General features: G+C 48.1%; 1 protein-coding gene across 6 annotated transcripts; it reads left to right on the top strand.

The window, feature by feature from the left end:
* The first annotated feature begins 25,922 nt into the window (after nucleotides 1–25,922).
* PAICS (phosphoribosylaminoimidazole carboxylase and phosphoribosylaminoimidazolesuccinocarboxamide synthase) lies at nucleotides 25,923–37,715 on the top strand. 6 transcript variants are annotated; one of them, XM_075347067.1, is made up of 10 exons: nucleotides 25,923–25,992; nucleotides 26,193–26,228; nucleotides 29,221–29,418; nucleotides 29,929–30,107; nucleotides 30,197–30,376; nucleotides 30,462–30,575; nucleotides 30,670–30,753; nucleotides 30,920–31,100; nucleotides 36,844–37,002; nucleotides 37,083–37,715. In XM_075347067.1, exons 2-10 carry the CDS (start codon nucleotides 26,213–26,215, stop codon nucleotides 37,247–37,249), a joined length of 1,278 nt encoding a protein of 425 aa, XP_075203182.1. In that variant the 5' UTR covers nucleotides 25,923–25,992; nucleotides 26,193–26,212; the 3' UTR covers nucleotides 37,250–37,715. The 6 variants fall into 6 exon arrangements, with proteins under 6 accessions (XP_075203182.1, XP_075203187.1, XP_075203186.1 ...); XM_075347072.1 differs by lacking the exons at nucleotides 25,923–25,992; nucleotides 26,193–26,228 and adding an exon at nucleotides 26,354–26,395; XM_075347071.1 differs by lacking the exons at nucleotides 25,923–25,992; nucleotides 26,193–26,228 and adding an exon at nucleotides 26,415–26,439.
* The last annotated feature ends 34,374 nt before the right edge of the window (nucleotides 37,716–72,089 follow it).

A 72,089-nucleotide genomic window follows, 5' to 3' on the forward strand; every position in this document is an offset into this window, starting at 1 on the left:
CGCACCGCACACCACACACACTGGGAACCACAAACACCGCCCTACACAGACACCCACACACAGACAACGCCGCACACACACGAACACCGCGGCATACATAAATATACGCACATACTGCGCAACACACACACTGCACAAAACATACCTTTCCCCCCCCCCCCCCCCCCCAAAAACACACACACACGCACTCCACACCCACACAAACCGCGCAACACACAGCACCACACACAGACCGCTGCAGACACACAGCGCTCCACAAACAACGCATCACACAACGCAACACACATACAACACCGCTCTCACCCCCCCACGCAGATAGTCAGGGCCAGAAATATTTGGACAGTGACACAAATTTTGTTATTTTGGCTGTTTACAAAAACATGTTCAGAAATACAATTATATATATATATATGGGCTGAAAGTGCACACTCCCAGCTGCAATATGAGAGTTTTCACATCCAAATCGGAGAAAGGGTTTAGGAATCATAGCTCTGTAATGCATAGCCTCCTCTTTTTTTTTTTTTTAAAGGGACCAAAAGTAATTGGACAAGGGACTCTAAGGGCTGCAATTAACTCTGAAGGCGTCTCCCTTGTTAACCTGTAATCAATGAAGTAGTTAAAAGGTCTGGGGTTGATTACAGGTGTGTGGTTTTGCATTTGGAAGCTGTTGCTGTGACCAGACAACATGCGGTCTAAGGAACTCTCAATTGAGGTGAAGCAGAACATCCTGAGGCTGAAAAAAAAGAAAAAATCCATCAGAGAGAGCAGACATGCTTGGAGTAGCAAAATCAACAGTCGGGTACATTCTGAGAAAAAAGGAATTGACTGGTGAGCTTGGGAACTCAAAAAGGCCTGGGTGTCCAAGGATGACAACAGTGGTGGATGATCGCCGCATACTTTCTTTGGTGAAGAAGAACCCATTCACAACATCAACTGAAGTCCAGAACACTCTCAGTGAAGTAGGTGTATCTGTCTCTAAGTCAACAGTAAAGAGAAGACTCCATGAAAGTAAATACAAAGGGTTCACATCTAGATGCAAACCATTCATCAATTCCAAAAATAGACAGGCCAGAGTTAAATTTGCTGAAAAACACCTCATGAAGCCAGCTCAGTTCTGGAAAAGTATTCTATGGACAGATGAGACAAAGATCAACCTGTACCAGAATGATGGGAAAAAAAAAGTTTGGAGAAGAAAAGGAACGGCACATGATCCAAGGCACACCACATCCTCTGTAAAACATGGTGGAGGCAACGTGATGGCATGGGCATGCATGGCTTTCAATGGCACTGGGTCACTTGTGTTTATTGATGACATAACAGCAGACAAGAGTAGCCGGATGAATTCTGAAGTGTACCGGGATATACTTTCAGCCCAGATTCAGCCAAATGCCGCAAAGTTGATCGGACGGCGCTTCATAGTACAGATGGACAATGACCCCAAGCATACAGCCAAAGCTACCCAGGAGTTCATGAGTGCAAAAAAGTGGAACCTTCTGCAATGGCCAAGTCAATCACCAGATCTTAACCCAATTGAGCATGCATTTCACTTGCTCAAATCCAGACTTAAGACGGAAAGACCCACAAACAAGCAAGACCTGAAGGCTGCGGCTGTAAAGGCCTGGCAAAGCATTAAGAAGGAGGAAACCCAGCGTTTGGTGATGTCCATGGGTTCCAGACTTAAGGCAGTGATTGCCTCCAAAGGATTTGCAACAAAATATTGAAAATAAAAATATTTTGTTTGGGTTTGGTTTATTTGTCCAATTACTTTTGACCTCCTAAAATGTGGAGTGTTTGTAAAGAAATGTGTACAATTCCTACAATTTCTATCAGATATTTTTGTTCAAACCTTCAAATTAAACGTTACAATCTGCACTTGAATTCTGTTGTAGAGGTTTCATTTCAAATCCAATGTGGTGGCATGCAGAGCCCAACTCGCGAAAATTGTGTCACTGTCCAAATATTTCTGGATCTAACTGTATCTATCCTATCTATCTACACCATACGTAAATTCTAGAATACCCGATGCGTTAGAATCGGGCCACCTTCTAGTAGTATATAATTGCCTGTGTATGCACAGGATCTGACGATACGCACACATCAGTAAGGAGGAGGATTGCGTCTCGTTAGCTGCAATGACAAACTGCATTAGTTTTTTTTATTTATAAATGAAGCTGCTGATTATTCCAAAAGGCTGCCGTTGCTGTTTATTTGAACGATAAAAGGTTATGTTAGGGATTGATTATCTTTCCCTTTTTTTTTTTTTTTTTTTTTTTTTTATTTTATTTTTTTTTTCTCTGTTGCAATAATTCTTGTTTCTATGTCTACAGAAATTCCATATTCTATGGAAAGAATTAAACTATGGCTGAAGCACAGGACAATTTACCACCACTGATACAGCTGCCGAAAGAATTATGGATGGGACGAGGGAGCAACAATTTCCAAATCTGTTCAGATCACTGTGAAGCCGATTGTTACATTTCTAAATCGGAGGGAAAAACTATTGGCGCTGCTTATTCTAAGTAAAATGCCGTTCTGCCAGCGAAGTGATTAATAATTGAAAAACTGAGCTATTTTCCTCTACACAAGTATGAGATATGACCTGACGTGTTCCACGTCTTCTGACAGACACTGAGCGTGGACTCTACATTTGAACTAAAAAAAGATGTTGCCTGCATCACGAAATCACTGGCATTAAGCATGGAAAAGTGGGGTAAACAATGGTCTTCCAAAGGAAAGCTTCAACAATACTGTCATGTAAGGTTGAAATACAACAATGGGTAAAACAGAAGCATCAACTAACGCAGATTGTTACACAGGCCAGTGGATGTCCCTTTCGGATCCAAATTTAGTTATTGGAAAACCGCTGCAATACAATTTGATCACTTCTATCCACTGACATTACTATCCCAGGTAAAAGGACAACCAAAACATGTGATTGTAAATGCCAAGGAAGGATGCCACTTTCCAAATCAGCAAATTCTTTTTTGGATATAACTAAAGTTATCCAGAATATGACACCCCCCCCCCCCCCCTCCCCCCTCCCCTCCCCCAACAGAAGGAACTGATGAACTGTTAGATTACATCAATTGTGAAAATGTTACAGATTGTAAAGAAGGGAATAGTGCGTGGGGGAGGGGGAGTATAGTGTCTTTGAATTCTGCTTGGATGCTCTTGTACGTAAAGGCTGTTAGATTTCCCATGTTCATCATTTTCTCCCATCGAAACAAAGCTCCCCTCTGTCAGCTCATGTGATATGTACTAATGGACATGATTTTGAATGGCATAGTCAGACTATCCTTGAATGTGCAAAATTTTTTTCCCTGCATAGGTGTATAAAATGTAAAAATAAATAGCTGTATTTAAAATGTTTATTTTTTTTCTTTTTTTTTTCATAAACAAAAAAATATTAAAATTAAAGGTATTGTTGCATGAGCCATGTTTTTCTGTGGCTATTTCATAAAAGACAAGTGGGATCAAAATTTGTGGGGGGATCTAGCATGTTCCTTGTGTTTGGGTACGATAAGGTCACTGGTAGACCTTTCATAGTGACATTCTTTTCAGTTTATTTACTATCCTGCTTCTGTGCATATCAGTCTTATGTCATGTTTAATAGTGTTGGCTGTCTGCCATACAATGGTCAAATGACAGTTGTAAAAAGACATGGCCCACACATCCAAAAATCAAAAGTTGATCTAAAGCCGCTAGGCAAAAATTAATGCACCTGAAGATTAAGTTCTTGGTTAAACATCCTGATCACTGTATGGAGCCACTGCCACGTCATGGCGAACCTCTGAGTGGGTTTCTAACGTATGCCTTAAAGGTGTGGCGCCGTGCGCTAAACACTGCCGCAATGACAATGCACCAGCGAGGCAGGCGACCTGGTGCCTCACAGCGCCCATGCTACAAGGCTGAGTCCCCGAGACTCCAGGCCACACCACCAGACACAAAATCGCTGCCACACAGCTCACACCCTGTGAAAGGAGCCGAATAATTCACCTTCCACTGGCTCCCAGTGTGTGAACTGAGGGCAAAGAAACGGCAGAACCCTCTCGCAGTCTCCTCCTAATTAAAAACACACGGCGTCGCACCTTTAAGACATAAAATAGGGACCCACTCAGAGGTTCGCTGAGACGTGACAGTGGGCTTCATACAGTGATCAGGATGTTTAACCAAGAACCTCATGTTCAGATGCACTAACTTTTGCCTACTGGCTTTAGATCACCTTATGATTTTTGGATGTGCGGCCATGTCTTTTTCTACTATATTGCATACAATAGTCAAATACATGTTGAAATTCCAAATTCTTCAGAAAAAAATGTCTGACTTTTGACAGCACATGAAGGAATAGGTCTTCAGCCTCAGATAACCGTGCACCCATATTGTAAACAGTCTGTAATTTCTAGAAAAAAAATACATAATACACAGTTCATGCATAGCTGGAATAGGACAGAAAATCAGTCTTGGCATTTGAGAACAGACAGCCTCACCTGATATATTTTACATTAAAGGGGACCAAACATCAGCATTTTCCTATATAAGGTGCAGTACTGGCACTATCATGCACAGTGTGTACATACCATTACTGGGCAGCTCGGATGTTTTAGGCTGTGAAATCCAACTTTATAAAGTTTGAAAATTAATGCACTCTTTAATTGACGTGTGCACCTCTGCTGATTAATGTCCGGGCAGGTTATGCACGTGTATCCCCGCTGCCTGTTCCTGCCTCTCACTGGCTGTATGTAAATTTCTAATCTTCAGTTACATGGCGTCGGAGTTACTAGCGCCTGCACATAGCGCTCATCTCCAGCGCAATGTTTCTGAAGCCCACAGTATTATGGTGCATGAGAGGGCGGCGCATGCGCCCTCACTTGTTTAGATCTGTTGTGAGCGTGGGAGCTGCAGCAGACATCTCCTACGAAATCGTCTGATGCAGCTAATCGGTAAGAGCAGCTATTCTCCAGTCCTGTTGTGACTGCGTGCGCTCCCGCGGTCACAACAGATCTGAAGAAGCGAGGGCGCATGCGCCACCCTCTCATGCACCATAATACTGTGGGCTTCAGAAACACGGCAGAGATGAGCGATATGCGCAGGCGCTAACTGACGCCGTGTAACTGAAGATTAGAAGTTTACATACGGCCAGTGAGAGGGAGGAACAGGTGGCGGGGATACACGTGCATAACCCGCCCGGACATTAGCAGAGAGGTGCACACGTCAATCAAAAAGTGCATGAATTTTAGGCTGTGAAATTCAACTTTATAAACACCCGAGCTGCCCACTAATGGTATGTACACAATGTGCCAGTACTGCACTGGCTGCACCTTGTATAGGAAAATCCTGAGGTTTGGTTCCCTTTAACGCTTTATATTTGTCTATATGGATTACATGAGGTGTACAGTGCAATTACAGTATCCAAAGTGCTGGAAAGCCAGAATAACACGCTGGAATGTAAGTTTCCCTAGAGGATTTAGTCTTGGTCTGTGTACAAGTTTAGGCACAATTTTTGCATCTCTTGGCAGGTTTGCTTTGAGATGTATTTTTCCTTTCAGGTGTAATATGCACCCAGAACCACGAGCAGTTCTGAGTGCATATTGCTAATTCCTGCCTAACCGACCCAGTATTTCTTAAGATCCTTCTGATATTCTAATGATCACAGGGACTAGTCGCAAGGGTGTTATATCTCCCGACTCGTCCGCCCAGTTAGCATGTCCATGGGCGTGATTGCATGTTATTCAATGATCAGCGTCATTGGCGGTGACGCGTGCAACTGTGGCCATTGTCACAGCTTCAGAATGCTGGTTTTAGTCATTGCGCATGATCAGAGTCCCAGTACTTCCTGTTATGCGCACTATGAAGCCGGGTGTATGTGTCTCCGCTTCAGAGAGGTCTAGGGCGCGTGACCAGAAGGGCCAGGCATTCTGATAATGTGCACTGAGCCTAAACCTGTCATTCTAAAGTGGTGACAACGTACACGCGTCACCACCAATGACCAGTCTCCATTGAATAGCATGTTAGCACGCCCCTGTGGACGTGCTGAGGCCGGACTATTCAGGGGATGTTATACCCTTGCGACTAGTCCCTGCGCTCATTAGCATATCATAAAGGATCTTTATAAATATCCCTTTATGTTACTAGATGTTGGTACAGATGGGCACAGAAAGAAATAAGAAACGAGGCCCGCTTTGGGTTCTGGGTGCATATTGCATCTGACCGGTTTCCTTTACATTACTGGCGTTTTTGGTCCAGATTTCCCTCCCCACTCATCGGTGAAATCTGCAGCAAAAAATGCTGACAGAATTGATAAACTGCAGATGTAAATCTGCATGGAAAAAATGAGCAATATGTTGGGGTTTTTTGACAAATCTGCAAGGGGAAAAACACAATTTGTGCACACAGCATTATACTCTCCTGTGCCAGTGCTGTGTAACACCTGGCCTTGATGTGCAGTGGTCATAGGAGGCAGGGGCGGTTGTGGAGCAGGGCAATGCTGTGGCGGGTGTCCCAGATGCTTGGTGGTACAGCGAGGCAGAGAAAATGTCCAGGAATGTAGCTTACCGGGGGGTAAAAAGAGTGGAGAATGGTGACGGGAGGCAGGAATGATGATGATGCTGCTGCTGCTTGTGGTGAGGCAGGGGACATCCTGAAGACATCAGCGGTGCGGGCATCTATCAGGGCAGTGTATGAATCCTGTCCAGTCCTGCATGTGGCTCTGAATCACCGCGTTCAGAAATGACCAATTTATCAAAAAGCTGATTGGAATTTTTTTTCCACTATGTCATTTACCAAATGCCAAAATTACATTTTTTGGTTGGCATAAATTTTGCGCAAAATGCAATAGCAGGCGATCAAAACGTAACACTGGTGCAAAACTGTACCGATTTAATAAAAAAAACGCTCAAGTCGCAAAAAAAATAAGCAGTCACTGAGCTATAATCCCGAAAAATAAGAATATACGGGTTGCAGAAAATGGCGCGAAACGTATGCCACTTTTTTCAGACAAACGGCTGATTTTTTTTTTATTTATTTTTTTTTTTTTGCTTCTTAGATAAAAGTAAACCTATTCATGTTTAGTGCCTACGAACTAGTACCCACCTGAGGCATCACACTGATACATCAGTTTACCATATAGTGAACACTGAATAAAATATCTAAAAAAAACAATAGTGCAATCGCACTTTTTTTTTTGCAATTTTTCCACACTTGGATTTTTTTCTTTTGCCATTTTCCTGTACACTATATGGTAAAACTCCATGGTTTCGTTTAAAAGTACAACTCGTTCCGCAAAAAAACAAGCCCTCACTTGGCCATATTGACGGAAAACTAAAAAAAAGCTACGTCTCTCGGAAGAAGAATGCCGAAAAAGTAACGGAAAGTTCCAAATTGGCCGGTCATGAAGGGGTTAACATTGCAACCCAGTTCTTAACTATGGAATATGAAAGGCATTGATCCCCCAATGTCTGCGACATATCACCATAAATATTCTTTGTGGACTTTTCTTGCAGAAACAAGAATGTTATAATTCCTCTGCTCTCATGCTGTGAATATCGCATTAGACTCCGCCATTTTGTTTTCCTGCGTGCGTAGAACACTGTTGCCATAAACAACAAATTCAAACACAAAATTTTGAAAACTTATATTAGACACAAGACTTTCATGTTATGTAACATTCATTACCATAGAAACAAAAAAAGATCACAAAGTCAACATATACGTTATTCTCCACGCTGATGGAGGTCTTCAAGGGCGGGGTGCTCGAGTCCTGCACCCCCTTATAATTTCCATGAAAGCTTAAAGGGACTGTATCGCGTTTTTTTTTTAGTTTTTTTTTTATCAAAATAAGTGATTCTGAAATGAAGTATTTCTAATTCAAAATGAAATTCGTAGCTTATTTAGTTTTAATGTAATTCTAATTTTACTATATGCACTGGGGGCCATGTTGGATTTGCTGTGTGTGTAACGACAGTTACACACTCCTTTATGGCAGCCCCTGTGCATAGAGAACAGTGGTCGCTATCCGACCCTATGTGTACCGTTACAGTGGGTGTGAGCTGTGATCGGGACGCGCCCCCTTGGCTGTCCATATCACAGCAAAGGGCAGATTTCAGCGCCATTTTTGTGGAGATTCAATCCATGCTCTTTGCGCCACTTTACACCTGTCAACCGCCGGGATGCAAGTCCGGTACGCCTCCAGTCCCCTGTTACCTATCACACAAACCCTCCCTCCCTCCCTCTGTTCTCACCAGCCCCCGCCCCCTGCCTTTACCGTATGTTATCAAATCACGTCCCTCCGCTGTCCCCAGCCCCGTTCTGGCGGCCGCCGGTGTGTGTGTCCTCCCTCTGCTCTCACCAGCCCCCTGCCGTTACCGTCTGTAATAAAACCCCCTCCCTCCCCCAGCTGTCCTCAGCCCCGTCCATGTGTGTGTGTGTGTGTGTGTGTGTGTGTCAACCCTTCCGCTTGCTACCCTGTGTGTACTGGTGATACTGTCTGCATGGTTGTTTATCTAATCCTCCCCTGTGTGATACTGTGTGCTGAGCTGTGTATCTAATCCTCCCCTGTGTGATACTGTGTGCTGAGCTGTGTATCTAATCCTCCCCTGTGTGATACTGTGTGCTGAGCTGTGTATCTAATCCTCCCCTGTGTGATACTGTCTGCTGAGTTGTGTATTTAATCCTCCCCTGTGTGATACTGTCTGCTGAGCTGTGTATCTAATCCTCTCGTGTGATACTGTCTGCTGAGCTGTTTATCTAATCCTCCCCTGTGTGATACTGTGTGCTGAGCTGTGTATCTAATCCTCCCCTGTGTGATACTGTGTGCTGAGCTGTGTATCTAATCCTCTCCTGTGTGATCCTGTCTGCATAGCTGTATCTAATCCTACCCTTATCCATCATATAGTCCCAACTACTGAGCCACCGTACTGTGCCAACTAGAGAGACAACTACTGAGCCACCGTAGAGAGCCACCATACAGTGCCAACTACTGAGCCACCATACAGTGCCAACTACAGAGCCACCGTACTGTGCCAACTACTGAGCCACCATACAGTGCCAACTACTGAGCCACCGTACTGTGCCAACTACTGATCCACCATACAGTGCCACCATACAGTGCCAACTACTGAGCCACCATTCAGAGCCACCATACAGTGCCAACTACTGAGCCACCATATAGTGCCAACTACTGAGCCACCGTATAGTGCCAACTACTGAGCCACCGTACAGTGCCATCTACAGAGCCACCGTACAGTGCCAACTCCTGAGCCACCGTACAGTGCCAACTACTGAGCCACCATACAGTGCCAACTAGAGAGACAACTACTGAGCCACCGTACTGTGCCAACTACTGAGCCACCGTACAGTGCCAACTACTGAGCCACCGTACTGTGCCAACTAGAGAGACAACTACTGAGCCACCATATAGTGCCAACTACTGAGCCACCATATAGTGCCAACTACTGAGCCACCGTACAGTGCCAACTACTGAGCCACCGTACTGTGCCAACTAGAGACAACTACTGAGCCACCGTACTGTGCCAACTACTGAGCCACCATGCAGTGCCAACTACTGAGCCACCATACAGAGCCACCATACACTGTGCCAACTAGAGAGACAACTACTGAGCCACCATACAGTGCCAACTACTGAGCCACCGTACTGTGCCAACTACTGAGCCACCGTACTGTGCCAACTACTGAGCCACCGTACAGTGTCAACTACTGAGCCACCATACTGTGCCAACTACTGAGCCATCGTACTGTGCCAACTACTGAGCCACCGTACTGTGCCAACTAGAGAGACAACTACTGAGCCACCATACAGTGCCAACTACTGAGCCACCATGCAGTGCCACCATGCAGAGCCACCATACAGTGCCAACTACTGAGCCACCATACAGAGCCACCATACAGTGCCAACTACTGAGCAACCATATAGTGCCAACTACTGAGCCACTGTACAGTGCCATCTACAGAGCCACCGTACAGTGCCAACTACTGAGCCACCGTACAGTGCCAACTACTGAGCCACCGTACTGTGCCAACTAGAGAGACAACTACTGAGCCACCATACAGTGCCAACTACTGAGCCACCGTACTGTGCCAACTACTGAGCCACCATACAGTGCCAACTACTGAGACACCGTACAGTGACAACTACTGAGCCACCGTACAGTGCCAACTACTGAGCCACCATATAGTGCCAACTACTGAGCCACTGTACAGTGCCATCTACAGAGCCACCGTACAGTGCCAACTACTGAGCCACCGTACTGTGCCAACTAGAGAGACAACTACTGAGCCACCGTACTGTGCCAACTACTGAGCCACCATACAGTGCCAACTACTGAGCCACCGTACTGTGCCAACTACTGAGCCACCATACAGTGCCAACTACTGAGCCACCGTAAAGTGCCAACTACTGAGCCACCGTACAGTGCCAACTACTGAGCCACCGTACTGTGCCAACTACTGAGCCACCGTACAGTGCCAACTACTGAGCCACCATACTGTGCCAACTACTGAGCCATCGTACTGTGCCAACTACTGAGCCACCGTACTGTGCCAACTAGAGAGACAACTACTGAGCCACCATACAGTGCCAACTACTGAGCCACCGTACAGTGCTAACTACTGAGCCACCATACAGTGCCACCATACAGTGCCAACTACTGAGCCACCGTACAGTGCCAACTACTGAGCCACCGTACAGTGCCAACTACTGAGCCACCATACAGTGCCAACTACTGAGCCACCATATAGTGCCAACTACTGAGCCACTGTACAGTGCCATCTACAGAGCCACCGTACAGTGCCAACTACTGAGCCACCATACAGTGCCAACTACTGAGCCACCGTACTGTGCCAACTAGAGAGACAACTACTGAGCCACCGTACTGTGCCAACTACTGAGCCACCATACAGTGCCAACTACTGAGCCACCGTACTGTGCCAACTACTGAGCTACCGTAAAGTGCCAACTACTGAGCCACCGTACAGTGCCAACTACTGAGCCACCGTTCTGTGCCAACTACTGAGCCACCGTACAGTGCCAACTACTGAGCCACCATACTGTGCCAACTACTGAGCCATCGTACTGTGCCAACTACTGAGCCACCGTACTGTGCCAACTAGAGAGACAACTACTGAGCCACCATACAGTGCCAACTACTGAGACACCATACAGTGCCAACTACTGAGACACCGTACAGTGCTAACTACTGAGCCACCATACAGTGCCACCATACAGTGCCAACTACTGAGCCACCGTACAGTGCCAACTACTGAGCCACCGTACAGTGCCAACTACTGAGCCACCGTACTGTGCCAACTAGAGAGACAACTACTGAGCCACCATACAGTGCCAACTACTGAGCCACCATATAGTGCCAACTACTGAGCCACCATACAGTGCTAACTACTGAGCCACCATACAGTGCCACCATGCAGAGCCACCATACAGTGCCAACTACTGAGCCACCATACAGAGCCACCATACAGTGCCAACTACTGAGCCACCATATAGTGCCAACTACTGAGCCACCGTACAGTGCCAACTACTGAGCCACCGTACAGTGCCATCTACAGAGCCACCGTACAGTGCCAACTACTGAGCCACCGTACAGTGCCAACTCCTGAGCCACCGTACTGTGCCAACTAGAGAGACAACTACTGAGCCACCATAGAGTGCCAACTACTGAGCCACCGTACTGTGCCAACTACTGAGCCACCGTACAGTGCCAACTACTGAGCCACCGTACTGTGCCAACTACTGAGCCACCGTACAGTGCCAACTACTGAGCCACCGTACTGTGCCAACTACTGAGCCACCGTACAGTGCCAACTACTGAGCCACCTTACTGTGCCAACTAGAGAGACAACTACTGAGCCACCATACAGTGTCAACTACTGAGCCACCGTACAGTGCTAACTACTGAGCCACCATACAGTGCCACCATACAGAGCCACCATACAGTGCCAACTACTGAGCCACCATACAGAGCCACCATACAGTGCCAACTACTGAGCCACTGTACAGTGCTAACTACTGAGCCACCATACAGTGTCATACAGCGTATACTGTATGTGTAACAGTCAGTGTATATATGTGGGTGCTATGACCGCAGTCTGTATATATATATATATGTGTAGCAGTCACTGTATATATGTGTAAGGCTCTGTGCGCACTTGCCGTTTTTTGCCGCGGATTTCCTGCAGTTTTGCAGCATGTTTCGCTGCAGAAAACGTTCATAACATCTCTGCAGTGAATCACCAGCAAAACCTATGGGGAAAAAATGCTGTGCGCACTATGCAGATCTTGACAGCTGCATGTTTTGCTGCGGGATTCCCGCAGCTAAAACAATTGCATGAAAATTCTTTTACTCAGGTCCCTGCGGTTTCGAGGGCTGAGAGACCAATCACCCGCAGACTGTGGGTCGGCAGAGGATTGATCCCCGGTATCTGGCCGGATGCTGCTCCCCATATAAAGTTTATGGGGAATAGAATGTGCCCCAAAGCGGTAGGAGCAAGCAAGCGCTTCATACTCACCAATGACCGGGCGGCTGTCACACTGCTCTCACGGCGATGGCTTTCATCTTCCAAAGCCGGCTCATTATTCCATCTCGTATTCACTCCTTCCCTGCTCACCGTTGGCTGTGATTGGTTGCAGGTAGACACACTCCAATGCTGAGTGACAGCTGTCTCAGTGCAACCAAACCAATCACAGCCGCCGGTGGGCCGGTCCATAGCGTACAGTAAACCAAAAAAATTATCAAAAACAGCGTGCGGTCCGCCCCAATTTTTCTAATCAGCCAGGATAAAGCATCACAGCTGGGGGCTGGTATTCTCAGGCTGGGTAGGCCCACGTTATGGGGAGCCACTCAGCCTAAAAATATCATCCAGCAGCCACCCGTAGTGGCCGCATCCATTAGATGTGACAGTGCCGGACTTTTCACGGGTCTTCTCGTTGCCGTGATGCGGTGGCAATCGAGGTAATGAAAGAGTTAATGGCAGCAGCCCATAGCTGCCAATCAGTCATAGTTTACTGATGGCAGGCGTCTATATGACACCCCCTCATCACTAAACTGTAACTGAAAGTAAGGCTAGGTTCACACACTGCTTTGCTGCTTTTTTGTGCGTTTTTTGTAGCAAAAAACGTACAAAAAAGCACCTGTTGCAAAAAAACGCGGCAACAACGCATGATTTTTTACCGCCTTTTTTTGCTGCGTTTTTGCTCACTCACTGCGTTTTTATGTGTTTTTATCATTGAACAATGCCATTAAAGATTGTTTAAAAAATAAAAAAAAGATAAAAGGTCTGACATTTCCTTCTTCAATATGTTCTTCATTCTCCACTAGTGTATGCAGGAGAGCAGACAGCTGCAGAACTAAAAGGCTCAGCATGCTCCATCCAGGACTGTATGCTGGAGGGACAGGCAGGGGGAGTAGAACTGCAAGGCTCAGCATACTCCATCTAATAGTGTATGCAGGAGAGCAGACAGCAGGAGCAGAACTACAAGGCTCAGCATCCTCCATCTAATAGTGTATGCAGGAGAGCAGACAGCAGCTGCAGAACTACAAGGCTCAGCATGCTCCATCCAGGACTGTATGCAGTAGTTTTTTGCTCCCCAAAAAAATGACATGGGCTTCGCCATATTTTTGTATGCTAGCCAGGTACAGCAGGCAGGTATGGGCTGCCCCCAACCCCCAGCTGCCTATTTGTACCAGGTTGTGAACCAAAAATATAGCGAAGCCCTTTTTTTTAAATTATTTCATGACTTTCATGAAATAATTAAAATAAAAAAAAGACGTGGGCTTCGCCCAATTTTTGAGTCCAGCCAGGTACAACTAGGCAGCTGGGGATTGGAATCCACAGTGCAGGGTGCCCATGCTTTCTGGGCACCCCCGCTGCGTATTGCAGTCCGCAGCCACCCCAGAAAATGGCGCTTTCATAGAAGAGCCATCTTCTGGCGCTGTATCCAACTCTTCCAGCTGCCCTGATGCCGGGTGGCTCGCTGGGTAATAATGGGGTTAGGGCTAGCTTTATATTATCAGCTGGCCCTAAGCCCGAAATTCATGGTGTCACGCCAATATTAGACATGGCCACCATGAATTTCTAGTAAAGATAAAAAAAAACACAACACACAGAAAAATATTTTTATTAGAAATAAAACACAACACAATTAGTGACTCCATCTTTATTGAAATAAAGAACCCCCCTCCGCAGTAATCCTGGGTCAAGGGTCCCGCGACGCCCAATATCATCTGATCGGTTTGCTGCAAGATCAGATGTTGTGTCAGGATCAAGGATGTGAATCACATCATACATCAGCTGATTGTATAAAAGCTGTTTATACAATCAGCTGATGCATCAGTGAAAAAAAAAACCCCTACACACTTACGTGCTGGCTCCTGTCCGATCGCTGCAGGAGCTGCCGGTAATCAGCTGACAGTCTCCTGACGGCATCAGCTGATAGCCGGGCGGTAAAAAGCCAGAGTCACCGCGCGACTTGCGATCAGCTGATGCGTCTGGTGACTGCATCAAGTGATTCTCCGCCAGGTCCTTGCATCCATCGGACGAGCCTTGGAGCCGGCACACAGTCGCAGCGGCGGTACCGTAAGAGGAGATGGGAGCGGGCATGGCACCGGGAGTCTGCAGACAGGTGAGTATGGTTTTTTTTTCTACTGTTCACGGGAGCGAGACTGGTGACCCCACGGGAGCGGGCCTGCCGGCCGCACGGGAGCGCAGGCCGCACGGGAGCGAGACTGATGACCCCACGGGAGCGGGCCTGCCGGCCCCACGGGAGCGTGCCTGCCGGCCGCACGGGAGCGGGCCTGCGGCCGCACGGCAGACTAGTGACCACACGGGAGCGGGCCTGCGGCCGCACGGCAGACTAGTATATAAGGATAAGGCTGCACATCAAACTTAGATAATAGTATAATGCCTCAAGCATATGGAAAAATATTGGAAAATACAATGAAAAATGCTACTTGCTAATTTGAACATGTGAATAATGAATTGCATACCTGCCATGAATATTAGGAAATTTTTCAATTTTTTTTTAATATATATATTAGTGCTCACTTCAGTTATCCTATTCAGCACGGCAGACTAGTGGCCGCACGGGAGCGGGCCTGCCGCCTGCACGGGAGACTGACCCCACGGGAGCGGGCCTGCCGCCCGCACGGGAGACTGACCCCACGGAGCGGGCCTGCCGGCCGCACGGGAGCGGGCCTGCCGCCCGCACGGGAGACTGACCCCACGGGAGCGGGCCTGCCATCCGCACGGGAGCGCAGGCCGCACGGGAGCGGGCCTGCGGCCGCACGGGAGACTGATGACCGCACGGGAGACTGATGACCGCAGTCTGTATATATATATATGTATAAATGTGTTTCCACTTTACTTCCGGGTGGAGCTGTACAATTCATATACAGTCACCCAGAAAATGGCGATACATTACTATGAAATACACCTCCTCCCCTTTTGGGTGCAGTGTAACACCCAAAAGGGGAGGAGAATAGCATGTCATCCAGTGACTGCCCAAATTTGCAGCTATCGTAATTCTACTAAGGATTTCTATAGCTTTTGGATGTATACACAGGAAGATGCTCCCCCTACTGGCAATTATAAGTATTTTTAATAAAAAATTTTTTTTTTACATATTTAAAAGTTGAATTACATTAAGAAAACAGTTGTTACACAATTCTAATAATATTGTTTGCAGATTTGGCCTACAAAAAAAAAAAATTAGACGATACAGTCCCTTTAAAATTTTTACTATTTTGCTTTAAAACCTTATTATATAGTTAAAGAGTGATTAGAGTTTAATGAGTTTTAGATGTAATCTGAAGCATTGGGTATCATTGGCTTCTATGTGTCAAATTATATTTTATTGTTGCGAAATTAAAAAAAAAAAAAAAAAAAAACACAACACCACTACATTTAGAATAAAAGAAGCATTTACATCATAGAATTACCGGTGGCACCATGTACACTAGCGCGTGGACTTACTGAAGTATGTTCACTAGACTGTCTCAGACAAACTCCAGGATAATCAATGGTATCTGTGCGCTCCCTGTTGCATCATACAAAGAATCTGTTTTTACATGGATTCCGTTTATCTGTTCCTGAAAATGTAACAAATATATCAAAAAAGACTGACCCGACCATCCAACAGGTGTTAGCTGAAAACACGTAACTACAAAACACATACAGCTGCACTCTAAGATGCTAAGAATGAATAAGGGAACTCTGGTATTGCATTACTGCTATAGGAATATTTTTTTTTGGGGAGGGGAGAGATATTTAGCTTATGTATTGGCCAATGCATGTGAGCCCGGTCACCACTCCATATTAGAGATCACCTTGTCGTGGTGTTTTGTACCTAAAAACGTAACAGACAAATGTAATGTCAAAACACAAGAGAAAGTGTCGCTTTATGGACATTTATGCGGGGGCTTTCTTTATGTCAGACAAAAGTCCAGTCCTGGAGATAAAAGCTGACAAGGACCTCAAAGGAAGCAGTAAATGAGACAGGTGGCGACAGAATGGACAAGCAACTATAAAGTTACTTTACTGGATGTAGGTCATGTGTCAAGAACTCCCGACAGCTGGAGGGAACATTCAAGAATAAAGGGGCCTTGGAGGAAATCTCACCAATTAATGACAGTTGGAATCAAAAGAAACGAAAATAGGACAGAACTTAGAGTAATAACTTGAAATATAACCTACAGTTAGGTCCAGAAATATTTGGACAGTGACACAATTTTCGCGAGTTGGGCTCTGCATGCCACCACATTGGATTTGAAATGAAACCTCTACAACAGAATTCAAGTGCAGATTGTAACGTTTAATTTGAAGGTTTGAACAAAAATATCTGATAGAAATTGTAGGAATTGTACACATTTCTTTACAAACACTCCACATTTTAGGAGGTCAAAAGTAATTGGACAAATAAACCAAACCCAAACAAAATATTTTTATTTTCAATATTTTGTTGCGAATCCTTTGGAGGCAATCACTGCCTTAAGTCTGGAACCCATGGACATCACCAAACGCTGGGTTTCCTCCTTCTTAATGCTTTGACAGGCCTTTACAGCCGCAGCCTTCAGGTCTTGCTTGTTTGTGTCTCTTTCCGTCTTAAGTCTGGATTTGAGCAAGTGAAATGCATGCTCAATTGGGTTAAGATCTGGTGATTGACTTGGCCATTGCAGAATGTTCCACTTTTTTGCACTCATGAACTCCTGGGTAGCTTTGGCTGTATGCTTGGGGTCATTGTTCATCTGTACTATGAAGCGCCGTCCGATCAACTTTGCGGCATTTTGCTGAATCTGGGCTGAAAGTATGTCCCGGTACACTTCAGAATTCATCCGGCTACTCTTGTCTGCTGTTATGTCATCAATAAACACAAGTGACCCAGTGCCATTGAAAGCCATGCATGCCCATGCCATCACGTTGCCTCCACCATGTTTTACAGAGGATGTGGTGTGCCTTGGATCATGTGCCGTTCCCTTTCTTCTCCAAACTTTTTCTTCCCATCATTCTGGTACAGGTTGATCTTTGTCTCATCTGTCCATAGAATACTTTTCCAGAACTGACTGGCTTCATGAGGTGTTTTTCAGAAAATTTAACTCTGGCGTGTCTATTTTTGGAATTGATGAATGGTTTGCATCTAGCTGTGAACCCTTTGTATTTACTTTCATGGAGTCTTCTCTTTACTGTTGACTTAGAGACAGATACACCTACTTCACTGAGAGTGTTCTGGACTTCAGTTGATGTTGTGAACGGGTTCTTCTTCACCAAAGAAAGTATGCGGCGATCATCCACCACTGTTGTCATCCGTGGACGCCCAGGCCTTTTTGAGTTCCCAAGCTCACCAGTCAATTCCTTTTTTCTCAGAATGTACCCGACTGTTGATTTTGCTACTCCAAGCATGTCTGCTATCTCTCTGATGGATTTTTTCTTTTTTTTCAGCCTCAGGATGTTCTGCTTCACCTCAATTGAGAGTTCCTTAGACCGCATGTTGTCTGGTCACAGCAACAGCTTCCAAATGCAAAACCACACACCTGTAATCAACCCCAGACCTTTTAACTACTTCATTGATTACAGGTTAACGAGGGAGACGCCTTCAGAGTTAATTGCAGCCCTTAGAGTCCCTTGTCCAATTACTTTTGGTCCCTTGAAAAAGAGGAGGCTATGCATTACAGAGCTATGATTCCTAAACCCTTTCTCCGATTTGGATGTGAAAACTCTCATATTGCAGCTGGGAGTGTGCACTTTCAGCCCATATTATATATATAATTGTATTTCTGAACATGTTTTTGTAAACAGCTAAAATAACAAAACTTGTGTCACTGTCCAAATATTTCTGGCCCTGACTGTATATATATATATAATGTATCTATCTATCAATCTATCCTCTATATAATCTTGTTACTGATTATCAGACAGTTATGTAAAGTAAAGCTCCTCCACTACCATTAGGCCTAAGACACACGGCATGAAAATCGGAACGAGTGGAATGCGAAAAAATCATCGCATTGCACTCGGACCAATATTAGCCTATGTGTCAGCACATATGAGCGATTATTTTCTCAGACCCAATTGGATCGAGAAAACAATCGCAGCGTGCTGCGACTCTAATGCGATCCTTGTTTCTCTCGCACCCATTCAAGTCTAAGGGGAGAGAGAAAAATTGCACTGCACTCGCGGTACACCGGTGTACTGCGAGAATGGTAATAGCCGGCAACGGAGGAGAGTGGGAGATAAATCCGTCCCTCCCCTCCGCAGCGCCGGCCCTTCCCTCCTTAGCGCTGCCCCGCCCCCTACAGCTGTTGTCTGGTCACATGATCGGACCTCAGTCGCAGTGACACTCGCAAGACACTCGGGTCCCGCTGTGCTGCCAGTGTGAGCCGATTGTCATGCGAGGATCGTAGTAGTGCCCCGTGTGGCCCTGGCCTTACAGTAGGAGTAGCTATACATTGCACATATGGGTGATGACTGGATCTTCTACATGATAATGGTTTTTTATTGCCTAAAGGCCCTGTCACACACAGAGATAAATCTGCAGCAGTTCTGTGGTTGCAGTGAAATTGTGGACAATCAGTGCCAGGTTTGTGGCTGTGTACAAATGGAACAATATGTCCATGATTTCACTGCAACCATAGATCTGCCAAAGATTTATCTCTGTGTGTGACGGGGCCTTAACACATGAGGGTGCAGATAACACGTTTAGCAGAGGAAGTTGAGAATGCCTAAGGCTAGTGCTCGATTTTGAGAAAATGAGACTGTGTCTTGTCTACAACGTGCCCAGCCACGTCCTTGTGTCTTTCTTGCTGTTTTTACTTCAGAATGATACCAGCTGCTTGCAGATCTGTCACTATTTTGCCCTGTTACTTATCAGTCCCTTTGATTGGCCGTGTATGTGTAGTTGTGATCTATATTCCCGCAGGTCAGGGCCCAGCCTTCAGTAACTAAGAATGGACAGCACAGCAGTAGCTAGCTATACGGTAATAACCTATTGATTTGGGTTCTTCACTTTTTTCTTGGGAACTCTTACCCTCACCTGATCAGGTCAGGAGTGAGAAACACACATGGAAGTTGTCATATAACTTTACTCCCAACTGCCCTACTGACCTGGGAGAACCTAACTCCATATTCACACCCTGCCAGGGCCCTATTTACCACTAGGCACCCGTGGCCCGGTTCCTGGGGCGGTGGGCGGCACTTTCTGGTAGCAAAAAAAATATTTATTTTTTTTTACATCCTCTCCCCCTCCATTAGACAGTCTAATAAATCCGCTCTATTTTCGGAGGGGGCGGGGGGGGCGCACCTCCATTTATCTGTATCTGCGTTTTTAAGGCTCGAATACAAATAAACTGTGGGCGTTGGGCACTGGGAACTGATTGACCCTGGAAGTGCCGGCGTTTGCACTTCCGGGGTCAGAGGCACGCCAATCAGCTCCGTGCTGTGGTGTCCAATGCTGCAGAACAGTGCACTCACCAGAGCCAGTGGGAGGAGTACAACGAACACCAGAGGAGGAGCAGCAGCAAGAGGAGGAGGGCGGCAGGCACAGGAACAGGTAACCGCTCAAAGAGCTGAAAATTCATAGGGAAGGTGCGGGTGTTCCTAATGCTGTGAGGATTGTGGATGAGGGGCAGGCAGAGGCTATAAAGCGAAGATTGTGGGGGAGGTGGAGGCGAGGCTATAAAGTGAGGATTGTGGGGGAGGGGCAGGCAGAGGCTATAAAGTGAGGACTGTGGGGGAGGGGCAGGCGAGGCTATAAATTGAGGATTGTGTGGGAGGGTCGGGCAGAAGCTATAGACTGGGGATTGTGGAGGAGAGGCAGGCAGAGGCTATAGATTAAGGATTGTGGGGGAGGTTGCAGGCCAAGGCTATAGATTAGGGATTGCAGGGGAGGGTCAGGCAGAGGCTATAGTCTGGGGATTGCGGGGGAAGGTCAGGCAGAGGCTATAGACTGAGGATTAGGAGGCCTATTATTGTAGTCTGGGGATTATGGGGCCTATGACTCTAGACAGTGGTTTGGGGGGCTGGGGCTATTAGTATAGTCTTAGAGTTAGGGGCCTATTGCTATAGGAGGAGGGTTTAGGGGGCCTATTGCTGTAGAGGGGGGTTTAGGGAGCCTACTTCTGTAGGAGGTGGGTTTAGGGGCCTATTGCTGTGGGAGGAGAGTTTAGGGGGGCCTATTTCTGTCGAGGTGGGTTTAGGGGGCCTATTGCTGTAGACTGGGGTTTAGGGACCCTATTGCTGTAGAGGGGGGGTTAGGGAGCCTATTGCTGTAGAGGGGGGGTTTAGGGGGCCTATTGCTGTATATGGGGGGTTTAGAGGGGCTTACAGAGTGAAGGATAGTGCAAGGGACAAAATCAATGGGGAAAAGTGTAAGGGCTCAGTATGTTGGGGGTCTCAGTATGGAGAGGGGTAGATGTAGAAACTTGGCACTCAAGATTAATGTGAACAGTGGTTTTTATTGTGAAGAACTTGTAGGACCAGCACAAGCACAGATGTTTCGGTCAAAAGACCTTCATCAGTGTGCGTGCAGAGGGTCCTCAGAAAGTATAGTAGTATGACGAGCGGCATACTGTAGCTGGGTATGACGTGGTGTCCACAACTGTCTATGTGGCAATGATGTGCTTGTGCTGGTCCTACAAGTTGTTCACAATAAAAACCCCTATTTCTACAGCTACTTGAGACGGTTTTGGACCTTACTTGTGCACCAGCCCAGAAGTGCCGTGTATATCAACTCACTAAGTATGGCGAGGGTGAAGCTCAGGGCAGATGAAAGTTCGTCTGCGCGGGACCACAATGCCGGCTAGTGTGGATGACGTAGGACGTCATCATTGTAAACTTTGTGATGGTGACAGGTGTGATCTTGTGTAGACTGGTGTCAGGCTTAAGCCTTGGTTACACTTGTGTTTTGCACGGATGAGTGCAATCTGATAAAACGTCAGATTGCACTCGCACCAGTGCAAAACTATGGGGCAGTGTCCATCTGCAATTGATTTCTCATGCCATGTCGGCATGATAAAAGAATTGCACCATACTTCGTTTGGCAGTGAGTCTCGGCTCACACTCACCCATAGAAGTCTATGGGTTCATGTAAAACATCGCACTGCACTTGGATATCATAAGAGTGCAGTGCGATGTACGCAGAGACAGGCCGGGGAGGAGATGGGGAGAAAGTGCTCCCCCTCTCTTCTCCGCAGCTGTCATCCGATCAGTCGATCACGTGACACTCGGCTCCCGCTCGCAGCAGAGCCTGAGCTGAGGGCCATTAGCATATCGGAAATGATGGGCAAATGGGATCGAGGCCAAAGTGTTAGGCTAGTTTCACACATCCGACTTTTCGCTAGTTTGCTGGATTCGGCGTACGCCAGTACACTGTATACAGTACAATGGCAGCGCGTCAAGCGCCGGTCACATGCTGTCATATGACCAGAGCATGTGACCCGGAGGTTGCGGCGCTGCCATTGTACTGTATACACTGTACTGGCGTGCGCCGAATCCGGCAAACCGGCTAAAAGCCGGATATGTGAAACCAGTCTTAGATCTATTGGGTCTCCTTTGATTATTCATCCCCTGGTATGTTGAGCAGCTGTTAATTACCTAAACCAGATAACTTCCCACAATCCTCCTTACCTGCTCCCTATAGTCAGTCCTATAAATCTAGATGCATCATAAGGCTTGCATGTGTCCTTGTTGCTAAGTGTCTGGCAGTTACTGCAATGGCAGGAGTCCGGTAACCTACTTTTGTACTGCGACATGCGCACGGGACCCCGAGTAGCTCGATCCGTTTCCTGTGCACCCGTCGCCGAGCCAGTGGTTGTGCAGACGTGGCCTGGTTCCATAGCCCCGTGGTGCGCAATAAAAAGGGGTTAATTTAAAGGGGATAGTCCGACTACGCCAACTCCCCCAAGCTTTGGCGCCCCAAAGCAGTTTGACCCGAGCCGCTCGGATCCGGGTCTCTGTACCCTGTGGGAGGCTCAGTGGAACAAAAGAAAATAAAATAAATGATGCAATGTCCTGCGGATGAGGTAGAGGCGCTGGGCAATAACTGAGATTCACACAAGTAACACAATCCAAGTCTTTTACTGGTGCAGCTGGAAAAGGCTGCCTCTGGACGTGCTGGCTGCTCTGGTTGCTGAGTCCCACCACCTGTGCTGTGAACCTGGCCACACTCTCCCTGGCACTCCTGGGGTTTGTTGTCCTCACTGGCGTGGAGCCGTTGGAGAACTGGGGTTTCTCCGGTCCTGCCGCTGAGCATCTTGAGCTAATTTAACGGGTTCGACCCAGGCCATCTCTGTGCTGCCTATGCCTCAGACTCTTGGGGTCGACCGTGGGCTCTGAATCCCACCGGCCGTGCAAAACTCGACAAGTTGACCTGGATCTGTACCTTGTCCTGGGGGTTTGCTCCCCGCTGCGTGTGGAGTCCCATGTTGAGCCCTGGGTCCTGCTTCAAAGGGATCCCTCTGTCCCCGAGTCTGGATCACCTCCACTCTAACCGGGCCCTCCTTCTCCTGTTGGTGGCTTACATACAGGCTCCAGGTGGCTTCAGCCTCTCAACACTTCACTCTTTTCCTGCATTCCTCTGCTGCTCTCCAAGCAGCAGCTTGCTCGCCCCACTCCTCAGTCCGACCTCTCCATCACCACCTCCACACACTTCTGCCACCTCCCGACCCCGCCCACTCACACCTTCCCCTCTCCCCAGGGTCCTAACTACAGGGGGGTTGGATTTATACTTTAAGAGACCAACCCTGCTGATCCTGTGTCTCTGTCAGTGCCCTCTAGTGGTGTGGATGGTGTGGTGTGGGTGTTGTCGGTGTGACAAGTGGTGTGTTTTTGCGCAGGTGATAGAAATTCAGCTTGCCACTACAGGTGGTATATTTGTAGCGGCACCAGTTAACCGCAGGGGCGCTACATTCCCCCTTGGTTAACTGCAGCACATCCGCGGGCTGCTTACACGCACAGGTGCTGTAAACTTGCAGAGTGTACATTAATGAGAAAGAAAATGAACTTTTTTGAATTTACCAAATGGCTGTAATGAAACAAAGAGTGAAAAATTTAAAAAGGTCTGAATACTTTCCGTACCCACTGTATATAGCCCCCGTGCTCCTGTATATATCCCCCATGCCCCTATACATAACCCCATCCTCCTGTACATAACTCCATCCTCCTGTTTATATTCTTTGCTCCTGCACATATCCCCATCCTCCTGTATATATTCCCCGTGCTCCTGTATATATCCACATCTTCCTGTATATATCCCTCGTGCTCCTGTATATATCCTTCCTGCTCCTGTATATATCCTTCCTGCTCCTGTATATATCCCATGTGCTCCTGTATATATCCCTCGTGCTCCTGTATATATCCTTCCTGCTCCTGTATATATCTGCTTTGCTCCTGTATATATCCTTCCTGCTCCTGTATATATCCCCTGTCCTCCTGTATATATCCCTCGTGCTCCTGTATATATACCCCGTGCTCCTGTAAATATCCTTTCTGCTCCTGTATATAGCCCTCGTGCTCCTGTATATAACCCCAGTATCCTGTATATAACCCCAGTATCCTGTATATATCCCCCGTCCTCCTGTGTATATCCCCCGTGCTCCTGTATATATCCCCCATGCTCCTGTATATATCCCCCATGCTCCTGTATATATACTCCGTGCTCCTGTATATATACCCCGTGCTCCTGTATATATCCTTTCTGCTCCTGTATATAGCCCTCGTGCTCCTGTATATATGCCTCCTGCTCCTGTATATATTGCCCATGCTCATGTATATAGCCCTCGTGCTCCTGTATATATCCCCCGTGCTCCTGATCTGTATATATCCCTCATGCTCCTGTACATATCCCCATCCTCCTGTATATATCCCTCGTGCTCCTGTATATATCCTTCCTGCTCCTGTATATATCACTCGTGCTCCTGTATATATCCCTCGTGCTCCTGTATATATCCTTCCTGCTCCTGTATATATCTGCTGTGCTCCTGTATATATCCTTCCTGCTCCTGTATATATCCCCTGTCCTCCTGTATATATCCCTCGTGCTCCTGTATATATCCCTTGTGCTCCTGTATATATCCCTCGTGCTCCTGTATATATCCTTCCTGCTCCTGTATATATCCCCCGTCCTCCTGTATATATCCCGTGCTCCTGTATATATCTCCTGTGCTCCTGTATATATCTCCTGTGCTCCTGTATATATCCCTCCTGCTCCTGTATGTATCCCCTGTGCTCCTGTATATATCCCCCCGTCCTCCTGTATATATCCCCTGTGCTCCTGTATATATCCTTCCTGCTCCTGTATATATCCCCCATGCTCCTGTATATATCCTTCCTGCTCCTGTATATATCCCCTGTGCTCCTGTATATATCCCCTGTGGTCCTGTGTATATCCCCTGTGCTCCTGTATATATCCCCTGTGCTCCTGTATATATCCCCTGTGCTCCTGTATATATCCCCTGTGCTCCTGTATATATCCCCTGTGGTCCTGTGTATATCCCCTGTGCTCCTGTATATATCCCCTGTGGTCCTGTGTATATCCCCTGTACTCCTGTATATATCCCCTGTGGTCCTGTATATATCCCCTGTGCTCCTGTATATATCCCCTGTGCTCCTGTATATATCCCCTGTGGTCCTGTGTATATCCCCTGTACTCCTGTATATATCCCCTGTGGTCCTGTATATATCCCCTGTGCTCCTGTATATATCCCCTGTGCTCCTGTATATATCCTTCCTGCTCCTGTATATATCCCCCATGCTCCTGTATATATCCTTCCTGCTCCTGTATATATCCCCTGTGCTCCTGTATATATCCCCTGTGGTCCTGTGTATATCCCCTGTGCTCCTGTATATATCCCCTGTGGTCCTGTATATATCCCCTGTGCTCCTGTGTATATCCCCTGTGCTCCTGTATATATCCCCTGTGGTCCTGTATATATCCCCTGTGCTCCTGTATATATCCCCTGTGCTCCTGTATATATCCCCTGTGGTCCTGTGTATATCCCCTGTACTCCTGTATAAAATTCTTTCTCTATGTCCACGAGGGCATAGAGTTGATTATAATAGAAGCGGGGGTCTGGGGGGTGAGACCTCCAGATGGGGAGGTGCAGGGGGGGGGGTGTGGCTTCCCCTTGCATGATTATAGGGGACAGGAAGAAACATCGGCACGCCCCCATGCCGGCCACGCGCACTAACCGGGCAGGAGCCCGTACATTCTAGACTCAACCACAACTACTACAGCCACTCCCCTGTACATGTCACCGCCCCGTCCTCACTCTCATCGATTCCCCACAACTAGGTTATTCCGCCCCTAGTGGTGACAGTGGGAATAATCTCCGACGATATGCAAATCACTATTTTGACTGTGCGTGTGATTGGCCGGTTTAAGAGGGCGGGTCCTGGCCGTCCTTATTTGGCGCGCTCTCCAGTTCGGGCCGTCACTTTCTGCCCTCCGCTCACGGCGCTGCTCGTCCTCGCTGCTGGGTAATGATAACACACTGATAATACACTGCCGTCCCGGTGCTTTTCCTTCCCCTCGTTATGGTCTCCGCCTCCTTCTCGTTCGGTTCACGACCAGTAATTCTGAGTGCTGGGCCTCACGATATAAAGACTACAAGTCCCAGCATCCTCTGCTGCTGCCCCTCACTGACTCCGCGGTAACTGTTGTTTCTCTTTGTATTTAGACACAAGACTCCTCAGGAACATGGAATCCAGCGGAGGTGAGTGCGGGACACGTGGGGCCGCGCGCCTCCTGTCATGTGACCAGCACTGGCCCCTCAGCACGTGGTCACTGCTCTTCTGTGCACCCGCTAGAGGGCATGAGAGGTCTATGGGGGGGAGGAGTCTGTCAGAGTGGACAGAAAGCTGCATAGAGTGATGGCTCCAGGTGCATAGAGTGATGGCTCCGGCTGCATAGAGTGATGGCTCCAGGTGCAGAGAGTGATGGCTCCGGCTGCATAGAGTGATGGCTCCGGCTGCATAGTGATGGCTCCAGGTGCAGAGAGTGATGGCTCCAGGTGCAGAGAGTGATGGCTCCAGGTGCAGAGAGTGATGGCTCCAGCTGTCACCTCAGAGGACTGGAAACAGTGGTGTAACTAGACTTTGATGGGCCCTGGTGAAACCTTTTGACCTGGGTGTTGTCCCTCCACCCCCAGTCCCTGCCCTCAGGGTTCAGAATGATGATGCTGACCCTTGGCTCTGATCCCTCATATAAGAGCATGGGAAAGCTGGGTGCTGCGGGAAAGGCTTGGTATTAACCGTTTTTGGCACTTAGTATTCTGCTTTAGTGTCTACATTTTATCACTAAAAATGCTACACATACAGTCACGTGCACAAATACAGATTTATATACTGTGCTGCATTTTGTACACTCTGTATAAACAAGATAGTAAGTTGGATGTCTGACAGCATGTTGACACCCTGCCACCATCACAGGACAGCGGTGAGGTATGTTATAGCGGCTACAGGGAAGGGGGCAGGAGAGTGCAGCGGTGAGGGTAGTGGCACTGGAGACATCATTCAGGGAGCTCCAGTACTGCAGGTTGCATTGTGTACTCTGGAGCCTCCCCTCCTGCTAGTGCCAACCAGGGCTGTGGAGTCGGTAAGCCAAACCTTCGACTCCGACTCCTCAATTTCTCTTGCTCTGACTCCTACATATATTGCTTATAGTTAGGTGAAAAATTTATTGTAGTACATGAACATGTGTATGTGAACATCAGACATTTAATAATTTTTATGATACAATAATCAAGATATTTGGATAGAACATAAAATATATTTATTGGATACAACTTTAGAACACAACTGTAATTGTAAATATGTAATATACAGTAGATTACATATTTATCTTGTGTATGTATGTATGTGTTTATATATATATTGTATGTATTAGTATTACATATTTACAATTTATTATTTTTTTGTGTTCTAGAGTTGTATTCTAATAAGTATATTTTGTTCTATCCAAGTATATTGATTATTGTATCATAAAAATGATTAAATGTCTGATGTTCACACTGTACTACAATAAATTTTTCACTTAAATATAAGCATTATACTAAATGTTGTTATTTTAGTAAAATATTCAGCACATTCTGGATTGCACTACTGTCCCCAATTTATTATATATTTTAGGAGTCGGTGCATTTTATACCGACTCCACCAAAATGAGCTCCGACTCCACAGCCCTGGTGCCAACTACATAGTGATGGTGGTGCAGGAGAGGGACACCTTCTCCTTAGGAATTTCTTTCTTATATTTCTGCAGCACTCACTGCTCAGGCCTGAGACTCCACAGCAAGTCTGCCAGTGGGCAGGGCTTAATAGGTTGGGTGGGGCTTACTGCTGTGGGGCTCCAGGGCAGTGAGTGCAGTGCAGGGGATGGTTGTGCTGAGGAAACTATCAGCTTTTCTCCTCTGTTCTAAGGCTATGTGCGCACGTTGCGTACTGTCCCTGCAGAAATTTCTGCAGCGTTTTGAACAGCACACGTGCGCTTCAAATCGCTGCAGAAACAAAAGCCGATTCTATGCGCTCTGCAGGTAGCCCCTGCCATAGACAGAGCGGGGACTGTATGCAGAGCGCATGAAAGTGACATGTCACTTCTTAGAACTCGTGCTTTGGGCAGCAGCCGAAGCGCTGCGCTCTAAAACGCCACGTGCGCACGTCTCCTGCACAATCTCCATAGATTGTGCTGGGGACGCAGGACGCATGCATTTATGCTGCGGTGCAGATCGCAGCGTAACTGCATGCAATTACACAACGTGCGCACATAGCCTAATAGACTGGGTGGAGCAGAACTTAAATCACACATACAGAATCTGTGCTGTATGCTGGAGGAGAGACTGTGGGGCCCAGCAGGGGATCTACCGATTTCCAGACGGGCTGGAGAGAAATTAAATCATTCTCTTTAATGGCAGCACACTATCTCCCAGCTGCTGCAGGCAGCCGGCGGCCTTTTGATCACTGCTATTACTGCTCTCCCCGCCCATATGCCTTGCCCACCTCTCAGCCTTGCCTTCGGTGGAAAGAGGTGGGTGGTATTATGGGCGTGGGAAGCAGTGAATATGCATTTTCTTAAGTAGCTGTGTCATGTTAGCCCTAGAGCCGGCGGCTGCCTCCAGTGACGTTGAGCCACCACAATTTGCAGCCCAGTGACCAGATGGGTCTCAGTGCTGCAATACATTTCAGCTGGATGAGCGCACATCCAGCTGAAGCAAGTGCTGAGGTCCTCAGGCCCGGTCGCTGTTGCGACCGCAATCTTTCCACCCCTGCTTGGAAGTGCACTGTTTGGGGTATGCAGCGCTCCTGGTGTCATGTGGTCTCACTTTCTCCAGTGCTGGAATCCCATCCAGTCATTGCAAAACCTAGCTTTATGGGGTCTGCATAAATGAGCGCTGTACCCCTAAAATGAGTGCACTTTGCTTACCTCTAGGTGCAAATGTTGCTCTCTCAATACATCGGCTATATCGCTACTTATCAATCAGCCCCCATCCACCCCTTCCAGACAAATCATCCTGTTTAACCACTCAATATTTGGGGGTAAACTTTCTTACAAACACTTGCTCCTTTCTGACCTGGGCTGATCAGTTGTCAGTAGTCTGCACCTTGTGTTCTTGGTATAGATCCCTCTGGTGAGATTTCCTACAAGCCCTCGGTCATAACAACAAATCATTGGTTACATAAAGTAACTACCCATCTTATTCCTCTCATTAAGAGCTGAGACTTGGCAAGAAGCTGAATGAAGGGAAAACTAAGGAGGTGTATGAGCTCCTGGACCACCCCGGCCGAGTCCTCATGCAGTCAAAGGACCAGATCACAGCAGGCAACGCGGCCAGGAAGGACCACATGGAGGGGAAAGCATCCATCTCCAACAAGACCACCAGCTGCATCTTCAAACTGCTGCAAGAAGCTGGTAAGGTCTCATATATTTATGCCTAATAAATGTTGTGGAAGTGGAATATTCAAAGTGTGGCACAATTGAAGGCATGTGTTCATGGTAGAAGTGGCAGAGGATTAATAAGGTGGGGACTACCTGGTGACCCTGCCTGCGACACGTGTCATGTGGACAATTACTGGATGCTGCGATCTTTAAGCATAGTGCAGATGAATGGTGACCCCTACAGCATACAATGACTGCAACAGTCTCTCATTCCATGGGTTGTTGGGAGGGTGGGGGGGTTCTTCCATTGTAAAAATGCAGAAAACAATCGACATGTTGCAGGTTTCTTCTGGAAGGAAAATATCCTGAACTTGCCCACACTTCATGATTGTCAAAGCCTCTGCTGGCATAAGCTTGTGGTGGTGTTGTGTGGCTTTATTTTTTTTTTTTTCCTTTTCTTGCAGATATGTGAAATCTATGGGGAAAAAAGGCACCCTGTGAACACAGCCTTACGTTTCTTTTTTTTTTTTTTTTTCCCCTCAGGTATTAAGACAGCATTCGTGAAGAAGTGCAGTGCGACTGGCTTCATTGCCACTCACTGTGAGATGATCCCTATAGAGTGGGTGTGCAGGAGGATAGCCACTGGCTCCTTCCTGAAGAGAAATCCTGGGGTACCGGAAGGCTATAAATTTTATCCCCCTAAAGTGGAGACGTTTTTCAAGGTTGGTTTGTGGACATTTTTCTTTTCAACTTTGTCTAAAGAAAATTGTGCCTATATTGGTAACTCAAACATATTTAATTTTTTTTTTAGGATGATGCCAATAATGACCCTCAATGGTCTGAAGAGCAGCTGATTTCGACCAGACTAAATTGTGCTGGGCTTGTGATTGGCCAGGCAGAGGTTGACATCATGAGCCATTCAACGGCCGCCATCTTTGAGATTCTGGAAAAAGCCTGGGCAACACAGGACTGCACCCTAGTGGACATGAAGGTGAGGTGTCTATATGGTGTTCTAAGTGGGAAGGCTAGACACTTATTTTGGCTGCATTTTATTGTCAGAACTTTCTAATTCTTAGGTAGAATTTGGTGTGGACGTGACCAAAAAAGAAATTGTCCTCGCTGATGTGATTGATAACGACTCATGGCGTCTATGGCCCGCAGGAGATAAGACCCAGCAGAAGGATAAACAGGTATGTATCCAACTTCTAACATTCATAATGCAAGGTCTTAAAGACTTGGCCATTAAAATTCCTTCTGCTAACTTGTCTCGTGTTTCCTTTCCAGACTTATCGGGATCTGAAGGAGATTACTCCAGAGGCCATGCAGATGGTCAAAAGAAACTTTGAGTGGGTTGCAGACAAAGTGGAGGTAATTCTGGACTGTTAGCTAAAACAGTTCTGCTGTATTGAAAACTAACACAATTTGGTTTAGTGACAAGTTGTATCTCATGGGTACTTTATTATATTTGATTTAATATTTCATCTGTTCTTGGCCATTTCCCTATCCTTTACACTGGTTATTTCTATTTCCTCAGCTGCTATTGACGAGTGAAAGCCAGGGACGGGTTGTGGTGTTGATGGGATCAATTTCTGACCTAGGCCACTGTGAAAAGATCAAAAAGTCCTGTGCAAATTACGGCATGCCGTGTGAACTGAGGGTGACGTCTGCTCACAAAGGACCTGATGAAACCCTGAGAATAAAGGCAGAGTATGAAGGTAAGATCACAAGTGTCTCCACAAACTCCTCACATAAAAAGCAGCAGTGTTGTGCTAGACAATTGGATTATATATTATATTTATCCCCCCCCCAATGCATAAAGTTTGTTTTTTGTCTAGGAAGAATAGGAAGAAAGTCACAGCTTTTGGAAACTGACCTGGGGCTAAGGCCCATGAAATGTTCCTGGATCTTTGATATCACAGATACCAGTGCTGGCTGACCGGGTTCCATAGCTCAACTGTGTCTTAGAAATTTGGTTGTCATAGACTGTCTTCAATGAAAATTAAATGCTCTGCCATTAAGAATTTTTTTTATGTATTGAGGTCACATGGGCCAGGCAGGGTATATACTTCAGTGTATGAGCTCTTAAGTTTCCATAGCCTGTCTTGCTACTTAAAGGGAATCTGTCAGGTCCCCCTATCCACCCAGAACCACAAGCAGTTCTGGGTACATATTGCTAATCACCGCCAAATGGTGCCTGTATCTAGTAGCGTAGATAAAGGGATTTTTAGAAAGGGTTTCTAAAGGGCTTTTATCATATGCTAATGAGCGAGGGCACTAGTCACGAGCGTTAGTTCCTGCGCTCATTCCACCCTCTTAGCATGGCAGCACGCCCACAAGGGATTGCTAACATGCTATTCAATTCAACATAACAAGCGGTGACAGATACCTGCATCCGTTATGACGGCTGATAAGAATGCCCGTCATGTCCGATCATGCGCAGTATGAAGCCAGGTATACATGTCCCAGCTTCAGAGGTGTAGTATGAATGACCGGAAGTGCTAGGCATTCTGATCAGTGTAAGCATGTCACAGCTGGTGATACTGCATTGAATAGCATGACCCTGTGGGTGTACTATCATACAAAGAGGGTGGAATGAGCACAGGAACAAACGCCCTTGTGACTAGGGCATATGCTCATTAGCATATGGTAAACATCGGTAACCTATTAACGACCCATGGCGTACTGGATAAGACATGGATCGTCAGCGGTTAATCCCCGCCCCTGCGACTATCCACGCACATCAGCTGACTTTAACAGCTGACATGTGTGCCTGCTGGTTTCGAGTGGAATCGCTTCCACCCACAACTATTAACCCCTTACATTTTGCTGCCAAAATCTGGCAGTGATATGTACAGTATATGTGCGCTGCCATTATGCTGACTTGCCCTACCCCAACCAGAAGTCACGTGACATGATCAGGTGACTTACAGTGGTTGCCATGGTGGCACAGGGTCATGTGATGACACCTGTAGCTAACATGAGTCACATGCTCTCAATGCCGGAATACTGCCAGCATTGAAAGTAAAGCAGCATATCTGCAGATCTTGGCTCTTTAGCTGTGATCTGGAGACCTGATCAGATTGCTCATTGCTATAACACCCTAGGTGGACTAGTAAAATAAAAAAAAACAAAACTAAAAGTTCAAATCACATTGAAAATACACATTTGGCATCAGTGTTCAGAAATGCCCAATTTTATCAAAATATAAAATCAATTAATCTGATTGGTAAATGGCGTAACAGCAAAAAAATACCAAATGCCAAAATTATGTTTTTGTTTTGCTTTGAGACGCAAAAAATAAGCAGTCACTGGGTCATAGATCCAGGAAAAATGAGAACACTATGGGTTTCAGAAAATGGTGCAAAACGTGTGCCACTTTTTTGGACAAGCTTGTGAATTTTTTTTAACCCCTTAGATACAAGTAAACCTATTCATGTTTGTCTGCAAACTCGCACTGACATCAGGCATCCTACCCACACATCAGTTTTACCATGTAGTAAACACTGAATAAAATATCCCAAAAACTATTGTGCGATCACTTTTTTTTATTTTTTTTTTTGCAATTTTTCCACACATGGAATTTTTCTTTGTCGCTCCATTGGGAGACCCAGACAATTGGGTGTATAGCTTCTGCCTCCGGAGGCCACACAAAGTATTATACTTTAAAAAGTGTAACCCCTCCCCTCTGCCTATACACCCTCCCGTGCATCACGGGCTCCTCAGTTTTATGCTTTGTGTGGAAGGAGGCACACATCCACTCATGCAGATGGGTGAGAGAGTCCAACAGGCCGGAGAAAGGCCAGAGGAACTCCTATGCGTGGCGGGCTAAGCCACGCCCCCAAAAACCCGCCGGAGGCAATGCCTCCAAGGCGGCCTCTTCATGACTCTTGGCATCCCCGAACCGCATCCTCGGTCGGTGGCAGGCTCTCCCGCTTTTGCGACGCCTGGTGGCCACATGTTCAAGACCGATGGGTGAGAGACATTCTGTCTCACGGTTACAAGATAGAGTTCAGCTCTCGTCCCCCGACTCGTTTCTTCAGAACTTCTCCGCTCCCCGCGCGGGCCGATGCACTTTTTCAGGCGGTGGACGCTCTGAAGACAGAAGGAGTTGTGATCCCTGTCCCCCCCCCCCCCCCCCCCCCCCCCCAGGAACATGGTCGCGGCTTTTACTTCAACTTGTTCGTGGTGCCAAAGAAGGACGGTTCGTTCCGTCCCGTTCTGGACCTCAAACTACTCAACAGACATGTGAGCATCAGACGGTTTCGGATGGAATCTCTCCGCTCGGTCATCGCATCGATGTCACAAGGAGACTTCCTAGCATCGATCGACATCAAGGATGCTTATCTCCATGTGCCGATCGCACCCGAACATCAACGCTTTTTGCGTTTCGCCATCGGGGACGAACACCTTCAGTTCGTGGCATTGCCTTTCGGCCTGGCGACAGCCCCACGGGTGTTCACCAAGGTCATGGCATCTGTTGTGGTGGTCCTACACTCTCAGGGCCACTCGGTGATTCCCTACTTAGACGATCTTCTGGTCAGGGTACCCTCTCAGATGGCGTGTCAAAACAGCCTTACCGTCGCTCTGGCGACTCTCCAGCAGTTCGGGAGGATCATCAACTTCCCAAAATCCAAGTTGACACCGACCCAATCACTGACTTACCTCTGGATGGAGTTTCATACTCAGTCAGCATTAGTCATGCTCCCGCTGGACAAACAGCTTTCTCTGCAGGCAGGGGTGCAATCTCTTCTTCGGGGTCAGTCACACCCCTTGAGGCGTCTCATGCACTTCCTGGGGAAGATGGTGGCAGCGATGGAGGCAGTGCCCTTCGCGCAATGCCATCTGCGGCCACTCCAGTGGGACATTCTCCGCAAATGGGACAGGAGGTCGACTTCCCTCGACAGGAACGTCTCTTTCCCTTGCAACCAAGACGTCACTTCAGTGGTGGCTCCTTCCCAACTCTGTCGCAGGGAAAATCCTTCCTACCCCCAACCTGGGCTGTGGTCACCACGGACGCGAGCCTGTCAGGGTGGGGGGCGGTTTTTCTCCACCACAGGGCTCAGGGAACCTGGACTCCGATAGTCATCCCTTCAGATCAATATTCTGGAGATAAGGGCAGTGTATCTAGCCCTATTGGCTTTTCATCGGTGGCTGGAGGGCAGGCAGATCCGTATCCAGTCGGACAACGCCACTGCCGTCGCATACATCAACCACCAAGGAGGCACTCGTAGTCGTCAAGCCTTCCAGGAAGTCCGACGGATTCTGCAGTGGGTGGAAGCCACAGCCTCCACCATCTCCGCAGTTCACATCCCGGGCGTAGAAAACTGGGAAGCAGATTTTCTCAGTCGTCAGGGCATGGACGCGGGGGAATGGTCTCTTCACCCAGACGTGTTTCGAGAGATCTGTCGCCGCTGGGGAACGCCGAACGTCGATCTCATGGCGTCACGGCACAACAACAAAGTCCCGGCATTCATGGCCCGGTCTCAAGATCACAGAGCTCTGGCGGCGGACGCATTAGTTCAGGATTGGTCGCAGTTTCGACTGCCTTATGTATTTCCTCCTCTGGCGATGCTGCCCAGAGTGCTGCGCAAAATCAGGTCCGACTGTCGTCGCGCCATTCTCGTCGCCCCAGATTGGCCGAGGCGGTCGTGGTAACCGGATCTGTGGCATCTCACGGTGGGTCAACCGTGGGCGCTCCCAGACCGCCCAGACTTGCTGTCACAAGGGCTGTTTTTCCATCTGAATTCTGTGGCCCTCAACCTGACTGTGTGGCCATTGAGTCCTGGCTCCTAGCGTCTTCAGGGTTATCTCAGGATGTCATTGCCACCATGAGACAGGCCAGGAAACCAACGTCCGCCAAGATCTATCACAGGTCTTGGAGGATCTTCTTATCCTGGTGCTCTGATAATGGTTTTTCTCCCTGGCCCTTTGCCCTACCCACTTTTCTTTCATTCCTCCAATCCGGAATGGACAAGGGTTTGTCTCTCGGCTCTCTCAAGGGACAAGTATCGGCGCTATCCGTATTTTTTCAAAAGCGTCTAGCCAGGCTTCCGCAGGTCCGCACGTTCCTGCAGGGAGTTTGCCACATAGTCCCATCTTGTAAGCGTCCGCTTCAGAAACCACCTTTCGAGCCGCTGCGGGATGTCTCTTGATCACGTCTTTCGCAGAAGGTGGCATTTCTAGTGGCAGTTACATCGCTCCGTAGAGTGTCGGAGCTGGCAGCGCTGTCATGCAAAGCCCCCTTCCTGGTTTTTCACCAGGATAAGGTGGTTCTGCGTCCTGTTTCGGAATTTCTCCCTAAGGTGGTATCTCCTTTTCATCTCAATCAGGATATCTCCTTACCTTCATTTTGCCCTAATCCAATTCACCAATGTGAAAAGGATTTGCACTCTTTAGATCTGGTGAGAGCACTCCGGCTCTACGTGTCTCGCACGGCGCCCCTGCGCCGTTCAGATGCGCTCTTTGTCCTTGTCGCTGGCCAGCGTAAGGGTTCGCAGGCTTCCAAGTCAACCTTGGCTCGGTGGATCAAGGAACCGATTCTTGAAGCCTACCGTTCTTCTGGGCTTCCGCTTCCTTTGGGGCTGAAAGCCCATTCTACCAGAGCCGTGGGTGCGTCCTGGGCATTGCGGCACCGGGCTACAGCTCAACAGGTGTCAGGCAGCTACCTGGTCGAGTCTGCACACTTTCACGAAACACTATCAGGTGCATACCTATGCTTCGGCAGACGCCAGTCTAGGTAGGCGAGTCCTTCAGTCGGCGGTTGCCCACCTGTAAGAGGGGGTCGTTTTCGGCTCTTTTTTTATCGAGGTATTCTTTTACCCACCCAGGGACTGCTTTTGGACGTCCCAATTGTCTGGGTCTCCCAATGGAGCGACAAAGAAGGGAATTTTGTTTACTTACCGTAAATTCCTTTTCTTCTAGCTCCTATTGGGAGACCCAGCACCCGCCCCTGTGCCCTTCGGGCTGTTTGTTCTTTTGTGTACACATGTTGTTCATGTTGAATTGTTCTTTTGGTTCATGGTTTTCAGTTCTCCGAACATCCTTCGGATTGAATTTACCTTAGACCAATTTATAAGTTTCCTCCTTCCTGCTTTTGCACCAAAACTGAGGAGCCCGTGATGCACGGGAGGGTGTATAGGCAGAGGGGAGGGGTTACACTTTTTAAAGTGTAATACTTTGTGTGGCCTCCGGAGGCAGAAGCTATACACCCAATTGTCTGGGTCTCCCAATAGGAGCTAGAAGAAAAGGAATTTACGGTAAGTAAACAAAATTCCCTTCTTTTAAAGGGGATAAGAGATCTTTAGAAACAGGTTTCTAATGTATGCTACTAGATGCAAGGATTAGCAATATGCACCCAGAACTCCTCACTGTTCTGGGTGCATATTGCACTTGACCAGTTCCCTTTAAGCTAGTGTCCTGCTTGTCACTACACCCTGCTGAATCTTGCATTTCTCTTAGGAGACGGTGTTCCCACAGTCTTTGTTGCGGTTGCTGGTAGAAGCAATGGTTTGGGTCCTGTCCTCTCTGGAAACACGGCTTATCCAGTAATTAACTGCCCACCGCTCACTGCTGACTGGGGGGTGCAGGATGTGTGGTCGTCTCTGCGGATGCCCAGTGGTAAGAGAATCCTCGGGAATTCGGAGTAGTCTTGTATTGTTTCACATGTCTGACTGACCATACTTCTGTTTCCTGCACAGGGCTGGGCTGCTCCACCGTGCTTTCTCCAGAGGCAGCGGCGCAGTTTGCAGCGCAGATATTTGGCCTGAACAATCATCTGGTTTGGTCTAAGCTGCGCTCCTGTACTCTGAATACATGGATTTCCCTCAAGCAAGCGGATGCAAAGCTGAGACAGTGCAGCATGTAACGTCACGCTCACCATAAAACCTAAAATCTCAAATATGGCAGAATATTTTTCTTCTGACCTACAATAGGTGTATATACTGTATCTTTCGGTTTATAAGACGCGCCCCAAAATTAGAGGGGGAAAAAATGTTAAAATGAGTCCATCTTATAAGCCTAGCGTCTTAATTCAAATGCTCACCGGGGGGAGCGGCTCAGGAAGGTTACAGGAGGCAGTTGGCGATGATCTGGGTGTTGCAGCTCAAGAGGGTCACAGGACATGGGGTCACAGCGACTGTGGGCTCCATTAAATTGCTTGCAGTTGACATGATGGACTTAAAAAAAAAAAAAAAAAAAAAAAAACCCTGCCGAGCATCTTAAAATCCAGAAAATACGGTATTATATTTATAGTATTGTGATGGTTATATGGATACTAATCATGGCTTATATTGGTGTAAAGGATTTTTGTAATAAACAAACTATAGAAATGGTCTTTTGTTTATTTGAGCTGATAAAGGAAGGTCCTAATGAGCTATTATAAGGGAAGAGCTTGGTATTGCATGAATGGTTCCCAGGGCACTGCCATACAAATGCCAGCAATCCTATCTAAAACAAATGAAGGAACACCTTTGCATTGACATGAGTTTGCCTGATCACAGCACAGAGGGGGTTAACTGCTTGGATCGTAAGTGTTATCCCTGTTCGCACTGGCAGGCACAGAGGTGGTGTCCACATGACTTTAATATTTTGGCATGTCCACTTCCTATAGTCATCATGTGCTACAAGGTCAAGATGCCTAGAAAGGGGTAGCCTTTTTCTGGAGATGTTATAAGAAGGGAAATCTTAGTTTAGAAACGCTTCTTCACACCACAGAGAAATGAAGGTGCACAGCCCAGATATCAGTGATCTGACTGCCAACATGTACTAACATTACAAGCTGGGGCAGGTAGGAGAGGCAGGGCTGTGTCATTACATATACCTTGCAGCTCTATGCAGTGCTGCCGGCTGTGAATGCACACCAACTTTAATGCTGTACCCCATCCCCCCCCTCCGCCCAAATCATCTAATTACAGATGCAGTCAGTGAGGGGAGCAGAGCGACGTATTTACATGTCTCACTCACGGAAAACCAAGTGCTTCCTCTTCTGTGAACTGTAAATGGCCAGTATGTTTTGCAGAAGCGTTGGTGCTCTCTAATGTGAAGTTGGCTGGGACCTGTGGCTTCACAGATTGCATTACATGCAGAGTTATGGTTGTGTGCTGAAGGAGTGTTTAATCAGCCACACACCCCTCATCACCTGTGAGTGTGGCTCCAAGGGGTAAAGCACTCCTGTGTTTCTAAGGGTACAGTCACACTTTAGCGATGCACCAGTGATCTGACCTGGTCAGCATCGCTGGTGCGTCGCTACATGGTCGCTGGTGAGCTGTCAATCAGGCAAATCTCGCCAGTGACTAGCCCCCAGCCAGCATCGACTCGTGGAAGCGATGCTGCACTTAGTTACTAAGGTAAATATCGGGTAACCAAGTGCTTGGTTACCAGCGCACACCGCTTAACGCTGGCTCCCTGCACTCCTAGCCAGAGTACACATTGGGTTAATAAGCAAACCGCTTTGCTTATTTACCCGATATGTACTCCGGCTACGTGTGCAGGGAGCCGGCACTGGCCGCGTGAGTGGCGGACGCTAGTAACCAAGGTAAATATCGGGTAACCAAGCAAAGGGCTTTGCTTGGTTACCCGATATTTTAACTTGGTTACAACTTACCGCAGGCTGCCAGAAGCCGGCTGCCTGCTCCCTGTACATTCAGATTGTTGCTCTCGCTGTCAAACACAGCGATGTGTGCTTCACAGCGGGAGAGCAACGTCCAAAAAATGAACCAGCACTGTGTAACGAGCAGCGATCTCGCAGCAGGGGTCAGATCACTGCTCAGTGTCACACACAGCGAGATCGCTAATGAGGTCACTGCTCCGTCACAAACGTTACTCAACAGCGATCTCGCTATGTGAGAATTATCCCTAAGACAAGGGCAGTGTGTGAGAGCAGAAGCAGGGTGTTTGCTCTGCTAAGAAGACCTTCTGGAGAAGGTATGGGCTGGAAAGTCCATATGTAAGGAGGAACCTGGTAAGGCCACTTGCCACCTTCAGAGAAGGGTAAGGGTGGAAACACATCTATGCGAGTAAAATTGGTCCGACTGGGCTGAAAAAAAACGGCTGATTTTAGTTCACGTTAGGTGCGAGTGCAACGCAAGTGCGATGCTGTTTCTGAATAAATGATTTTACTAGCGTGTGTAATGCGTATTTTTTACTATGTCATCTGCCATTCAGCGCTGCTACATGGCCGCTGACAGCAGACACAGACAGCCATGTAGCAGAGCTGAATGGCAGATGACAGCAGACACAGACAGAGCAGCACAATCAGAATGAACTTGGGTGAACTTCACCCGACTTCATTGTCATGCTGCGGCTCTGTCTGTGTGCCGCGTCCGGATTAGCGGTCACCAGTGAAGGGCTCACCGGTGACCACTAATCCCCCGAGTGACTGAAGTTAGCAGCCCTCTCTCATACTCACCGATCCCCGGTGCCGCGCTGCACGGCGTTCACACTGCTCCGGCGGCTTTTACTATTTTGAAAAAGCCGGCCGCTCATTAAACAATCTCGTATTCCCTGCTTTCCCCGCCCACAGGCGCCTATGATTGGTTGCAGTGAGACACGCCCCCACGCTGAGTGACAGGTGTCTCACTGCACCCAATCACAGCAGCCGGTGGGCGTGTCTATACTGTGCAGTGAAATAAATTAAATAATTAAAAAAAAAATGGCGTGCGGTCCCCCCCCATTTTAATACCAGCCAGATAAAGCCATACGGCTGAAGGCTGGTATTCTCAGGATGGGGAGCTCCACGTTATGGGGAGCCCCCCAGCCTAACAATATCAGCCAGCAGCCGCCCAGAATTGCCGCATACATTATATGCGACAGTTCTTGGACTGTATCCGGCTCTTCCCGATTTACCCTGGTGCGTTGGCAAATCAGGGTAATAAGGAGTTAATGGCAGCCCATAGCTGCCACTAAATCCTAGATTAATCATGTCAGGCATCTGAGACACCCTCCATGATTAATCTGTAAGTTACAGTAAATAAACACACATGAAAAAATCATTTATTAGAAATAAAAAACACCCAAACACATTCCCTCATTACCAATTTAATAAGCCCCAAAAAGCCCTCCATGTCCGGCGTAATCCAGACCTCCAGCGTCGCTTCCAGCATGAAGGTGACAGGAGCTGCAGAAGACACCGCCTCTCCTGTCACCTCCACGCAGCAACTGAGGTGAGTAGCACGATCAGCTGAGCTGTCACTGAGGTTAATCGTGGCCACCGCTGGATCCTCCAACAGTGACAGCGGGTAACCTCAGTGACAGCTCAGCCGATCGCGCTACTCACCTCAGTTGCTGCTTGGAGGTGACCGGAGCGGCTGTGTCTTCTGCAGCTCCTGTCACCTTCATGCTGGAACATTCAGGATTACGCCGGACATGGAGGGCTTTTTGGGGCTTATTAAATTGGTAATGAGGGAATTTGTTTGTGGTTTTTTATTTCTAATAAAGGATTGTGTGTGTGTGTGTGTGTTTTATTTGCTGTAACTTACAGATTAATCATGGAGGGTGTCTCATAGACGCCTGACATGATTAATCTAGGATTTAGTGGCAGCTATGAGCTGCCATTAACTCCTTATTACCCCGATTTGCCAACGCACCAGGGCAACTCGGGAAGAGCCGGGTACAGTCCAAGAACTGTCGCATATAATGTATGCGGCAATTCTGGGCGGCTGCTGGCTGATATTGTTAGGCTGGGGGGCTCCCCATAACGTGGAGCTCCCCATCCTGAGAATACCAGCCTTCAGCCGTATGGCTTTATCTGGCTGGTATTAAAATTGGGGGGGGACCGCACGCCATTTTTTAAAATTTATTTATTTATTTCACTGCACAGTATAGACACGCCCACCGGCTGCTGTGATTGGGTGCAGTGAGACACCTGTCACTCAGCGTGGGGGCGTGTCTCATTGCAACCAATCATAGGTGCGGAAAGCAGGGAATACGAGATTGTTTAATGAGCGGCCGGCTTTTTCAAAATAGTAAAAGCCGCTGAAGCAGTGTGAATGCCGTGCAGCGCCGCGCCGGGGAACGGTGAGTATGAGAGAGGAGGGGAAAATGACCGACAGACTGTGAGAGGGACAGATAGTGACCGACTGACAAAAAATAGAGACCGAGAGGGAGAGACCGACTGACAGAGAATAGAGATTGACAGATATTGTGAGACATCACTCGTTTCCAGTGTTTTAGGAAACCTGCGAAAAATGTATTTAGAAAATCGGATGTCACTAGAATGGTGTGAGTGCCGTCCCGTGACATCCGATTTTTTACACGCTCCCATAGACTTGCATTGGAGAGACTCGCAGTAGAAACTCGCAAAAAAGCAGCATGCTGCGATTTTTTTCTCGGTCCGATTCGGACTGAGAAAAAAATCGCAGATGAGAGCTGAATCATTCACTAACATGTGTCCGATTCCAATGCGAGATTTTCTCGCATTGCTCTACTGCGAGAAACTCGCAAGTGAGAAGCAGCCCTAACCAGGATAGAAACCAGAGTCTGAATACTCACAAGGGCCAGGAAGACCTGTGTAGGAAATCCAGTAGTGTTTTAAGTTTATGATGTGTGTTGGTCTTAGAGAGCCAAGAAACGGCATCTTTTGGGTTGTGACCTGGTTTGGTTTATGAAGCGGTTAATAAACCATATGGACTGGAAGTCTGGGGCCACATGGAGGACTAATGCGATCCTCACATGACACTCTGCTCCTGCTGTGCTGCCAGCTTGAGCAGAGTCATGCAAGTGTCGCTGCGACTGAGGTCTGATCATGCGAGCGGACTTCAGCTGCGGGCTGGTGCTGCGGAGGGGCGGGAGGGGTTTATCTCCCTCTCTCCTCCATAGCCGGCTACTGCCATTCTCGCCCTGCACTCGCAGTGTACTGTGCAGTGCGTGGTTTTTGTTTGGTTTTTTTTTCCCCCTCCCCCCCCTCTCTGTGGGTTGGTACCTACAGTTTTTTTTTTTACCATTTATCTATGGCAAAACGCAGGTACCTGCAGAAAAGTAACATGCTACTTCTCTTTTGCTGCAGAAATTCTGCAGCAAAACAAAACTCCGTGCGTGTGCACATCATTTTGGATTTTGCTAGGGAAGGACTGCAGAAAGGTTATGAACAAAAACCTCACCTTTTCTGCAGCAAAAACTAGTGTGTTCAAAGGGCCTAATTTTGTAATTTTCTCATGTTCAGTTATGCGCTTGTTCACATTGCAGTTTGGTGAGTGCCGTCAGTCTTTTTGGCTAGATTAATGGGGGTCACAAGGTAAGTTATAATTTTGAGAAGAAAAAAAAATTAACATTTTGGGTCCATGGCCATGAAACTCCCTGAATCGCAATCCCATTGCGGACATGTAGTCCAGTCTCAAAACGGACAGACAAAGGCCAGGGTCAGATAGCCGTATAACATGGATGATGGTAAAAAAATGCCCAGACTGGCCGGTGGCTATCCTGATCCAAGTGTGAAAGATGCATAGAAATACATAAAGCTGTCATGGGTCGGGAGAGCCGCCAGTCAGTGCGTGAACTGTGATGCGATTTTTGTCTTAGTTTTACAGCCATCTGACCCCAGCAAAATGGTGATAAAACTACAAGCGCTAATTAGACAAGAATAGGTTGTCATTAGTTAGGAATTGGCCCATAAACTGATGATTCTCCACTGCCAAGAAGTATTGCAGAGCCATTGAAATGTAAAGATGAACACTGTAAATATTGAGTTACTGTAAAAACTTAAGCTATTTGTTAGTAAAAGTTATGCTTATAATTTTTTTTAAAATCAGGTTCATTTTTATTTAACAGCAAAATTATACAACACAAAATAAATTCCCCCATAAAAACATCACAAAGGGGAAAAACCTTTTAGTCAGTAAGAAAAACTACACAAATTACATAATAAACAATGCACCTGTAGTCCATGTCTCATTTCAATATGGGTCACAAAGTGCATATTATTTCCCCAATATATTCTCCATAGTATAGATCACCCAGCATCTTTGACATATATAATTTTCCAGCAATGCGCATAACGCCCTATTTGAGTAAATTTGTTAACCAGTTAGAAGGAGAAGGATCTGGTCGCCCGCACTGTCCTGCAGTAACGCCGAGGAGGGAAGGCCTTGGGTATCCAACCATGCCCCCCATATCTTATAGAACTACTTCAATGCATTTCTTTTAAGGTATACTCCTCTCTCCAGTCGAAGCATAGAGTTTACTCTTTCCCTAAGATCACCGGAGGGGCTGGGTCCAACCAGTGGTAGGCCAACAGTTTCCTAGCCTGGTACAAGAGACGTGTAATACCGACGAACTCAAGTCCACCCCTGTCGGAATTGGCAGCCCCAGAGTACTAAAATTAGATGGGAGTGTATCTATAGAGAGCAGGGCCGACTTCTCCCAGTTTATTAGGAGTCCCGAGCGCCTACCAAATGCTTTAATAATATTAATTGCTGGGCCCACCGATGTCCCCACCTCCCTGAGATACAGCAACAAATCGTTTGCATAGAGGGAAACCTTCTGCTCCGACCACCTATCTCAAACCCCCTTACGCCAACGGATGCACGAATCATAGCCGCCAATGGTTCAATTGCCGCTGCAAATAGTAATGGAGAGAGAGGACAGCTCTGTCTCGTGCCCCTGGCCAGATTAAAAGACGAGGAGGTACAACGATTAACTCGAATCCTGGCCCACGGAGAGGCATATAACAATTTTGTTCAGCCAATAAACCTCGAGCCAAGACCCAATTTCTCCAAAACTACCCATAAGAAATTCCATTCAATACAATCAAAGGCCTTGGCTGCATCTAATGACAGGACTGCCCTCTCCTTGTTTCTCTCCTCAGAACGTAGCTGTATCCCCAGGAATAAACGTCGCAAATTGATGGAAGTGAATTTATTGGGGATAAATCCAGTCTGATCCTCGTGGATCACTGACGTGATCACCCGGGATAATCTGTTAGCTAGTATTTTAGCGATTAATTTAATATCTAATGTGAGCAGCGAGATAGGAGTCAGGTGCAGTCGGATCTTTCCCGGATTTTAGAATCAGAACAATAATAGCCTCCATCATGGATGCAGGGAGGGGCCCCTGCTCCTCAGCATCTCTGAACACATCCAAGAGTCTTGGCAGCAGCAGATGGGTATATAATTTGTAGAATTCCCCTGGGAGTCCGTCCGCACCTGGGGCCTTTTCATTTTAGATTTGACCGAGCGCCTCCTCCAGATCTATATCTCTAGTCAGGGATTCTCTCTCACTATCTCATAGACTGGGGAGAGTGATCTCCTCCACAAAGCCCCGCAGTTCTTCATCTCTATAATGCGATTTAGAGGAGTATAATTGGATGTAATACTGTTGCATGACCTCCACAATCCTCCCGCTTTCCCTCACCTCCTCTCCAGTGTCAAGTTTCAATTTGGTGATATACAGTTAGGTCCAGAAATATTTGGACAGTGACACAAGTTTTGTTATTTTAGCTGTTTACAAAAACATGTTCAGAAATACAATTATATATATAATATGGGCTGAAAGTGCACACTCCCAGCTGCAATATGAGAGTTTTCACATCCAAATCGGAGAAAGGGTTTAGGAATCATAGCTCTGTAATGCATAGCCTCCTCTTTTTAAAGGGACCAAAAGTAATTGGACAAGGGACTCTAAGGGCTGCAATTAACTCTGAAGGCGTCTCCCTCGTTAACCTGTAATCAATGAAGTAGTTAAAAGGTCTGGGGTTGATTACAGGTGTGTGGTTTTGCATTTGGAAGCTGCTGCTGTGACCAGACAACATGCGGTCTAAGGAACTCTCAATTGAGGTGAAGCAGAACATCCTGAGGCTGAAAAAAAGAAAAAATCCATCAGAGAGATAGCAGACATGCTTGGAGTAGCAAAATCAACAGTCGGGTACAGTCTGAGAAAAAAGGAATTGACTGGTGAGCTTGGGAAATCAAAAAGGCCTGGGCGTCCACGGATGACAACAGTGGTGGATGATCGCCGCATACTTTCTTTGGTGAAGAAGAACCCGTTCACAACATCAACTGAAGTCCAGAACACTCTCAGTGAAGTAGGTGTATCTGTCTCTAAGTCAACAGTAAAGAGAAGACTCCATGAAAGTAAATACAAAGGGTTCACATCTAGATGCAAACCATTCATCAATTCCAAAAATAGACAGGCCAGAGTTAAATTTGCTGAAAAACACCTCATGAAGCCAGCTCAGTTCTGGAAAAGTATTCTATGGACAGATGAGACAAAGATCAACCTGTACCAGAATGATGGGAAGAAAAAAGTTTGGAGAAGAAAGGGAACGGCACATGATCCAAGGCACACCACATCCTCTGTAAAACATGGTGGAGGCAACGTGATGGCATGGGCATGCATGGCTTTCAATGGCACTGGGTCACTTGTGTTTATTGATGACATAACAGCAGACAAGAGTAGCCGGATGAATTCTGAAGTGTACTTGGATATACTTTCAGCCCAGATTCAGCCAAATGCTGCAAAGTTGATCGGACGGCGCTTCATAGTACAGATGGACAATGACCCCAAGCATACAGCCAAAGCTACCCAGGAGTTCATGAGTGCAAAAAAGTGGAACATTCTGCAATGGCCAAGTCAATCACCAGATCTTAACCCAATTGAGCATGCATTTCACTTGCTCAAATCCAGACTTAAGACGGAAAGACCCACAAACAAGCAAGACCTGAAGGCTGCGGCTGTAAAGGGCTGGCAAAGCATTAAGAAGGAGGAAACCCAGCGTTTGGTGATGTCCATGGGTTCCAGACTTAAGGCAGTGATTGCCTCCAAAGGATTCGCAACAAAATATTGAAAATACATTTTTTTTTTGGGTTTGGTTTATTTGTCCAATTACTTTTGACCTCCTAAAATGTGGAGTGTTTGTAAAGAAATGTGTACAATTCCTACAATTTCTATCAGATATTTTTGTTCAAACCTTCAAATTAAACATTACAATCTGCACTTGAATTCTGTTGTAGAGATTTCATTTCAAATCGAATGTGGTGGCATGCAGAGCCCAACTCGCGAAAATTGTGTCACTGTCCAAATATTTCTGGACCTAACTGTAGGTCAATCCCTCGTGTGCCCTAGCAATTGTAGCCAAGAGATGTCCCACACTCTCCCCCTCCGTAAAATACTGCTGCTTAAGGAAAAAGCGTTTGTTACTGGCCAAGGAAGTCATATGGTCTCTCAGAGCTCTCTGTGCCCTCTCTAAGTCCCGCTTGGCATCATCTGTAGGGTTATATATAAGATGTCGTTCTGCATCACCTAAAGTGTCTGTCAGATACTTAGTGTGCTCCCTTGTTTTCGCCTTTCGGGTGCAAATTTCCCTAATATATGTCCCACAAACATATGCCTTCATTGCGTCCCACACTATATGTTTAGATGCCGTACCATCATTTGTCACAAAATATTCCCGTATAGTGTCAGTCAGAGTGCCCCCTATCAGTTGTATCCAAAAAGGGTTGAGCCGCCACGGTATCTCCGCCAGCTGGTCTGGGTCCCCAAGCCTTAGACGGACCTGTAGTGGGGAGTGGTCCGACACCCCCCCTGGCCAGGTACGTGATGCTGACAGTTATGCTGATAATTGTACTACAGTATCCATAGAAACATCCAACTAAAAGATCTAAAAACAATGAAGCATTAAACTTTGAAAACATAGTCTCAATACTTTTAGTCATTACTACATCTATTGCAGTGGTAAGCAAACCCGTACACTTATTGTGAGGTGGATAGGCAAATAGGAAGGTGAAAAAGGGAAGATGTTGCTGAAAAAACGCTTCTGAATTCTGGTGTCAAAGTCTTATGTTTATATGAGGGGTGTTTGTGGATCCCAAGAATTTGAGTGTTTACTGGACTTACCTATAATGACAATTGATATTGAAACCATAAGAGGTTAATGGGTTCAACGTTACTTGAAGATGTTTGCCTGTAGGATTGAAGATTTGTTGCCTGTAGGATGCTTTGGTTAGCCAGTTCTCCAAGTAAGGAACACAAGCTATCCCTTTGAGACAGAGAAATGCAATTTTTGGATTCTTATGATTCCATGGTAAGTAGGGAGAGTATCTGCTTGAAAGAAGAAATCTTCAGAAGAAAAAAAAAATCAGAATTGTCAAAAGAATCATTGGACAGATCAGAAGACGAAGAATCATGAAACACCAGCTGAGAAGATTCCTTATGACATTTCTTGGTCGGCCCCTTCTTACACATTACTCCTCTAATTACCGGATTGTAAGACGCACTTTTCCTCCCAAAAATTTGGGAGGAAAATGAGGGGTATGTCTTACAATCAGAATGTAGCGTACAGGGAGATAATGGGTGCCATGCTGGTGGCGGGGTCCTGTGCTGGCTGTGAAGAGCAGGGCGGTGCGGCGGGTGTTCCAGGTGCTGTCGGCGGTGTGGGCTTCAATGAAATGGCGCCCGGATTCGACGCATGTTCAGATGGAGCTCTCTGCTCAAGATCTCATCTGCGCACTCGCTGCCTCAGGCCCGTTGATCTCTCAGCAGCGCAATTAAGGAAAATGGTGCCCGGAGGTGGTGCGTGCGCAGATGAGACCTCTGCTTGTCATTGAGCTGAGAGCTACAATTGCGCACATGCAACCCCTGGTGCCATTTCTTTGAAGCCCGCACCACCGACAGAGCATCCGGCAGTGGGAAACTCGCCACACCGCCCTGTCCTGCATGGCCCCCAAAGCCAGAACAGATCCCACAGCCAGCACAGCTCCCACTGCAGCACCATCCCTGCTTCCTGTGACCCTGCTCCACCACCGCTGGTGCCCCCCCAGTAAGGCACCACTGAGTTATAACATGGACCCCTTCTTTATTTCTTTTTGTTTTTTCTTATAAAACAAAAAAATACGGTGCTCTTTCATTTTTTTCTCCCCTTCTTCCAAGAGCCATACCTTTTTATTTTTCAGTACACATAGGCATGTGAGTGCTTGCTTTTTGCGGGCCGAGTTGTACTTTTGAAAAAAAATTCCAAGTGCGGTGAAATTGCAAAACGAAAATGTAATTCTGACTTTTTGTGGGGAAACTCGTTTTTACCGCATGCGTTGTATGGTAAAAATGACCTGGCAACATGATTTTTAACCATGGGCACCAATACAATAAAATCAAACATGTCCATTTTTTAAATGTAAATTATTTTAGTGGTGAAATCAGAATTTTGAAAAAAAGTTTTGATTGTGTCATAATATTCCGAGACCTGGAATTTTTCTGTTGATTGAGCTGTGTGAAGGCTTATTTTTTTTTGCAGGGCGAGACAATGTTTTATTGATAGCATTTTGTTATGGATATAATATTTTGATCACTTCTTACAGCATTTTTTGTGGTAATCTGGGAACCACCACAGACAAGGCATGCAATTTTGGCATTTTATTTTTTTTTTTCTGTTTATTGCGTTTACAAATCAGTTAAATTGATTTTATATTTTGATAGATGAGACTTTTATGGACTTAGCGATACCAAATATGAGTTTTTGCTTTACATTTTTGTAATTTTTTAATAGGGGAAAAAGATGATTTGAACTTTTCTTTTTTAACTTTTAACTGTGTATATTACTCCCCTTAGGGCAGGGTTCCCCAACTCCAGTCCTCAAGGCCCACCAACAGTGCATGTTTTCAGGATTTCCTTAGCATTGCACAGATGTTGGAATCATCACCAGTGCAAGTGATTAAACTGTCACCTGTGCAATACTAAGGAAATCCCGAAAATGTGCAGTGTTGGTGGGCCTTGAGGACTGGAGTTGGGGAACTCTGCCTTAGGGGACTTGAAACTACGATTGTTTGTACTATACACAGCAATACAACAGTATTGCTGCATATAGAAAAAATCAGTCTCCTTTGAAGCCCGGCCACAGGTTTTTGAGACAAGTCCTGGCTGTAACACACGCCATAACCTGCAAGGTATGGGGCAAGCTCACTACATACTCCGCTCAATGCATCGCTACCAGCTTGCACCATAGATGTGTACCGCCCACACGACAGCAGCCGGGCTACTCGGATCCGGACCCGCGGTGGCTCGAGGGGCGTCCGGACTCGGGGGATCGTGTGGCCACTCGAATTAAAAGGGGGGAGTATTTACAGGGGACGGTGTGTTGAATAGTTTGTGACGCCACCCATGGTGTGTGGTAAGATAGAGTACTGGAGGACTAAGGTGCAGGTATGGACTAAGGTGCAGGCAGTACAGCTGAAACTGACAGCATGATACAGGCAGTTAGGCTGGTGCAGACAGGCATGCTGGTACACAGGCATGGTAGACTGGTGCAAACGGTCAGGCTAGTACTAGCAGCTACACCAGATGGGTACTGGAACAAAGGAACAGGTTAGTGGGCACAGTATATGGACACTAATGCGGGATACAGGATACAAGGTCAGGAAATACACAGTAATACAGAGTCAGGAACCTTGTTGCAAAGGCACCTCCCTAAGATGGAGAGTGCCCTAAATACTTAATGCCGCCTAACGCTAGGCAGGTGGCATGACCTAATTGAGCATGCTGCCCCTTTAAAAGATGGGGCATGAGTGTGCGTCCATAGCTTGCTTCCAGGGGACATGCGCAGTTTGTGCAGGGTCTGGGAGCAGAGGGCAACAGCTTGACAAGTAGCTGTGGCGGAGACAGGAGCCACGGGGAGGTCAGGAGCTGTGGTGGGGACAGAGCTGCTAGGAGGTTGAGAGCAGCGGCATTCCTGCCGGGAGGAGGAGGTGGGGCAGTGACGTGGTGCCACTGCTGAAAATATAACATAATGGATGATCTGACACTTAATAATGCCCTTTATAAATATTTATCTTTAACCCTTAACCACTTACTGTATGTAATTTGTTTTATTACAAAATTCAATAGTGTTCTACTTATACAGCTAATCCCTATGAATATTTTACTTCTGGTGATGTCATTTTTTTAGAGGGGTATCTCAGAGGGGACGTCGGCACAGGATGGCCTTGCAGGCATTTCTCTGCAGCCTCCATTACCCCACGCTCCCCCATCTTCCCTGAAACAGGACATCATAAGTGAGTGTCACTACGGTCACTTACCATGAGTGATGAGGTCCTACTTCAGGGGTGTGATGAAGTGACCCTAGCGTCTGTACCCACATTTTCAGTCACCACCACCGCAGTCCCTGCTTTGGACATTGCCGCCTCTTTCCCTGAAAGAAGCCCACATCTTGGAGCAATAGCAGAATCAGGGTAGGTAACAGCTGTGACACCCCACAGCTTCTGTTACTGCCCTTATATGAATTGTCATCGGGTGGCAGCTCTGGTGTCACTCACCTTGCTGTTATCTCCTCCCCCGGGTGGTGTCTCGTTTCAGGGAAAGAGGTGACGGTGTAAGAAGCAGGGATTGTGCTGATGGGGTGCAGTGCGAGAGAAGCCGCTAACACTTTTCCAAAAACCACCCCACCCCTACAAAATAGAATGTTATCAGGGGAAGCCAGTGGCTGAAGCTTTGGTAAGTAGTCGTAGTGCCGCCCCCTGTTGACATAATGTTTCTGGAGGAAATGATGTTTGCACCAGGAAAACGACTACAGGAAAATCCTCCTGTGACATCACGTTTTACACTCCCCTCAAACAAAACGTCACAGGAAGAAAAGTAAAATAAAAACAATCATATAGAACAGTAGGGAATTGTAAAATAAAGCAAATTAGAAAAGTGATTATTGCTTAAAGATAGACATGTATAAAGGGCAATTTAGGTACAGGCCCACCCATCAATACAGATCAAATGATCCTACACTGAGTTTGAAATACAGTCGCTATTAGAGATCAAAGGGCTCCATTATGAAATAGCATTGCTTAACTATGTCGCTTGATTAACCTTTTGACCATTGTGTAACAAAAGTACAAATGCTTCTTTTTAGTAATGCAATTCCTGCTGAATATCTAGTAGAAAGTAACAGAAAAATGTGATATATTTGAAATCATAAAGTCAGGTGATTTGGTTATAAAACACACTCGTCCATAATTGCACATTGGCATTATCATCTGGGTTTTCTAAACTTAAGCCTAATCAGTAGAGCCAAACATTGTATAATCCTCTGAACTGACTGAATTTTCAGGGTTTCTTTTCTTGTATGTATAAAATTATGAGCAAATTCTTGGTACCTCTGGTCAAAACTACTGTTATTGTCCCTAAAAGCCATAACGTTACAGATGACACATTTCCTTTGTACCTAGACAAAAAAAAAAAAATCTTTTACATTTTAAAAATTACTTAAGGTTTAAGACCTTAATTAGCCTGTTAGGCCTATGGCTTGTTTACTATCATCGTTAGGAAAGGCCAGGTGATACAAATTTCACAGCTTTATAAAAGCCCAGCCTCCTCTAACCTTGTGCCAAAAACAAAAAGGCAACCATGGGTTCTTCTAAGCAGCTGCCTAGCACTCTGAAAATGAAAATGGTGGAGGCTCACAAAGCAGGAAAAGATATAAGAAGAAAGCAATGTGTTTTCAAGTTGCCCTTTCTTCAGTTTGAAATATAATTAAGAAATGGCAGTGCACAGGAACAGTGGTGGTCAAGATAAGGTCTAGAAGACTAAGCAAAATTTCTTTGAGAACTGCTCCTAGGATTGCTAGAAAGGCAAATCAGAACCCCTGATTGACTGCAAAAGACCTTCAGAGAGATTTAGCAGACTCTGGAGTTTGTGGTACATTGTTCTACTGTTCAGAGACAATTGCACAAATAGGCTTCAAGGAAGAGTCATCAGAAGAAATCCTTCCCTGCGTCCTTACCATATAATTAAGCACCAAAAGTATGCAAAACTTATGTAAACAAGCCCAATGCATTTTGGAAATAAATCCTGTGGACCGATGAGTTTACAATAGAACTCTTTGGCCACAATGATCAAAAGGTATGTGTGGAGAACAAATGGCACAGAATTTCAGGAAAAGAACATCCACCAACCATTAAGCATGGGGGTAACTCAATCGCCCTTTGGGGTTATGTTGCAGCCAATAGCACGGGAAACATTTCATGGCTACAGGGAAGAATGGATTAAATTAAATTTCAACAAATTGTTGATGCAAACATAACACCGTCTGTAAAAAGCTGAAGTTGAAAAGAGGATGGCTTCTACAAATGGATAATTATCCTAAAAACATCAAAATCCACAATAGCCAATCTAAAAACGCACAAGCTGAAGGTTTTACAATTGCCCTCGCAGTCCCCTGATCTGAACATTATTGAAAATCTATGGCTAGACCTTAAAATAGCAGTGCATACAAGATGAGCCAGGAATCTCACAGAACTGGAAGACTTTTCCAAAAAATGGATGAAAATCCCTCAAATGAATTGAAAGAATCTTGGCTGATTACAAAAAGTGTCTACAAGCTGTAATACTTGCCAAAGGGGGTGCTACTAGGTACTAACCATGCAGGGTGCTCAAACATTTGCGTCGGCCCATTTTCCTTTTTGTGTTAATTTAAAAATGTAAAATAGGAATATATATACATATATATATATATATATATATATATATATATACTAGAAGGTGGCCCGATTCTAACACAATGGGTATTCTAGAATTTATTGTGTATTTAATGTATGATTTTTGTTATATATATATATATATATATAGATGTTGTTGTGTGTAGTTGCCAGTGTTTGTGTAGGGCACTGTAAATGTTCTGGGTGTTGTCTGGGTGTGGGGGTGTGTGAGAGTGGTGTTGTTTGTGTGTTGCATTGTTTGTGGAGTGCTGTGTGTCTGCAGCGTTGTGTGTGTGTGGTACTGTGTGTGTTGCGTGGTTTGTGTGGGTGTGGGGTGCGTGTGTGTGTTTTGGGGGAGGTATGTTTTGTGCAATGTGTGTGTGTTGCGCAGTATGTGCGTATATTTGTGTATGCCGCGGTGTTTGTGTTGGGTGTTGTGTGTGTGCGGCGTTGTCTATGTGTGTGGGTGTCTGTGTAGGGCAGTGTTTGTGGTTCCCAGTGTGTGTGTGGTGTATTGTGCGGTGCACGTGTGGTGGTGTGTGTGTGTTTTGGGGGGAGGTGTGCACCCCCATCGTGCTCTATCCCCCATGCTGCGCACCCCCATCGTGCTCCATCTCCCATGCTGCGCACGCCCATCATGCTCCATCCCCCATGCTGCGCACCTCCCATCCTGCGCCATCCCCCATGCTGCGCACCCCCCATCGTGCTCCATCCCCCATGCTCCGCACCCCCCATCGTGCTCCATCCCCCATGCTGCGCACCTCCCATCGTGCTCCATCCCCCATGCTGCGCACCCCCCATCGTGCTCCATCCCCCATACTCCGCACCCCCCATCGTGCTCCTTCCCCCATGCTGCACACCCCCCATCGTGCTCCATCCCCACAGTTGCGCACCCCCATCGTGCTCCATCCCCCATGCTGCGCACCCCCCATCGTGCTCCATCCCCCATGCTGCGTACCCCCCCATCGTGCTCCATCCCCCATGCTGCGTACCCCCCATCATGCTCCATCCCCCATGCTGCGCACCCCTCATCGTGCTCCATCCCCCATGCTATAATAGTCCTCCTATTATACTCAGAGAGGAGTATATTAGGAGGACTATAATAGGAGGAGTAGTCCTGGGGAAAGAGGAGTATAATGGGAGGAGTAGTCCTGGGGAAAGAGGAGTATAATGGGAGGAGTAGTCCTGGGGGGAGGTGTATAGGTACCCAACGTGTGCCGGGGTGGGGCCGACCGGGCCAACGTGTGCTGGGGGTAGGGCCGAGCGGGCCAACGTGTGCCGGGGGCAGGGCCGAGCGGGCCAACGTGTGCTGGGGCGGGGCCGAGCGGGCCAACGTGTGCCGGGGGCGGGACCGAGCGAGCCGCCGGGGGCGGGGACGAGCGTGCCAACGTGTGCCGGGGGCGGGGCCGAGCGGGCGAGGCGTCAGCATATGCCGGCTCCCTGCACATGTGTACCAGGAGCCGGTGTACGCTGGTAACCATGATACACATCGGGTAACTAAGGGAAGCACTTCCTATAGTTACCCGATGTGTATCATGGTTACCAGCGTACATTGGCTCCGTCACGATCCCAGCATCGCAAGGTTATGTCTGGGCTGGGTTGCCGGTGTGGACTCCTGGGAGTGCACTGCAGCAGTCACCTGGGAGTCGGGGCTTCGTTTGAATTCGGGCTAAGGGGCTTGGCCGAGCGGGCGATGTGTGCGGAGGGCCGGGGCGAGCGGCCAATCCATGCAGGGGGCGGGGCCAGGCCGAGGCGAGCGGCCAATCCATGGGGGGGCGGGGCCAGGCCGAGCCCAGCGGCCAATCCGACGGTTGTCACTAACGATACTGTCACTGTAACGACACAATTTTGGAGCAAGACACACTGACAGAATAAGGCAATTATATATATAGATACACATATATTATTTACTTTGCCTAAAATACAAAGGAAGTGTGTCATCTTTAACTTCATGCCTTTTAAAGATCATCTTTAACTTACTTCACTCTTCACAGTAACAGTAATTTTGACCAGGGGTGCCCAAACTTTTGCATGTCACTGTATATTGCATATGTATGTACATACATAGATATGTGTATCTACTATATATATATATTATTCCCGTGAAGTTGGGGGGTTGGTCTGCATTTGTTGCCCCACTGGTGTCCCAAATGCAGTTGGAGGGCCCAAGATCATAGATAGTAGTGCATAAATCTGTGGGGTCACAGAAAAAATAATAATAATAAATATACATATATACACACACACACACACACACACACACACACATCAGCGTTCACCACGGACACAGATATGCGAATCACCGCTGGTGACACTGCATTGAATAGCATGTTAGCACGTCCCTGTGGGCGTACTAACATGCTAAGAGGGCGGACTAGTCGGGGAAAGTAACGCCCCTGTGACTAGTCCCTTCGCTCATTAGCATATTATAAGAATTTTTTATAAATACTTTTTCTAAAGTTCCCATTATCTATGCTAGTGTATACAGGGACGGTTAGGCAGGGATTAACAATATGCACCAGAACTGCTCGTGGTACTGGGTGCAAATTGCACCTGACAGGTTCCCTGTAACCCACTGTGTGCTGCCTACAGACTCCAGGAAATACACATTTCAGGGAAATATATTTTAGTCTTGTTTCTGGAACCCATTTAACCCCTCATTTATTTTCCCACCCAGCATTTCAACCAAAACTGTGGTTTAATAGTCAGTATGTAGTACTAAACTAAGTGTAAAGTGAACCTGTCAGGTGTAATATGCACCCAGTACCACGAGCAGTTCTGGTGCATATTACTAATCCCTGCCTAACCGTCCCTGTATACACTAGCATAGATAAAGAGATCTTTAGAGAAAGTATTTCTAAAGATTATTTCTTATATGTTAATGAGGCCAGTGACTAGTCACAAGGGTGCTACTTCCCTTGGCTGCTCAGCAAACATAGCATGTCAGCACGCCCCGTGGATGTACTAATATGCTAATGAATGCGCAGCGACGTGCACATACCTCACTCTTGATGGCGGTCGGAAGGAGGATGACTGCGCATTGGGCATGATCCGGAGTCCCCAGCACTTCCAATCATGCGCACTAAACTGATGTTGGGTGTAAGCTTCTTGGCTTCAGTGAGGTATATTGCGCATGACCGGAAGTCACGCGGACTCCGGATCATGCACAGTGCACATCCATCCTCCATCGGCTGCCATCAACACTGAGGTATGTGCGGCATTGCTGTGTATTCATTAGCATGTTAGTATGCCCACGGGGGCATGCTAACATGCTATGTGGGCCGGCTAGCCAAGGGAAGTAACGCCCTTGCGAATAGTCGCTGGCCTTATTAGAATAAAAGAAACAATCTTTAGAAATACTTTCTCTAAAGATCTCTATCTATGCTAGTGTATACAGGGATGGTTAAGCCCGCTTTACACGCTGCAATGTATCTTACAATGTGTCGGCAGGGTCACGTCGTAAGTGATGCACTTCCGGCATCGTAAGGTACATTGCAGTGTGTGACAGGTGCGTGCGATTGAACGGTAAAACGTTCATCGCACGCACATCGTTCATTTCTCTAGAATTGAACGTCAGATTGTTCATCGTACCTGTGGTAGCGCACATCGCAGTGTGTGACACCCCGGGAACGATGAACAGATCTTACCTTTTTCCTGCGGCTCCCGGCCGGTAATGCACTTCTATTGGCCGGCTGCCGTGTGACGTCGCTGTGACGCCGAACGTCCCTCCCACTTCAGGAAGTGGACGTTCGCTGCCCACAGTGAGGTCGTATGGACGGGTAAGTACGTGTGACGGGGGTTAATCGTTTGTGCGGCACGTTCAACAAATTGAACGTGCCACACATACGATGGGGGCGTTGCAAATCGCATACGATATCGTATGCGAAATTGCAACGTGTAAAGCAGGCTAATCACTAACATGCACCCAAAACTGCTTGTGGTGTATATTGGCCTAGACAAGTTCCCTTTAAAGATTATTTCTCAACTTCAGATCTCCTTCACACATGTGTGATTTTCTGGTACATAAAAACACAAACAATTGTTCAATAGTGTTTGGTCAGTGATTTTATTTCATTGATGAGGGAGAAACTAAAACCATAAAACTTCTCCTACCTTTTGCAATGTTGGACTGTATGGGTAATTTTGGCCTGTGACTGAGATAAAAAATGGATATGTGTCTTTGATTTTGTGGCCATGTGAATAACACCATAGACTATAATAGGCACATGTTCTATCCGTGAAAACCATACACAGCTGAATGAGGCCTTGTATGTAGTGATATGTGCTAGTTTGTGCCACGCATGGATTTCACATGAAGCAGCTACATTACAAGTTACACAAGAATATAGAAACATATTTCAGTAAAAAAAAAAAGTGTCCATAATGTTCATAGGACAGAAATGTAGGAAACAGTGCACATTTTGTTCCTGATTTCACAGTCCGGTACGCCAGATAAAGTAGGACAACGACTGACTTCCAAAGTTACATGATGTGAATAAAAATAGTGTGCATGTGGCTCAGATCATGAGACTTAAACCGTCATGTTTCAACCCAAAGCGTTAATATTGGCCAATCTGTACTTGCCTTATTAAAGGCCATTAGACGTTGGGGAATTTTGAGTTTTATTTATTTTTTTATCTGACTCTTTCAAAATTACCAAAGAACAAATTAAATGTGTAAACAAAATTTAAAAGAATGTAATTTTGTGTTACTGAAAGGGAAAATAGCCTTGCTATAATGCTTCATCCAGATGTCCTTTCTTGCTGTGTCTGTGACTTTTTTGTAGAGCGTGCTGAAGTTTTTATTTGAATATTTTATTTGTTAATACTAGTGTGACGCCCTGGCACCGCCAGGTGGTCACAGAGGTACATAACACCCTACATAACATCTTCCCACTCCGGGTTCCATTAGCCACAAAATCCTAGTCACCCCCCCAGGGTAAGAAGGACACACCAGTGGGCAGGACCAGTCGGATTGTGAACGCCCACCTAGGGGTCTTGAGGATCCAGGGGCGGGAAAGAGGGAGTTACGTTAAGTCTAGGTCTGAGTGAGGTTCAAGTTGAAGTTGGAGGTCAAGGCTGTGCCTAGTGGAGGGTAGCCAGGGTAGTGGCCCTGGTCTACTGGCTAGGTGGCAAGCAGTGGACCGTGTCCAAAGGTGACGGGAGTACTGTCGTGGGAGATCCAGAGTGGACCGGGACATGGTTGGAAAACGTGCACAGGCGGGGTACCTGGACCCTAGTTAGAAGACGGTTGCAAGCCCCTTCTCTAATTCACCAGGCCGGGAGCAGGTTTCAAGCCTAGCTACAGAAGTGTGTTAGCCCAGATAGAGCGAAACGGCAGCCCAACTTGGGGGTTAGGGTATCCGAATTCACCCACTGAAATCCCAAGGGTCAGTTTTCGTGGGCACGTCTCCCAACCAGAAGATACCGGGAGTGGACTTCCCCGTTCCAGATGGAGTTGTTCCAAAGTGAGGAAAATTACAGAATGCCGGAGGAAGGGACATTGGTACACCAGCCGAGTGTGAGACTTGAGTACACCCGAACGCGGCAGCCGGCCACTGACACCTTTGGCTTACCAACAGACTCGTGTGCAATCATTCAATAGTGAGTACACTAATATTCCCCGGTCCATCCCCGGCGCACCACCTCCAGCCCGCATCGCTCCCCGTATCCTGGACACTGAGCCCCGGGGCATCCATCCATACCCACAGAGGGGTTAACATCCAGCTGCCATCCCATCGCCCCAGGGTGCTCCCCAACAGCAGCGGTGGTACTACATCTTACCACACACCGTGGGTGGCGTCACGAAGTACTATCAGCAATCCCCGTACATACAGTGCTGGCCAAAAGTATTGGCACCCCTGCAATTCTGTCAGATAATACTCAGTTTCTTCTTAAAAATGATGGCAATCTCAAATTCTTTGGTATTATTATCTTCATTTAATTTGTCTTCAATGAAAAAAAAAAATTTGTCATAAGGCCAAATTGGATATAATTCCACACCAAACATAAAAAAGGGGGTGGACAAAAGTATTGGCACTGTTTGAAAAATCATGTGATGCTTCTCTAATTTGTGTAATTAACAGCACCTGTAACTTACCTGTGGCACCTTAAAGGTGTTGGCAATAACTAAATCACACTTGCAGCCAGTTGACATGGATTAAAGTTGACTCAACCTCTGTCCTGTGTCCTTGTGTGTACCACATTGAGCATGGCGAAAAGAAAGAAGACCAAAGAACTGTCTGAGGACTTGAGAATCCAAATTGTGAGGAAGCATGAGCAATCTCAAGGCTACAAGTCCATCTCCAAAGACCTGAAAGTTCCTGTGTCTTCGGTGCGCAGTGTCATCAAGAAGTTTAAAGCCCATGGCACTGTGGCTAACCTCCCTAGATGTGGATGGAAAAGAAAAATTGACAAGAGATTTCAACACAAGATTGTGCGGATGGTGGTCAAAGAACCTCGACTAACATCCAAACAAGTTAAAGCTGCCCTGCAGTCCGAGGGTACAACAGTGTCAACCCGTACTATCCGTCGGCGTCTGAATGAAAAGGGACTGTATGGTAGGATACCCAGGAAGACCCCACTTCTTACCCCGAGACATAAAAAAGCCAGGCTGGAGTTTACCAAAACGTACCTGAGAAAGCCTAAAACGTTTTGGAAGAATGTTCTCTGGTCAGATGAGACAAAAGTAGAGCTTTTTGAGAAAAGCCATAAACATAGAGTTTACAGGAAAAAAAAAGAGGCATTCAAAGAAAAGAACACGGTCCCTACAGTCAAACATGGCGGAGGTTCCCTGATGTTTTGGGGTTGCTTTGCTGCCTCTGGCACTGGACTGCTTGACCGTGTGCATGGCATTATGAAGTCTGAAGACTACCAACAAATTTTGCAGCATAATGTAGGGCCCAGTGTGAGAAAGCTGGGTTTTCCTCAGAGGTCATGGGTCTTCCAGCAGCACAATGACCCAAAACACACTTCAAAAAGCACTAGAAAATGGTTTGATAAAAAGCACTGAGGACTACTAAAGTGGCCAGCAATGAGTCCAGACCTGAATCCCTTAGAACACCTGTGGAGAGATCTCAAAATGGCAGTTTGGAGAAGGCACCCTTCAAATCTTAGGAACCTGGAGCAGTTTGCCAAAGAAGAATGGTCTAAAATTCCAGCCAAGCATTGTAAGAAACTCATTGATGGTTACCGGAAGCGGTTGTTCGCAATTTTTTTTGGCTAAAAGTTGTTCAACCAAGTATTAGGCTAAGGGTGCCAATACTTTTGTCTGGCCCATTTTTGGAGTTTTGTGTGAAATGATCAATGATTTTTGTTTCATTCTCTTTTGTGTTTTTTCATTGCAAGCAAAATAAATGAAGATAATACCAAAGAATTTGTGATTGCAATCATTTTCAAGAAGAAACTGAGTATTATCTAACAGAATTGCAGGAGTGCCAATACTTTTGGCCAGCACTGTATATGTCCCCTTTTATTTGAGTGTCCGTGCGACCACCGGGTCTGGAGGATCCCTCGAGCCACTGCGGGTCTGGATCCGAGCAGGCCGACTGCTGACGTGGGGGCAGCACACCTCAAAACCTAGCGTCACAAACAGGATTGTAGCCCATCCACCTACCTGGTGGAAGTGTGACTTATATTGGACTGTAAATGGTGCTCAGTTTTAAAATTTGTCGTAAACCGCCATTTTTGGGCGCGAAAAACAACAGAAAAGGGCCTAAAGTTGAAGCCCCGCCCCCTGGGAACGCGGGCGGAAGTTGGTGACTCCCCAGACAGAAAGAAAAAGTCTGCTGCCAAAAAACCAAGGGGGAGGACAGAAAAAAGCGGCATTTGACCCAAGACAATAAAAGGCAGGGACACCAGAACTTTGCCAAATCCCGTTCCTGGACAAGCAAGCGGCAGGATGTCTCAGGGGTCCGACAACCAGCAAGTGGAGAGGCCCGTTACTGGGACCGCCGACTGGATTGAAGCGCAGACAGAGAGGATGTGTCGGAGGATCCAGGCCCAGGCGCACTTCATCAAGACGCGGTGGACCACCGAGATGAAGGGTCTGGCTGCAGCTGTCCAGGCATGCAAGATGGAGGTGGCCTCGGAGGAGCAGGTAAGCAGTGACCCACGCCCCTATGTTCCCCAGGAACCGGCCGTCACGGCTGAGGGGCCCGGCCTGCTCCCGCCCACCACATCGCCCCCCTCGCCACCCGTGACCGCAGCCCCGGTACCCCGATCGGCCTGCTACCTCAACCACCGGTAGCGGAACCCGTCATATCTACCGAAGAGGCCCCAGCCATGGGGACCTTGGGCCCTGTCAGCATTACCGCTCCGACACCCGTCCCGGCCCCGCACCGGACCGCAGTCAGGAGGACATCCCCTCTGACCCTGAGCCCAGCCGCAGAAATGATGACGTCATCCCAGGCTCTGGCAGTCCGCCCGCCCGCAACAGAGATGACGACAGCTCCGGCAGTCCGCCCAGCCACAACAGAGAGGGTGCCAGCTCCGGCAGTCCGCTCGGCCGCGACGGAGATGACGACGGCCCCGGCAGTCCGCCTGGCCGCACCGGAGGTGGTGCCCCTCCAAAAGTCACCAACGGCAACCGCATAGGTCATTCCCCAGTGCCCAGTTCCGGCTATGGAGCACCCGGGACATTCCTGCAGGGAAGCAGAGAAGGCAACTGAGCAATGGAGCCCACGGCAGTATGAGAGGCTGGTTGTAGACGGCGCCGAGGGCATCAGAGTGGGCCACGTCCCTGAACAGGAAGCGGAGCATGGAGCCTGTGCCCCGTACTGGGAACGACAGAAACTCCAACTAAAACTAGAGATTGCCACCCGGGAGAAGCGGAGGGCCGAGGTGCTGGCGCGTGCCTACCTTGAGAAGGACAACCTTCGACAGGCTACCTTCTGGGTGCGGGGCCCGACCCACCGAGGGCAAGTGCGCCACTTCAACCCCCAAAAGGGATGGGGGTTCGTCTATGAACCGGGACTGGATTCTGAGATTTTCATGTCCCGGAGGGATGTGGCCCCTCATCTACCTGCAGGTCACCCGGACCGTAAGTTGGAGCCCGGGGACCTAGTGAGTTATACCCGACACTGTGGGGAGTAAGGGTGGTTTGCCCCTGATGTGAAAAAATGGGTAGTGGTGAATGAGAAACCCTGCCTAGCTTCCCACAGCTTTCTGTATGATGACCGAGAGTAAAAGGTAGCGGTTCCCGGCTACCCGTTCAGTGTTACAGTTTAACCCCATTTTTACTGTTCTTTAATCATGGACCACGACCTCAGGACTGGTGAGGTCAACCCAAAAACTTTCTTGGGCCCTGTAAATACCCCCCACCTACCTTCTTGTTATTTTTCACCACCTACACCGCCTCTGGAGAGGTAGATTGGAGGAAGGGCCTGCGGTAGAGTAGGCCGAGGCCCAGCCACCACTGAAACCGGTGGCTAACCTCCAGGCTAAGGGTCCCCCGGACATGGGGCCCTTGAGATGGATGGACTGCCGGCTAAAGAACTTTTTACCCGGACCAAGTAGGCGTTACCCAGAACACCTGTGGACTGGGAAAAGGGGTGCCCACCAGTCTTAGCAGTGGCACCATGGGACAGGTTGTTTGGGTGGCGGGTGAGGAAAACGGGAATGTAATGTTATGTTATGCAATGTTCAAGAATCTGTGCCTCCCATAAAGGGAAGAAATGTTTTGCAAATGTTTTTTACAATGCTTTTGTCTTTTCCGTTCCTTTAAAAAATAAACGTCAGTGGTCGGACAGCCCGTGGATGGGCTGTATTCAACCAAGTGGCAATGTGACGCCCTGGCGTCACCAGGTGGTCACAGAGGTACATAACACCCATCTTCCCACACCGGGTTCCATCATTCCATCAGCCACAAAATCCTAGTCACCCCCCCAGGGTAAGAAGGACAGGACCAGTCGGATTGGGAAAGCCCACCTAGGGGTCTTGAGGATCCAGGGGTGGGAAAGAGGGAGTTACGTTAAGTCTAGGTCTGAGTGAGGTTCAAGTCGAAGTTGGAGGTCAAGGCTGTGCCTAGTGGAGGGGAGCCAGGGTAGTGGCCCTGGTCTACTGGCTAGGTGGCAAGCAGTGGACCGTGTCCAAAGGCGACGGGAGTACGGTCGCGGGAGATCCAGAGTGGACTGGGACATGGTTGGAGCCTGCCGGTATTGACCGCGGAGATCCAGTCCCGAGTGGACTTCCCCATTCCAGACGGAGTTGTTCCAAAGTGAGGAAAATTACAGAGTGCCGGAGGAAGGGACATTGGAACACCAACCGCGTGTGAGACCAGAGTACACCCGAACGTGGCAGCCGGCCACTAACACCTTTGGTTTACCAACAGACTTGTGTGCAATCATTCAATAGTTTAGTACACTAATATTCCCCGGTCCATCCCCGGCGCACCACCTCCAGCCCGCATCGCTCCCCGTATCCTGGACACTGAGCCCCGGGGCATCCATCCATACCCACGGAGGCGTTAACATCCAGCTGCCATCCCATCGCCCCCGGGTGCTCCCCAACAGCAGCGGTGGTACCACATCTTACCACACACCGTGGGTGGCGTCACAAAGTACTATCAGCAATCCCCGTACATATACATCCCCTTTTATTTGAGTGTCTGCGCGACCCCTGAGTCCGGAGGATCCCGCGAGCCACTGCGAGTCCGGATCCGAGCAGCCCGACTGCTGACATGGGGGCGGCACACTAGAGATGGGCAAACTCGAAGATGTTTGAGTTCGACGGGTCCGGCCGGACTTAAATAAAAAAGAAAAAGTCTTGTTCAGGACTGGACTTGACCCAATTTTGACCCTGGAACCCCATATACAGTACAATTATATCTATTACCAATCAATATAATCAGTGGTCTCTGAGTGCAAAACACAGAAATTCCATATAAATCACTCAAAAGACCATTTTAATCAAATAAGTATAAAAATCTTTATTATAACATTATTAAAAAACATATACACAAAAGGACAAAATTAAAAATATATGAGGTGTGATAAAAAGGGTCAACCCCAGCTATTGTGAGGAGCTCCTCACAATAGCTGGGGTTGACCCTTTTTTTTACCTTGTACAAATCTCCCCCTTTACCAGCACCAAAGCAACCCCAGACCATCACATTACCTCACCCATGCTTGACAGATGGCATTAGGCACTCTTCCAGCATCTTTTCAGTTGTTCTGTGGAAGCATCTGTGATTGGATGCAGTCAGGCTGCTACCATGCCAGCGTCTGTGATTGGTTACCTTCACACTAACTGTCTGGGACCCCTAAGTGGAGTGTAAAAATAAATAAACAATTGGAAAAAATGGCAAAGAGTCCCCCGAATTTTGATAACCAGCCAAGGTAAAGCAGACAGCTGGAGGCTGTTATTCTCAGGCTGAGGAGGCTCATGGTTATTGGGCCCTCCCCAGCCTAAAAATAGGTCCCGCTGTTGCCTGTGAATTTATCAACAATTTCTCATTTTTCCAACAAAATTTACAAAAAATATTTTTAGGTACCGCATCACATTGGAAGTGACTTTGAGAGGCCTAGGTGACAGAAAATACCCAAAAGTGATAAAACTGCATCACCCAAACTGCTCAAAATCACATCAACACAGTTTATTAACCCTTTAGGTGCTTCGCAAGAACCAAAGCAATGTGCAAGGAAAAAAAATAAAAATTTAACTTTTTCCCACAAAATTCACCTTTTCAATTTATTGAGCAATTACTCCTCAATACACCAATACCTGTATATGGTGGACAACTACTGTTTGGGTGCATGGCAGGCTCAGAACGGAAGGCGCGCCATTTGACTTTTTGAATGCAATATTGGCTGGAATCATTAGTTGACACCATGTGTCTTTGGAGAGCCCCTGTGATGCCATAACAATGGAGCTCCCCCACAAGTGACCCCATTTTCGAAACTAGACTGCTCAAGGAATTTACCTAAATGTTTGGTGAGCATCTGGAACCCCCAGGTGCTTCACAGAATTCTATAATATTGTGCCAAAAAAAAAAAAAGTTTTAATCCCAAAAAATGTTGCTTAACCACAATTTTTTCATTTTCACCAGGGTAAAAGGAGATAGTGGATTTGTTGTAAAATTTCTCCTGAGTACACCAATACCTCATATCTGGTCAAAACTACTTTTGAGGCACAGTACAAAGTGAAGGGAAGGAGCACCATATTTAAGTTCAGGTTTAGTTGGAATGACTTAGGGGTACCATGCCACATTGTCAGAACCCTTGAGATGCCAGAACTGCAGAAATCCCCTACAAGTTACCCGTTTTTACAAACTGCACCCCTTAATGAATTAATCTAGGGGTGCAGTGAGCATATTGACACTACAAATGTGTCACAAAATTTTATACTATTGGGTGGTGAAAAAAATAATTACATATTTACCAATAAAATGTTGTTTTAACACCAGAATTCCAGTTTTCACAAGGGGAATAGGTAAAGAAGGCCTCTTAATATGTTACACAATTTCTTCTGAATGTGGCAATGCCCCACATGTGACTGTAAAGTACTGTTTGGCCGTACCGAAGGGCTTGGAATTGAAGGAATGCCATTTGATTTTTGGAGAACAGATTTTCCTACAAGAGTTTGCGGGCTCCATTTGCAAAGCCCCTAAGTGCCATAAAAGCAGAAGCCCCCTGTGAGGTAAATCCTGGGATATGAAGAGGAATTATGACTGGAAGTCATAATTGCTCTCATCACTCCCTGGCAGTGCCCCCCCCCCTCCCTTCTTGTTCTCAAATGTCCAGCATCTGTGAAGGTGTCACATCCCACTTACACCTCCAACAGCCATCTCCTCTGATATGGAGATGAGATGATGTGAGGACAATGGACCCAGGATGACTCCCTGCCGTCACCCTGTAACAAGAGTTGTATCTCATTAGCAAGGCTTGGAAGTAGCCAGACAGAACGACTCCAGTAAAAAATGGTTCATATCTCGCAAGCCATATCTCCGATAAATATGGCAACCATAAAAATGGTGTTTGCGCAGGCGGACGATGCTGGCACACCTTTTTTATGGAAGGGGGAGCTTGGGAAATACCCCAGGCGTGATATCAGCCATATGGGAACTCGTAGACAGGTCATGAGTCCCCTCGTTCTGTAGCTAAATTCATAACTGTCACAATGAGAGCATTGGCGTCTGCCTACGACGCTCCCAGGCAAAGTTATGGCCAATATCCCCTTTGCTGGATAATTCTGATCCATGCAGGGGGAGTGGCAGTGCTTCCCTGTGAGGTCACTAAGGTAGGAGGGGACCTGGATCTGCCCAGGTTGATAACCCTACTTCGGCCATTTTCCAGTGTTCTTCTGCTCGGGGGCCTGGTTGGGAAACATCTGTGGGAAGAATCCTAGAAACCTGGTCTACAGCGCCCCCCTGTGGCCAGACACACAAGGTAACTGATGTAATTGTATACCTGTTTGTAACCCATGCTTTATCTGTAACTGTACTCTGACATATGTATATTCTGTAGATTCCCTATTGTATATATTGTAGTTTCTAGTGTGCTTTAGGCTGATTAAATTATATAATTAATCTTGGGCTGTTCTGTTATCTCGATCTTGAATCCCACGTCTGGGTGTTCGGCTAATAGTTACCGTGAAGCGGTTGGTGGCAGCGAGTTGTGCCAAGGATTATTGTGGGGAGGCCAGTGAGATTCGGGAAGATATTATATATTCCGCCCGCGGAGGTCGGGGGAATATATACCCTACTCTCACCGGGGACCCTTCAATAATCGGCATAAGTAGTATAGCGGCCTCCTTGCTTATTGTCGGGCAATTCCATAATTGGCCTGACTATAAGAGGGGCGCTAGAGAGCGCGTCATGTGCTCTGTCTGTCGGGAGGTATAAAGGAGGGGTGACACCCCCTTGCTACCCCCCGATTGTGACGTACTGGTAGCCAGCGCGGGGGATTTCTGAGTGACCCCCCCGGTGGTTCGTGACATATTGGTGGCAAGCGGTGGGATCGAGATAATAGTGTGTGTGAGTGTGAGACCCATACTCCCAGACACTAAAGACTGCCTGCAGCAGCTGTGGCTGCTGGGGTCTTCAGACTAGCTCAACACTAGAGTGTCAGAGTGCAGATACTGTAAGGTGTGTGGAGGCATCAGGTGTCAGTTCTGTGTCAGTGACCAAAAGTCTGCAAGAATGGCTGATGGCACCAGGAGCAGAGCTATGCAACTGGCCAATGCTAAGGCAGGAGCCGAAGAGAGGGAGGACGGTGCTGTGGACAGCAATGAGGAGGTTGCCCACGAGTCCTCCAGGAGCTCGACGCCAGAAAACAGCTCCGCAGAGGACATTGCACAACCGGGCACTGCTGGACAAGAGGAGGAGCAGCTCACCCAAGGGTCCTCAACGAGCCAGATGCCAGCCCTCCGCTCTGCAATGGACAGTGAATCACCAGGCTCCGCAGCGGGCCGCAGATCACCACGTGCCATTCCACCGAGCCTGGGAGGCTCGGATAGCCTTCTTCAAATGGCTATGGCCCTTCTCCAGGCTGGAGACCAGGAGGGCTACAAGGGACTCCTGGCAGAGCACAGGGCAGAGCGGCAGGCAGCGCGTGATGCTGAGGCTGCGGAGCGGCAAGCAGTGCGTGAGGCTGCGGAGCGGCAAGCAGCGCGTGAAGAGCGAGAGCGAGAGCGACAGGCAGAGCGTGACTACCAGCTGCAGCTAGCTCAGCTCCGGCCCTCATCAGCCACACGTGACCTTCAAGACACCAAACTTCCAAAGGTCCGTGTTGAGGACTTCCCAGTGCTGGAGAAGGATGGAGACTTGGACTCTTTCTTGACTGCTTTTGAACGGACTTGCTTGCAGCACCATCTGGACAAGGACCAGTGGGCCAAATACCTGACCCCCCGTTTAAGGGGTAAGGCCCTGGATGTCCTTGGGGACTTGCCTGCTGAGGCAGATCAGGGCTACGACACCATCAAGCGGGCCCTGATCCAACAGTACAACCTCACTCCAGAGTCCTACCGCAAGAAGTTCCGGAGCCTACAGAAGGGACCAAAGGACTCCTGGGCTGACCACAGGCGGGCACTTGCCCGAGCTGCCGACCACTGGACCCAAGGCCTGCAGCTTTCCACCGGACCGGAGATCCTGGACTTGTTCATCACGGAGCAACTCTTGTGGAACTGCCCTGAGGATCTCCGCCAGTTCATCCGAGACCAGAAGCCAAAGGGGTCCACGGCTACAGCTGCCCTTGCCGATGACTACACCAACAACCGGGCCCCTGAGGCCAGGAGAGCGGCCACCAGCAGCACCTGGAGAGGGGGTAAGATGAATTCTGCGACTGCCCCACCTGCCCCTAGACTGCAGGGGGTGTCCCCCTCAACTCCCCTCTCCAGGCCCGTGGCGGAACCAAGACGGTGCCACCAGTGCAACCTACCTGGACACTTCAAGGCCATGTGCCCTCAGCGTCCCAAGGCCCCGGCTCCGTCCCCGTCCCAAGGGCCGCCCAAGGTGTATTGTGTGGGTGGGGGTGGTGGTAGGTCCCTGGACAGCTTCCAACCTGTCACCGTCGGCCAGTCTGTGACCATAGGACTGCGAGACAGCGCCTCGGAGGTGACTCTGGTGCGGCCTGAGATGGTGTCCCCCCAAGACTTGATCCCTGGAAAAACCCTCGCTGTCTCCGGGATTGGAGGCATTGACCCGGCGCTGCCTGTTGCTGACATTTATGTGGACTGGGGCGCAGGGCGAGGGGTGAGGGAGGTGGGGGTAACTGATCGGATCCCTGCAAACGTGCTACTTGGGACAGATTTGGGGCAAATAACCTCCCAGTTTGGCCCCGCCCCAAAGGCTGAACCTTCAGCCAGTGCTGACGTGCCTCCGGACAATGTTAATGTGTTATCTATGAATGATGTAAGGGAGGAGGGAGTGAACTCTGATATTTCTGCTTGCATAGACACCATAGACACACACTCAGCTGCAGCTGTGACAGGGGAGGGGGTCAGAGAAAGGTGTGACAATGCCTCTACAAGTAACCAGCCTGTGAGCTGGGATCTGTTGCCCTCTGCAGGGATAAGCAGAGAGCCGGGTGCTGCAGGGGGAGGACCAGTGTGTGGGGTGGGGGCTACCACAGCAAATGTGGGGTCCCCAGAGATTTCACAGCGGGGTTCTGTTGCTGCAGGAGGGGAACAGGCAGGTGAGATTGGGGCCGGTCCAGGAGCGGAAGTGCTCCCAGGTAAGATCTCGGTGTATGGTTCCCCCACAACCGGGGTGTCAGGAAGCCAGGTAGGTCTGCCTGAACCGGCGACTTGGTCAGGAACGGAGGAGGAGCAGGCACGACCCACGGTCGCAGCGGCTGTGGCCGCTGTCACCCGCAGTGGGAGTGCTGGAAGCCAAGGGGCCTCCCGGAGGTCCGATAGCTCTTCCCCTTCTGACCAAGTGGCAGCCGAGTCAGGTGGAGGCCAGGACACAGGTCCCGGGGTACTGACCGAAGATGTGACAGTCTCGTCGATTCTGGCCACATCTGGTCAGGGGTTTCAGGCAGCGTTAGAAGCTGACGACAGCCTGAAAGCTCTAAAGGAGCAGGCGGCACAGCCTCCCTCGGACTCGGACCCGGAGCGAGTGGTCTGGGACCAAGGACGGCTGTACCGGGCCACGGTCCAGCAGGGTTCACCGGAGGCGTGGCCCAGGGACCGACAGTTGGTGGTACCCTATCCGTTCCGGACGGAGTTGTTGCGGATCGCACATGAGATTCCGATGGCCGGACACCTAGGGATCGCTAAGACCAAGGCCAGGTTAAACCAGCATTTCTACTGGCCAAAAATGGGGGCCGATGTGGCTGCCTACTGCCGTTCGTGTGAAACCTGTCAGAGAGTGGGGAAGGCGGGGCCACACCCCAAAGCCCCACTAGTATCTCTGCCAATCATCGATGAGCCTTTCAGGAGGGTGGCTGTGGATCTGGTCGGCCCGCTGGCCATCCCCAGCAGCTCCGGGAAACGCTTCATACTGACGGTAGTTGACTATGCCACCCGGTACCCAGAAGCAGTGGCCTTGTCGTCCATTCGGGCTGACAAGGTGGCCACCGCATTGCTGGAGATTTTCTCCCGAGTGGGTTTTCCCCAGGAAATGCTCACCGACCGGGGGACCCAATTCATGTCCCAGCTGATGGAGACCCTCTGTAAGCAAGTCCAGGTGCGACATCTGGTGGCCAGCCCGTACCATCCACAGACTAATGGCCTGTGCGAGCGGTTCAATGGCACCTTAAAGCAGATGCTTAAGATGTTGGTCGACTCCCATGGGCGTGACTGGGAGCGGTATCTCCCACACCTGTTATTTGCTTACCGGGAGGTTCCACAGGCCTCAACAGGATTCTCACCGTTTGAGCTCCTGTACGGGCGACGTGTGCGGGGCCCCCTGGCTCTGGTGAAAGAGGCTTGGGAAGGGGATTTGGCCCCCCCTGGAGTGTCGGTTATCGAGTATGTCATGCGCTTCCGGGACAAAATGCAGGCCTTGACGCAACTGGTACACGACAATATGGCTCAAGCCCAGGCCGATCAGAAGCGTTGGTACGACCAGAACGCTTGTGAGAGGACCTACCAAGTGGGTCAAAAGGTGTGGGTACTGGTCCCCGTACCACAGGACAAGCTTCAGGCAGCCTGGGAAGGCCCATACCTCGTGTACCAGCAGCTCAACCCTGTAACGTACCTGGTCACCCTGGACCCCGCCCGTGGAAGGCGGAAGCCCTTCCATGTGAACATGATGAAGGCACATCATGAGCGGGAGGCATGTGCGCTCCCCGTGTGCAACCTGCCCGAGGAGGGAGAAGCGGAAACCCTCTTGGATATGCTAGCCCAGGTTAGGGCAGGCGGATCCATTGAGGATGTGGAGGTTGGCCACCAGCTCTTGGAGGACCAACGGTCCCAGCTGTGGGCCACCCTCCTCCCCTTCCGGGGGTTGTTTACCAACCAGCCCGGAAGGACCGACTTGGCTGTCCATCACGTGGACACTGGGGATCATCCCCCGATCCGGCGTTCAGCATATCGGGTCTCCCTGGAGGTGCAGCAACACATGCGCCAGGAGATTGACGAGATGCTGAAGCTGGGGGTGATCCAGGCATCCAACAGCGCTTGGGCCTCGCCTGTAGTCCTCGTCCCTAAGAAGGACCGAACCACTCGGTTCTGCGTGGACTACAGGGGGCTCAATGCTGTCACGGTCGCCGATGCGTACCCAATGCCACGCATCGATGACCTGCTCGATCAGTTGGCCGGGGCTCAGTACCTGACCATCATGGACCTGAGCCGGGGATATTGGCAGATCCCCCTGACTCGCAAGGCCAGGGAACGCTCTGCCTTTATTACCCCATTTGGACTGTACGAGTCCACGGTGATGCCATTCGGGATGAGGAATGCCCCTGCCACTTTCCAGCGGATGGTCAACACCCTGCTCAAGGGACTTGAAGGGTACGCGGCCGCGTACCTGGATGACATTGCCGTCTTCAGTCCCACCTGGGAGGACCACCTAGAGCATCTAGCACAGGTGCTCAGGCGGATCCACCGGGCAGGTTTGACCATCAAGCCGGGAAAGTGTCAGCTGGCCATGAGCGATGTCCAGTACCTCGGTCACCGGGTAGGTGGGGGAACGCTGAAGCCCGAGCCTGAGAAAGTGGAGGCCATCGCATCCTGGCCCACCCCCAGGACCAAGAAGCAGGTGATGTCCTTCTTGGGGACCGCTGGGTACTATAGGAGGTTTGTTCCATGCTATAGTAGCCTGGCAAAGCCCTTGACGGACCTCACCAAGAAGAAGCTGCCCTCTGCAGTCGATTGGACAGTGGACTGCGAGACAGCCTTCCGGGCCCTAAAGGACGCCCTGTCCAGCCCGCCCGTGCTACAGGCAGCCGACTTCACGCGGCCGTTTGTAGTACAGACCGACGCCAGTGACTTCGGCCTCGGTGCGGTGCTCAGCCAGGTGGACTCTGCGAGCCAAGAGCACCCAGTCTTGTACCTGAGCAGGAAGCTGTTACCAAGGGAAGTGGCCTATTCTACAATGGAGAAGGAGTGCCTGGCCATAGTGTGGGCCCTGCAGCGTCTGCAACCCTATCTATACGGGCGCCACTTCATCGTGGAGACGGACCACAATCCCCTCAGCTGGTTGCACACCGTCTCTGGGACGAATGGGCGATTGTTGCGATGGAGCCTTGCGCTCCAGCAATACGACTTCACCATTCGCCACAAAAGGGGCCGTGACCACGGTAACGCAGACGGGCTGTCCCGACAAGGAGAGGTCGCGGACGGGCGCACGGGGGAACACCGGAGTGTGCTGCCCCCTAGCGCCCTCAAAAGGGGGGAGGTGTGAGGTAAATCCTGGGATATGAAGAGGAATTATGACTGGAAG

The sequence above is a fragment of the Anomaloglossus baeobatrachus genome, chromosome 1 (assembly GCF_048569485.1).
Source record: "Anomaloglossus baeobatrachus isolate aAnoBae1 chromosome 1, aAnoBae1.hap1, whole genome shotgun sequence".
NCBI lineage: Eukaryota > Metazoa > Chordata > Amphibia > Anura > Aromobatidae > Anomaloglossus > Anomaloglossus baeobatrachus.

Bases quoted from the DNA above. Each gene is read 5' to 3' on its own strand.
- PAICS (XM_075347067.1), top strand. The intron at 29,419-29,928 runs GTAAGGTCTCAT...TTTTCCCCTCAG, and splicing joins CAAACTGCTGCAAGAAGCTG to GTATTAAGACAGCATTCGTG. The intron at 30,108-30,196 runs GTTGGTTTGTGG...TTTTTTTTTTAG, and splicing joins AAGTGGAGACGTTTTTCAAG to GATGATGCCAATAATGACCC.